At 34.6% G+C, this 72,089-nt stretch overlaps 1 protein-coding gene across 1 annotated transcript; it reads right to left on the bottom strand.

The window, feature by feature from the left end:
• Positions 1–18,818: 18,818 nt before the first annotated feature.
• Positions 18,819–46,241, bottom strand: LOC149532681 (uncharacterized). Its single transcript, XM_089807576.1, has 5 exons — positions 45,624–46,241; positions 20,380–20,463; positions 20,121–20,246; positions 19,922–20,005; positions 18,819–19,814 (listed from the first exon to the last, which is right to left on the bottom strand). Exons 1-4 carry the CDS (start codon positions 46,040–46,042, stop codon positions 19,924–19,926), a joined length of 711 nt encoding a protein of 236 aa, XP_089663702.1. The 5' UTR covers positions 46,043–46,241; the 3' UTR covers positions 18,819–19,814; positions 19,922–19,923.
• Between the last annotated feature and the right edge of the window lie 25,848 nt (positions 46,242–72,089).

Raw genomic sequence — 72,089 nt, forward strand, 5'->3', positions numbered from 1 at the left:
CACTATCACCTTTCAAATATTTTCCTTTTCCTTTCTTTCTAGGAACCAATTATAATTTAAAAGAAGATTCAAAAGTGGTAGGGATGAAATTATCAAAAATTGACATTTCAAAAGTAGTAAGTCTACCAATCACACCTTCTAGAGTTAGGTCATTTCCTGGAGTACATCTAAATTCTTATATTTAAGAAACACTAATAGCATAAATAGAAAGTAGAGTTTTCAATACCTTTTTTATCATAGTTTCATCATCAATCATTCCATTGGCTCCTCTTATAGCACTTACAACCTCTTTGATTCTTCCATAATACTGGACTATATTCTCACCTTCTACCATTCTCATTTTATCAAAATTACCTCTCAAGCTCTCTAATTTTTCTCTCAAGACATTATTTCCTCCTCAATAGATGGTCTTCAATGTATCCCACATTTCCTTGGTAGTCTTGTAATATTTTATGTCATCAAACTCGATATTGCTTAGAGCTAATGCAATATCCAATATAGCTTGGTTGTGTTCTTGCTTCTCTTTTAGTTGCTAAGTTATTAGAGAAATACTTGTTATTTCCACATATGAATTGTCCACAAAATGTATTGCACCATCTCCAATTCTTGCTAGATGTAGCCTCATCAAACTTTACCATGTATGGAAGTTCTCTTTGTTGAACCTTAGCACCTCCTTTTTGTACATCTTGATCTTTAGCTTCAAGTACCTTACAAAATTTATCTAAAAGTGCCAATGGTTTGATACCAATTATTAGACTATTTAGAATAAATGAGAGGGGGGAGAATCAGTTATCCAAGGTCCAGATGTACCAATTGAACAAACAAACACTTAAACTACTTCAAATCTTAATATCCATTAGCTCGGCCTCTATAAAAAAACTTTCATTAACATCAACTAGCAATCCACTATCCTAAATATAATAGACTTGCAGAATGTAAGCATTAATAGTAAATTATCACAAATAGCATTCACAAAAACACTAGGATTTAACTTGGAAACTCAATTTGGGAAAATCATTAGTAACATGTCACCAATTTTTTCACTCTTCTGAAGTGAGCTCTATTAGGATCCAACCCTATTAAAGGTTACAAAACACACTATTAAATGTGACCTTACTAAATAATTTAATCATCCTACTAGGAGAGGCCTTGTTAGACTTCTTTAGAACATTCCATTAGAATGTCACCTTGATTAAAGGATTTACATATGATTGATAGGTCAACCTTGATGAAAGGATTTCAATACTGATACAATGGTTAGAAAGTAGAAAGAAGTTTTGATTTGGAAAATACAAGTCACTTTGCAATTTTAGATCATAGTTTAGCTGAAATGTTGATCCACTAATTGGCTTTCATTTTCATCTCAGTCTCTAATCCACTTGGCAACCCTTCAAGCAATCACTCTTCACCTCTTCTCAACTCTTCTCAACCTTCTGCTTAAGGTCTCCAATCAATAGCATCAACAACTGCTGCAACCTTTCTCGGTTAGCCCTTGTACCACTTTAAATAGTTAATTCTAATTTTTTTCCTCTTAAACATCACTGTAGATATTAGGGTTACGATCAAATTCAATACATACAATGAATTTTTCCACCTTCTTATTCATCTTCTTTTCTCTTCTAGAAACTTATCCTTGAATCCTTCCATCTAAATGCACAAATATGGTTTCCCTTTATTTAAATATTCTAGGTCATCTATCCTTATCTTTAACACACTTTACATATTTCAAGAAATCAACTTTGTCAACTGAAAAACATGATTTCCTCATAAACTGTTAAAATGTTGTACCTCGGCCAACACTGTGTTCTGACACTTGGTCATCATTGGGTTAGTTGGTTGCTACTAACTTTTTGTTCAACACATATACTAACACTCAGTCACTACTGATACTCAGTCAACACTAGGTCTTCTCATCTTATACTATGGCTTGGTTGATAGTAGCATCACTCGACATATATTTCAAGTTCCTTAATCTTCTAATTTGTTGCTCGGTCAAGCCTATGCTTTTGGTTAATCGTTGATCATTTCTTCAAGACTTTAGTGCAATTGTCTTCTTCACTTGTAATCATGATAAAACAATCACTTTATCTTGTCAAAGTCTAACTAATCAAGTGCACATTTTTAGTTTCTTCTCATAACTCAACCTCTTCTCTAGATGCTTTTGTTATGACCAACTGCTCAAATCCTCTTCATCAATCATCTAGATATCACACTCAAATCAGATAGCAAACTATCTTACACAATAAGGTTTGACATCAATGAAAACGTAACAATTGTTCCAATTGTAGTTTCCAACACTTGTTAGATAGTAATGGATTCATGATACATTGTTTTATAAATGAGATTATATTGTTTAAGAATGTTATGTTATCTTTCTTTTCATGTCGTATATTAGTATCAACATGCATCCTCTTTTATTGTTTAGGAAAAGTATTCTTATTCAATTTGGGTGATGACTTATCCACAAGAAATAAATATACATAATTTCTATACATTTTAAATTAAGAAAATTGCAAATGATATACACTTTTGACCAATGCATTGTTGACAAACATCTTTACATATCTACTATTAGAAGATCAATATTTGAAACTCCTTTAGCTATCAATTATTTTAATAAGTTAATAATTTTGAAAACATGATGAGCACATAAGACTTGCTATAATATTTAATTCACTTTGCTTTAAAACACTAGAAAAAATTCCAAACTAAATAGAATTCAAACTATTTTATATGTGAAACTGAAAAATGATTATATCATAAAACAAAAATACATTTCCACAACCAACTTTGTGCCTATAACTCATTTCACTTTATTTAGCCCTTTGACTTATTTGCATGCCAATGGAAAATATTTTAACTTGTACAAAAGATCCAACTATTCATATTTGGATTTATTTTTGCAATGGAAACCTTACAGGGTGAGGTAATCACCTCTCTCTCTCTCTCTCTCTCTCTCTCTCTCTCTCTCTCTCTCTCTCTCTCTCTCTCTCTCTCTCGCCCTTGCTCTCTCGTAGGATTAGATCATGGATTTAATATCATCTTTGGTGATGCTCCTACTTTTCCTATGTGATTTATCTATGCTTTTTCAATTGCTTTCCAGACATTGTATATATATATATATATATATATATATATATATATATATATATATATATATATATATATATATATATATATATATATATATATATTGGGGTGTATTTTTTAGTCGAGGTATCTTTCACTAGTTAATTTGGATTTATTTTTTAAGTAGTAACCCCTTTATGTGTGTCTTTTTTTTTTTCCTTTTTTTTTTGTGCCTTTGTACATGGATATAGAGTTAGGATCCTTAGTTTGGGGGCTTATGTCCATACTCTTATCAGTGTCCTATCTTGTTGCAATTCACTGCATTAGTCATCATTTATATCTTCTTATCTCTCTTCTTTTATTGAGAGTATGACTTGCCTCGTACTCTCACTAAAGTGGGAGCTAAATGTGTCATCTTAAAATAGAAACACTTTCATTTAAAATCTTTTAGCCCTCCTTATTGTGGTTTAGTAAATTAGGACCTTCTTTTGCATTTAATTACTCAAATCAAGGCCCTTCTTTCTTCCAACCTTTCTCAAAACTCTATGTTGGGCCCAATTTCTATCCATGACTTCTCATTTATTCTTTTAGTTAAATAAATCATGATTTAAAATTATTTCTAGTCATTTTTTACCGTATATGTCATTATTATTTTCCCAACCTCACAACATTTCTTGGATCTAGAGCCCATTTCTAGACCCTGACACCTCTAGATCAAGGACAAGATCATCCATTACCTAGAGTAAGAGGAAAGGTTTCCCATTCCATAAGGGTCAGGGATGACCTCATATTATACCTAGATGATTTTCTTAAAGAAATCCTAGGCTTGATGTTAAATATTGTCTTTTTTAACCTTCCTAAGTTGGCCCTTCTCAGGATTTTCCTTGAAAATGGTATAAAAGAAGAGTTTGTCTTCTTATTTGTAAATCCATAATCATCGACAATTCATGATTTTTATCCATGCTCAATATCTTAAGGAATTTCAAGCGAAATAAGCCATTCTTATTTATCCATTCAAGACTTTCGTGCATTCAAGTTCTTCAATCTATCATTGAGGCATATTGTGAGCATCTATAGGCATGAGGTTTTGTCTTACATTATTTTTTATTGATTTTTATTTTGATTCAAGGCTATTACATTAACACAATTGATTACATATTAAACATAATTCCATCAAAATTGCTATGATATTCTATATTGTTATATTTGATTCCACTACATGTTAGCATTCTCTTATCAATATTTATTTCAGTTTAAGGTTGATTCCTTAATAGAGGCTTGAAAAAGGTAATCTCTCCCCACCAACAAATTTTCCCCTCGATTGTGTGTAGGTCATAGGTTTTTAGGATTGGATTTGCAAATCTAGGGTTTCAAGTTACATGCAAAGCTTTGAATCTCAAAATTTTGTATAGAGAAGGTAAGAAATGACCTCATCCCTTATCCAAGTCATCCTTGACCTTCTAGTGAGTCCTATTTAGGGACCTTTACACGCTCAATTTTTGAAGATATCAATTTCTAGGTCCCAATTTTTTCTTAGGTCAAGGTGACCTCAACCTTCATCTCATCTCATCCCTTACCTCATCTCAATGTGGACCTAGGAATTCACCTTTTCCTCAAGCATCTAGAATTTTCAAGTTTTTAGATGTAGAACTGTACAGTACATATCTTCAATGGTTTCAATTTCGGATAGAGTTTGACATGGTGTTTTTAAATTTGTATCTTGGTACGAATCTATCCCTCTTTGTGATTCATATCTCTTACTTTATTCCTTTCTAAATCATATTCACAGACATCCTATCACATATTCATAACTTGGGATCAAAACCAAGAAGGGTCTACAAAAATCACAAGGTTGAGGTCTTTTGTTATATCCATTTTCCCTTAGTGGCTTAGCCGAACCTACCTTGTGGGTTTGATCTCTTCTTCTTGATTTCCAAATTGTGGAGGAGGACAGTGCATACTATTTTCTCCATAATAATAGGAAAGACATATTTTGAGATAGTTACGGGTATGATTCCTAAGGGAGTTCCAAATTTGAGGAATAATTATTAACATGAGTCATAAAGGAGTTGCAAATTTGAGGGATCTTAAATAAGAGGATAAAATGAGTGTTGAAGTAGAAGAATTTTTAATTGCATGAAGAGGTCCAGAATCATTTGGAGACTAAAACTAGAAGTATAAGGAGGCACTCGATAGAACTAGTACACATAAGGAATTCTTAGTAGGAGACGAAGTCATGATTCATTGAAGAAAGGGAGATTTCCAGTTGGAACTTACAACAAACTGAATATGAGGAAGTTCAAACCTTGTAAGATTATGAGGAAGTTTGATTATGGAAATACTTATGAAGATGAGTTACCAATGGATATGGATATTTTTATCTATATTTAACATTGTAAACTTATATGAGTGTTGTGAAGTTGAAGGAAGTTCAGAAGATGATTAAGTTATGAAGCAACTCTAGAGGAAAAGAATAAATGAAGTATCTGATCAAGTGGAAAGATAGACGTTAAATATTTTTCATGGATTCTAACATTGTAAACTTATATGAGTGTTGTGAAGCTGAAGGAAGTTCAAAAGATGATTCAACTATGAAGCAACTCTAGAGAAAAAGAATAAATGAAGTATTTGATCAAGTGAAACGATAGACTAGTTAAATATTTTTCATGGATTCTTCTCAAGCTTCAAACTAGGAGACTCGCTTTCTTATCAGTCTTTGGTGTCTAATGCAGAAGCATTTTGGGTTTTGGACAATTTTGCATCAACCAAAAATATTATGTGTTCAATTTTCTAGTTTTCCAGTTTGTTGATCATTTCTATGATCCTTTGTTTCATTAATTCAGCACTTGGGATGTTTGGAGTGTGATGTGGATGTAGTCTAGTTCTTATTCATAGGTATACATCTCATTTGGATCCTTATTGCTCAATTTGTGATTCATTCTCTCTAGGGTAAAATTGTTTTGCCATTTTTATGATTGTTGGTGTATTTTGATCTTGTGATGAAAATCTACAATGGGAAATCTTTTGTGGTGGATTTAGTGATGTTCTTGGATCATGGTGTGCCTAAATTTGGGACTATAAGCCTTCAAGCATATTTATGATCTTTATTCCTTATGATTTGGGCCCAAACCTATTTCATGTAATATGTTTCTTGTTCTTGGGAAATGTTTTGGATCTCAAGGTTGACTTGTGTGTCGTGATGTATATATTGATTAAATCTATCTTTATAGGTAGTAACAAATTAGGAAATGAACAATACATCTTTAGACTTGGATATAAGGTCTCTAACCAAATATTATTAGATGTATGGGCCTAGCATGTAAGAAGACCTATTATCAAACTTATGTACATTTAAATTCTAATTAATGAATGTTGATCTCACTTAATTATTTTTTAATACTTTAGTTTCTATGGTGTTTACTCTAGTTGCACAGTCAAATTGATCTCTTTGAGGCGTCTATTATCAAGGACTACATTAGAATTAGACAACAACAAGTGTCATCTCATTACATGCAAATGAAGAGACAACTTATCACCCATCTAAGGTGGAATCACATGTTTAGTAGAGGCAAATCATCTTCCAATGTAGAAAAATTCATCAATTGTAGATATAAGAATAACATCGTAGGTCCACATAAAGTGGAAATGTTCCAACTACTTCCATGTGAGTCCCTAAGTAAGATTAAGTAAAGTGTTATTAGTACCTAGGTGAGAAATAACTAAGGTAAAATGTCTTAATTACACCGGCACCTCCCCTCCTTAATTGTAACTTAGGGAGATCATGCAACCCTAAACCATAAACATATGCTTGAACATCAACTAGATACTCACCAATGGAAAATTGGCAGATTCAAAGTCTAAACTAGAGGTAGTATGTCTCACAAGAAGTTTTATAATGTACTAAGTGTAAGAGGATTACATCAAATGTCATTGATGACGTAGTACAAAGAATGATGACACTTTATATTTGTGTGTGTATGTGTACCATAGCTTGTGCAAGAGAACACAACATAGATACAAAGTTGGAAGTAGTAATGAAGTCATCAAGAATGTGTTGTAGATAATTGTTGATGATGCCTTTTGATTGGATTTGTTGAATCTAAGACTAGTTTTGACTATTTCATGTCAACACACTTAAGATGTTTACTAAGTTCATGCCGAGCTAGTAACACATGCCAAGTAAAATATGTATAGATGTCGAGTAAACAGTTGATGCCGAGTAAACAGTTGATGTTGAGCTACAATGTGTGCCAAGCCAAAGAATTCAATAGGTGCTGAGTGAACTTCAGGTGCTGAGCAATCTTTAGGTGTCGAGTAAAGTTCAAGTGTCGAGCAAAGTATAGGTGTTGAGTCACTATAGATGCCAAGTGAAACAGAGTCACTATAGGAGCCAAGTGAGCCAATTTTTCTATATGAGCCGAGCATCAGAGGTAACAAGTGTTGAGTAACACAGATTGGACATAGTTGTTTGCAATTGTAAAAACACCTATGTAAACCATTTTTTGAGCCGACATAGAAGAATCTCAAAGGATATTAAAGATAAGAACGAATCTTTTACATTACCTATGTAATCAGCATGCAACCAATAAGAAAAGTGTATGAATTGAGTGGGAAATGAAGAATGAATATGGATTGTAGATTCATGCCTAACCCTAAGTCTTCGAAATCTTTAAAAGGAGGATGAAACCCCATTGTATGCATGGATGAATGAAGTGTATGGGTGAACTATAGCGAAATTCAAAGGGAAGTGTGAAAAGACTTAGAAGAATAGAGCAGCATTGCAGTATTTAGATGATCAAGAACAGACTATTAGAATATTGAAGAGTGACGTATCAGATCAAGCAAGGATCAGGTTAGTCAGAGTAGAACAAGGATCTGGAATCAGCAATTGGAGATTGCAAAGCTATTAGGTCAAAGACTTTCTAATACTCTCTAGAAATTGTATTAGTTAATGGAAATCCTATGGGCTTAGGTTGGCCTAGCAACCATTTGTAAATCCTTTAACAAGGTGACATTCCAAGTGAATGTACAGAAGTTCTTTAACTAGGCCTACTTTTAGCAGGGTAGTGAAATCCTTTAACCAAGTCACTTTTAACAGAGTGTAAAGTCTTTAACAGGATAGGCCTTTTACAGGGCAAACCATTGGAAGTGGTCAAACATTGTAACCTTGAATAGTTACACATTGTTGTAGTGATATTTTGTGGGTGTCATCCCCACCCCAGTTTTACCTTTTCATTTTTTGATGATTTCTAGGTTACCAAATTTGTGTGTTGTCTATTGTCATGCATGTCTTTACTTTCAAGTTCATTAGATAGATTGGATGCATGTGAATGGTTTTAGTTAAAAGAATTTAAAAGGGTTAAAGTTAGTTACTTTTGATACTAAATGGATAAACATGGAGATTCATCATGCATATGATAAAATGAATGGATAAGAAATTATCCTAAGCAAGATACATAATGGTTATTTATGGTTAGAAGGAAGACCTATCAAGATAACAAAGAGAATCGTGCATAGAGTTACAGGTTTTCCAACCCTAGATCAGTACAAGACCCTGCGAAGTGATTCTAAGGAAGCTATTGAAAAGAACACCGAGGCAAAATGGAACAAAAGGGGCATGACTATTGACAGAATCACAGATTCCCTTCTGGACTTTGCAACAAGAATCATATCTCACAAGTTCTATCAATCAAGTAGATTGAATAGTGTTCCGTGCATTGTTGTGGTTGTGGCCTACAAAATTGTCAAGAAGGATCATACATATGATATAGCAGAATTGCTATTGCAGCAGAACATGGAGAATTTGGGAGCAATAAGAAGATCAAAAGGTGCTCAGTGTAAGTTTGGATCAGTTCTGATCTGTATATTTTTCTATGTTCTGGAAGAATTTCCCTCTTTTGGCAAAGTAAATTGGAAATCAGATAAGTCAGCTATTACTCAAATCAATAAGTACATTGAGCAAATGGGAGACAACTTTGAATCCCTAATGACCAATTACTTTGAGGATTTCAAGAAATCCATGAAGCAAAGACTAAGGATACTAGTTTCCCTAGTGGAACAACACATCAATGATATTTGTTTCCTAGTTGATATTGATTATACTTATATCCAAGCAACAATTCCAAGGACTAGATGGCTAAGACCATTAGGATATGAGCTAAATATTGATGAAACAAGCAGCAATCACAGCATTACTTGTAGAGGAAATTGATAAGGATGCACCACACTTTGGAACATATGATGTGGTGCAATCCAAAGTGGATATGGAATTGAAGACTGCCTCCACTATAAAGAAGTAAGACAGGCTTGTAAAGAAGCTGAAAGCAAAGTTTGGAGAAGGCATTGCAGAAGAAGCAGAAGAAGAGGGTAATAGTGCTAAGGAAGATGATGATGATGATGAAGAGTAACATCAACCTCTTGCATTGACACAAGGCTTAGGTGAAGATGAAAAAAAGGAAGAAGGTGTTGAGGAAGAAGAAGCCAAGGAAGCACAAGTTCAAGTTGAGCCCAAGAAGAGAAAAGCCAAAACTTACAGCCCAGCCTAAAGCAAAGAAGGTTACAAAGCCAACCCAAGCCAAGCCAACTATACCAGTAACAAGAGCCACCACAAGAGCCTCAACTCAAAAGGCCAAGGAGCAAGATAAAGAGAAGAAGAAGGCTACTGAGCTGACTAGTCCTATGCAGAAGAAACCAAAGAGAAAATATGTTGCACAACCAGAGTCAGATGATGAGGAAAGGACAAAATATGAAGATATCAACCAATTTAGAGTGGTAAGCCATGCTCCTAAGTCAAATATTGATAAAATTTGTGATAATATTAGGAAGAATGCAATTTTTTCTGAATTGAAAAATATTGATTTTAATAAATTGAGTAGAGAATATCAGAATAAAGTTGAAGAATCAGTATATGCCATGATGGTAGAATTCAAGAACACTCGTCTTCAATTAGACAATACAATGCCCAAGGAGTTATATGAAATTGTTGAAAATAAGTGGCATTATTGTTTAAAAATGGAAAAAGAAATAAGAGAATCCACATTGGCACAAGTAATGCCAGAATTGAGTAAAGGTCAAATAACTAAGGCAAATAAGAAACATGGGAGAAAGTTTTCACCAAAATATAGAGCCTTTAGCATCTTTCAGAATAAAATTGAAGATGTTGTCAATAAATCAACAAGAATGTGGAAGTTGATATATGGCTTGACTACTGTCAAGGATGGAGAAGAAGATCCCTTTGAGGGACAGAACACTGAAAAGGATGAAGATGCAAATAAGGCTGAGGCCAGTAAGGAAGAGAAGGAAGATAAAAAAGTGGAGGAGGAAACAGAAAAAGATGAAGGAGAAAAAGAGCTAGAAAAAGAGACAGTGGAGACACATGGTGAAGAGGAGCAACAAACTGAACAGAATGTCCAAGACACCCAACTACCACCACCAAGTCCTCCACATACAACACCTGCAGTTACAGTCATTGTAAAGGATGTTCCTGACACTTTTTCTTAGAACATCAACCCTTTAACTGCAGAGGACCTCAAGAAGATCCTTCACCAATCAACACTACAAGCACAACTATGCACAAACCCAATATTGGTGAGTGTTGATGAGCTGCAGAAAGTTGTAGCAACAACAACAAGAGAGAATGAAACCACACAAGAACTATCAACACAACCTCCCACAGCTATAGCAGAGCAACCTAAAGAGCAAGAGGTACAAAACAAAATTGCTAAGGTTGATTCTACAACAAAGGTGACAACTACTGTCGAGAAGCAACCAAAGGAATCAATAGGACAATATGTTCCTGCAACACAAACACAAGGTGCACCTCCTCAAATTGTCATCATTGATCAAGGCAATAGAGGAGAGGAGAAAGAAGTGGATAAAACCTCTAAGGAGCAGGAGGCAATACAAACATTGGTAAACTTGCCTAGCTCAGGGACTTCTCAAAAGAAGTCGAGCACTGATGCAATGCCATTGCAAATTTCTACACCAGGCTCGAGCGTTACCAAGATTGCAAGGGTACTGCACTATGGAGACCCTGCACTTGATGAAGAAATAGTCATACCAAGCTATGACTCAAGGATAATGAACTTGCAGCAAATAAATGAAGTGCAAGAGGCACTAGAAAGGAGAAAGAGGCAAGAGATGCTCAGAAATGAGTATAGGTAGAAGCAAGCATTAGTGGAGATCAAAGACATATTTCTTGATGCCTTTAGCTTGCAAGTACCTGATGAAACTTAGCCCATAATGGAGCAATTATCCAACATTGTGGACCAGGTACAGAATGAGGACCTTGAAACCAATGTTAAATTATTGGAATGGTCAGAGAAGAAATTTCAAATGAAAGAAAATGAAAATATATCAAGTGAAATAGCACTATCACAGGTTGAATTGGCAAAAAAGATTGAAAAAGTGAAAAAGGTACTTGAGAATGTATTCTCATTGTGCAAAAAGTTGTGTGATTTCTCATACTTCACACAGAAAACAAGCCAAAGGATACTGAGCTTGGAGTGAAATCTAAAGATTTCTAGCACACAGCTACCAAAAGATCCAACTCAGAGTGAGAAGTATTTTGCCCAAACGCTTCACACACAAAAAGAATTAGTTGTGTTGACAACAAAAGAGGCCAATATCAAGGCCAAACTGATGCAAATTCTATCTTCCATAACCCCACATCTGGAAGTACTCCATAAAGAACAAGCCTATGCAGAGAAAGTTCTAAAGAAATATCCTAATCTTTCTACTTTGAAAGGACTTCTTCATCTTGCAGCAGAGACAACTATCTAGCATAAATCATTGGAAATTGCTTTGGATAATTGGGATGCATCTCTCAAGATGATTATGGATGTCAATAAAACATTTTTGGCAAAATATGGTCTTAATCCTTAGAACCCTTTGACATAAGTGTCAAAAAGGGGGAGCTGTAGTTAAGGGGGAGAAATAATTGAGAGGGAGGTATAATGTTTTGGGGGAGTTGTAAATAAGAATGGAAGATAACATAAATACAGAGTACAGGAAGTAGAAACAGGGTACACTGATACAGAAACAAAGGCAAAGAGTATCTGATACATCAGCATGAGACACATACAGCACAAGAATTTTGGTTATAGGAATAGAAATGGCACATCAGCTCGAGGGAGTTACACAATTTTTGAGGTATATAAAATTTTGAATAAGTTTTTTGAAGTTTTGCATATATGCAGAACTGTGTGCATATTTTACTCAAGGAGATTAGACTTTGATATATTGCTAAGTGTTTTTGACACTCGTGTCAAAGGGGGAGATTGTTGAATCTAAGACTAGTTTTGACTATTTCATGTCAACACACTTAAGATGTCTACTAAGTTCATGCCAAGCTAGTAACACATGTTGAGTAAAATATGTATAGATGTTGAGTCAACAGTTGATGCCGAGTAAATAGTTGATGCTGAGCTACAATGTATGTCAAGCCAGAGAATTCAACAGGTACCGAGTGAACTTCAGGTGCCAAACAATCTTTAGGTGCCAAGTAAAGTTCAATTGCCGAGCCAAGTATAGGTGTCAAGTCACTATAGATGCTGAGTGAAACAGAGTCACTATAGGAGCCAAGTCAGCCAATTTTTCTATATGAGTCGAGCATCAGAGGTAACAAGTGCCGAGTAACACAAATTGCACAAACACCTATGTAAACCATTTTTTGAGCTAACACAGAAGAATTTCAAAAGATATTAAAGATAAGAAAGAATCTTTTACATTGCCTATGCAATCAGCATGTAGCTAATAAGAAAAATGGAGAAGGCATGCAATCAATAAGAGAAGTGCATGAATTGAGTGAGAAATGAAGAATGAATATGGATCGTAGATTCATACCTAACCCTAAGTCTTTGAAATCTTTAAAAGGAGGACGAAACCCCATTGTATGGGTGGATGAATGAAGTGTATGGGTCAACTATAGCAAAATTCAGAGGGAAGTGTGAAAAGACTTAGAAGAACAGAGTAGCACTGCAGTATTCAGTTGATCAAGAATAGAGTATCAGAATATCAAAGAGTGACATATTAGATCAAGCAAGGATCAGGTCAGTCATAGCAGAACAAGGATCTGGAATCAGCAACTGGAGATTGCAAAGCTATCAGGTCAAAGACTTTCTAATACTCTCTAGCAATTGTATTAGTTAATGAAAATCCTATGGACTTAGGTTGGCCTAGCAGCCATTTGTAAATCCTTTAATAGGGTGACATTCCAAGTGAATGTACAGAAGTACTTTAACCAGGCCTACTTTTAGCAGGGTAGTGAAATCCTTTAACCAGGTCACTTTTAATAAAGTGTAAAGTCTTTAACAGGACAGGCCTTTCATAGGGCAGACCATTGGAAGTGGTCAAACATTGTAACCTTGAACAATTACACATTGCTACAGTGATATTTTGTGGGTGTCATCCCCACCCCAGTTTTACCTTCTCATTTTTGGAGGGTTTATGGGTTACCAAATTTGTGTGTTGTCTATTTTCATGCATGTCTTTACTTTCAAGTTCATTAGATAGATTGGATGCATGTGAATGGTTTTAGTTAAAAGAATTTAAAAGGGTTAAAGTTAGTTACTTTTGATTCACCACCCACCCACCGACACCACCCCCCCCCCCCCCCCCCCCACCGCTCAGAAGTAAATCTTCCCACTTGTTAATTCCAACAGGATTGACATGCCAAGAAAAGATAAATCACTACATGTATTAGGTCAACAAAAAAATCCTAATTTGTATTTATTTGAAATTTATTTTTAAAAGCTAATAATAATAAAATTTAAAAATACGTCATTACTAAAATTTATTAAAGAAATATTTTTTTTCTTAAACTTTCCATCAAAGTGACTACAGTTGTCATAATTATGCTATAATTGACTTATATCACTATTGCAAAAGATGAAACTAAGGTCTATGTGTTACAATTGCATAAATAAACCAAGATTTGAAAGTGCAATTTCCAATCACAATAGCACCACAACAACACCAATTTTTTTTAAGTCATGCACTCTCAAAAAATGCACCCTAAAAGAGTTCATATGTACCTAAAGCAATCATTGGAAGTCGCAAAAAATGAGAATATGCAATCTTATTTTAAAAATTAGACACGAATATCATAAACTACGTGCACCACAGAGTAGAGCACGAAATTCTATTCCTAATTTAAAAAAATGATCGATAAAAGGATTCTAAATGGGATATTGCCATTTGAAACTTGCCTGTTTGTCCGTGACACCCAAATTATCATCGCATTATAGATTTGGCATATGATGTCCAATTTGAATGAAAAAAAAAAAAAGTTGATCTTGAAATTTTTGAACCTCCTCAATGTGATGTCTACCTCTAATTTGCATCAACAAATTCCTTTTCTTTGAATTAGAAAGCCACAAAGAGGGATCTCAAAAATCAATCAAAATATGTACACAAATCTCTCTAAATATTATCCAATGATACTCAAAAAGTTTGAATGCCACGTAAGATTTGACTATGAAGATAGGCACCCGACATCTAGAGGTAATGGAAATCACAATAGCGAAAGAGAAAGAATATGCCAGGAATAAATTAAATTATTACCAAGAATTCAATACAATAAAAGATTTAACTCAAGTAGAATCAGACTGAATTGAATATTACATAGAAAACCTTTTGTTATATATCTAAAGAGTAACTAAGACAACAATATGTGTTCTCATGTCATTACAGGATAATCAAGAGACAAATTATCAACCACCCAAGGTGGAATCATGTCCACTAGAGTTGGATCACCTTCCAAAATAGTTAATCCACTATAAGTAGATATGACAATAACATGATAAGTTCACATGACATAAAAATACTCCAACACTCCTATCCAATTTCATAAGTAAACTTAATGCTCCTACTCCTATGCAATTCAATAAGTAAACTTAAGAGTAGTTGGTACCTAGGTGAGAAATAAACAAGGTAAAATGTAATGATTACACCAACAAATATGACAAATATTTCATATTATATGCTCACAACATGAAAAAAGTCAAATTTGTATATACCAATATGAAATGTATAGATATCTCACCACCTATTTAATCGTATATACCCTGGTTCATTTTAGAGTATATTTTAAGTGTCATGAATATAGACAATGTCATTAACCATAAAATAGGAACCTTGGATAATATCCCAACTAGATTTTGAATCAATTAGGTTACTCAAATACAAAGTTCTTAATAGAGTTATTTGTAGATTCACACAAATCGTTATCTATGTAGGCTAAGATTTACAAATATTTGTATGACGCAACCTATTCAAAATCATGTAGTTGGTACCTAAATCATATAAGTTATAGTCTAAATGATCTAATACAAAGGGAAAATGTTAATGCAAGGTCCTAATCATCTTCTACACTATTGTGAGATTCATAATTAAATGTGGGAAAAATCGGTGGTTGAAAAGTCTCAACTACCATCATAAAAACCTCAATTATAGTTGAACAATATACCATTCCAAATGTAAGAGGTCCCACTGATAAATTTAGTGTAGATAAAATCGAATACCTAAATTATTACAAGAAACAAATGATAAAGGGTCATATTATATCATCACGATAAAGTTAGGATGAAATTTCATAAAAGCTCACAAACTTTCATATATATAATATAGAAATAAACTAGGCTATGTCACATTATCATACCCATATACCATAACCCATCTTTCATTGAGTGGCCCAATATTCACATCCTATAAAATCTTACAACCTAGATTAGATATCTACCCTTAATCAATAACTTAATTTTCTCTAAATTTTATAGATGTGTATTTATGTTTGTGAGCATACAAGACTTGACTTTTACGTTGTACTTTTTGTTTAAGAATTTCCCTTATTTGCTTTGTTGCATCTTGAGGTAACTCTTGCTTTACAATTTCGTGATAATTTATTTAACCTTTGTAATCCATTAATTAATACCTACACATATATGTATAATTCCACTATTTGACTATTTTCATATCATTAAACAATTATCACTTGCATTTTCTTTAGGCTTCATCTATTACGTGTTCATGTTATCACATATGATTACCCACACAACTAAGATTTTTTAAGTTTCTATTAAACATTTACCATTTTTTCATCAAGAACTTAAATTTCCTATCAAGCAAAAGTATCATGCAACTAATATATTCCATTATTATTAACATTATCATGTAACTAATATATTTCATTATCATGCAACTTAGACCATCATTAAATCAATAACTATTATATTTCATCAAAAGACAACTCTAATAACATGCACATCCTTCTCTACTAGACTAGGGGGGAACCTAGTGTAGATAAAATCAAATGCCTAAATTATTACAAGAAACAAATGATAAAAGGTCATATTATGTCATTGTGATAGAGTTAGGATGAAATTTCACATAAAAGCTCACAAACTTTCATATAAATCATCTTGAAATAAACTAGGCTATGCCACATTATCATACTATAGACCATAATCCATCTTTCATTAAGTGGTCCAATATTCACATCCTATACAATCTTACAACCTAGATTAAAAATCTCCTCATCAATCACTTAATTTTGCCTAAATTTTATAAATGTGTATTTATGTGTGTGAGCATACAAGAATTGACTTTCTACATTGTACTTTTTATTTAAGAATTGCCCCTTTTTTTTGGTATCTTGAGATAACTCTTGCTTTACAATTTCATGATAATTTATTTAACCTTTTGTAACCCATTAATCAATACCTACGCATATATGTATAATTCCTCTACTTGATTGTTTTCGTATCATTAACAATTATCACTTGCATTTTCTTTAGGCATTGACTATTTTATTCATGTTATCACATATGATTACCCACACAACTAAGATTTGTTTAGTTTCTATTGAACAATTACCATATTTGCATCATGAACTCAAAATACATTATTATCGCCTGTCAAGCACAAATATCATGTGACTTATATATTTCATTAATTTCATTTTTATTAACATTATCATGTAACTAATATATTCCATTATCATGCAACTTAGACCATCATTAAATCAATAACTAATATATTTTATCCAAAGACAACTCTGATGACACACACATCCTTATCTACTAGACTAGAGGGAAACACAAACTATAACCCATGTTTCAATTACCGTTAGCAACTTCCTCCCCCACCCTAATTACCAACTTTCAATAAATTGGAAAAAAAAGATAACTAAAATCCCATTAATATATACATCTTATACGAATAACTGTCAACTTGAACTCCGATCATTTAAAAAAAGAGCAACTACTAGGACATTTGTGTATAAATATTGCTAATTGTTTGTATAAAGTGGTTGGTTCACATTTTGGAACATCTTTGAGTGGGCATCAAGTGCACTCTTTTCAACTCTCGCACACAAAACAAATCCCAAAATGTGTTGCCTAGAACAATAGCAATCAGAAATGAAATTTGCATACCAAGATGACGAAAAATAAAAATATCTAATGTATCATTTAGTACCCTGGGAGAGTGAAGTTGGCTACAATGACTAGTAGCATGATTCCCCTTATACAATATCCATCTACAAGAAGTAGTATAATCCCCCTTAGTCATACAATGTCGATTATTATAGTACTATCGAATTTAGAAGTTGCAACTGCCTTCGTAGTCATGCAACAATGCAAAAACATAGGCAAATCATGAGTATTATTTAACAAAATGCCACAAATAAATTGGTCTTACGAGCATATAGATAAAATGTCCGAATGAACAGCGTATTGTAAAGGAATGCAATATGAATTGGTACGATGCAACATCGTTGTTTAATAGACTGCCAAAATCTATTGCAGTTGTAATGCTTGACAAAATAAATTCATAGAAAAGTTTTTAGAAACTTACAAGTAGTGGAAAGCTTGATTTCACGATCCAACCATCATCTTCCCTGAATTAAGCATACTGAAGGCAAACTTTTGTAGAAGAATCCTCTCATAAAGCTGCAAGGAGGGTCCTCCAAATTTTAGGAAAAAATATCTTTTCTTAAGGCTCTCCCAATTCTCAGATGTCTTGATTTCACAGTTAGTACAGTAAAAACACCCTCAATTGTTCTGTGTGACCACACAAATCCAAGTCAAGTACATCATATTCTTGGACTTTCTTATTAGCCCTTGTGTGACGCACAAACAAAATTGTCCCTTCGCTCAGCACACCAAGACAAATACTGCTTGTTCTCCAAATGCATTTTCCCCTCCTATGGGGCATTCCTCCAACACAGATGTTTTTTATTATATTTATCAACAATTTAACCATTTTACTAGCAATATTGGCCAACAACATAGTTTGATTTGATGGTAGATCAGGCCAGGGATCACCTTTTGATAATCAATAAAGCTACCTATTTACCCCCATCTTATGTAATCATTTGTGATGAATGCTTTTGGGTTCATAAGTTGCAATGCATTAAAGAAATATTATGGTGTGCAAGTTGCATTGTCTTTGTCTAAGTGTTGTGTTCTGGTTTTGGAGCAAGGGAGAGCTTGAAGGCATTGTCTGGGTTTCTTGGGTGCACTTGACTCTTACAGACCAAGTGAAAAAAGAGATAGCATCATTTCTATTAGAAAACATGTTTTTAATCAGTGAATGATTGAGTTTTACGTTATTTACAAACCACATTTAATTAGTAAAAAGATTGCTCAAGTTATTTAAAATTCATTACTAAATTACAGAATATCTAAATTTTACAAGCAAACAGCATAATATTCCACAATAATATCAAGCCTTAGCATGTGATCCAAAGATTGAGCAGAACAGTGAAAGCATCATTGCTTCCTTTAATGACACTAAAATAAATTGCATTTTCTTTCGGTCTGTATACCTGGGTATTCATGTGGGAAATGGTGAATATTACGATTTCTTTACAAATCATGTTTTTAATTAGTAACTCAATTAAAAAGTACTTCAGCTTTACAATCAAACGACGCCAAAAAAACCAGCAGTATTTTCTTGCTCGACTAAAATTTACCATTCCTTTCAAATCCAATATAATTTCAAAGATGTATCATCCCTTCACTCGTGGAGTCGTTGTGTCTTTAGATAGTAAATCAATCAAGCGTACACTTTAAGAGTCCAGAATGGAAATTGCCAAAACCTCATGTTCCTACCATGGTAGCCTCCACCATGGTAGGCATTTCCTCTGGGCTTGATAGGAAAACAGTCCTGTGAAGCACCAAAATTGAAAATTATCCCGGAAGGGAAGAACAGGCGTAAGTTATAAACTACTACACCAAAAGCCAATTTACAGAAAGTAACTGTAAAAGCAAAACATCAAAATTAGTGACGGTGGAAATACGAGAAAAGTATTAAAAAAAATATTCCAGATAAAGCAAGGGAAACCTAGACAAAAAAAGAAAACTGTTGAACACGTTCGCGATCGACCGGATGCTACACTGGCCACAAGTAATACAACATAAAAGAACGAGCTTCACACCCACATTACTATTGCTCAGGTTTAAAAACTAGATGAGAAAGTGAAATGGTCAATTTTGATAAAAAAATCAAAAAGAAAATGTAACGGGAGAAAAATTAAAGGAGAAAAGCTTGTCAATAACATAAAAAGCATGATTAGTACAAAATAGTTGGTCTATGAAAACGAAGTTTGGAGCGTCAAAAGAGAAAACAAAACCTAGTTCAACCCTACAACCCCGCCTTCCCTACACTTGTCTCATTTCTAGTTTCTTTTTTTCTGTTCGAGTAGCCGATGAAAAGCTTTCCTGATATCAAGCGCATTCCCAGACCTGAAACATAAATATTAAATTTAGAAAGAGTTCGCTCATGAGTGTTAAAGTATCCATATATGTATAAATGCAAAACATACATATAGTGTACAATCAAGTGACCTTACCATCACACTGAAGCTACAGCGCCTTGTGCATTACTATTATCCTTGTTTACATCAGAAGCGCCCTTGCTCAATTTTAATCCAAACCTAAATCAAATCAAATTCATGTACTTTGGTACTCTCGTGTGTAAATAAGGAATTCCAGAAGCTTTAGTTAAAGCTAAATGCTGCTATGAACAAAGAAGAAAAGCTTACTGTTTACCTTGCAGCCCTAGCTTCTCTTTTCTCTACTTCACCAGAATCACATTTGATGCTCATTCCAAACCTTTCTGAACGAGCTTTCTTCTTTGCCTCTTCATCAAGAACAGAATTTGCTGGAAGTCCAAACCTATCAAGATCAAATCATATCATGCAATGCACCAGACACATTTTAAGTAATAAGTTTATACACTACAGCATGGGAAATTATGAAAAAAATAAGCCGAAGTGATGAATATCATAAAATTGAACAAGTAAAGAACCTTTCAGCCCTGGCCTTTCTCTTCTTATCCTCTTCTGTACCAGATGAGATGATCCCTGTGGTATCAGATGAAATTCCACCGAATCTGTAGACAGAAGGAAAGAAACTCACTTATGAGCAATGTTCAGAAGAAAAAAGCCACGGAAGTGATAATTGTTCATCTTTGAAGTGTAAGACCAAGTACAAATTAATTGTGGAAGGAAAAAAAAATTTTAATGTAAATTCACTGATTACAAAACATGACTAATCATAATGATGATATACATTAAATCACGAGTACTTGTAATGCATCTCCATTCCAGTCTATTGCCTGATTTTTAAATCAAATAAGAGGCAACCAGCACAGTTACTGTGTGGAAGTGGGGCATTGAAGTAAATACACTTTATGCTTGGAAACTTGTAAAATTGTGATGTATAAAAATCTACCATTTCACATAAGGGAATAAACTGCTTTTGATGAACTTTCCATTAACACTCTAGATGCAGGCAATTCTTTAAAAAATTAGACAAAAGGTAATTAAAGCCACTCCATTGCACAAAGCATCTCTTGCAGTTTTTCCATTAGTTTAATGCATAGTTTGCAGACTTGGACTCGGAGAGTACTTGGCAAGCCCAAAATTTTCAACTCGAAAAAAACTCAGCAAAAGCTTAGCAACTTCGAAAGAAATAAATATTAAAATCTCTTAAAGAAACATATTCGTTTTGTAAAATTCAATTAGATAGTATTAAATTAAACATTTGACATCTTGATAGAGAGAATGTATGGTTTCAAAGAAAAAAAAGAAATGTGAAAAACACATTTTAACCTGTGTTTTACCTGCATTGACATTTTAACCCATGGTTTTTGTTGGGATAAGGTGACTCAGCCTTACCATGATTTATTGTTTTATTTGTGCTTTCATTGAAAGTTGCTAAATAAAACTGGATTCTTCCACAAGAAAAGACTTGGAGTAGAAAAACAAAAAGCTTCTGGTTTTTTGGTGATTTATGCTTTGTTTTTTATGCAAGGGTTGTGCATAAGGAAGTTTATAAAATAAATTATAGATGCATTGAATGTAGATACTTTGGAAACTGTTTCCTCTTGTATTAAAACTCTATAAGTACAAGGCATTGTTGTAGAGAATTAAGAGAGTGAAAGCATTGTTTGCAGAGCGTTGTTATGCTGCCGAAATTGTTCTGGATTTGATATCACAACTGAATACTCTTGGAGAGTTGTGGCTCTGTAGATTGTATTGTAACTGTTGTTGCTGATAATACAGTTGAGTCTGGCTTTGAAGTGTTGGGTTTTTTTCCGAGAAGGGTTTCCCATATATATCTTGTGCTCTGTGTTTATGTATTTATTTAGTTTGCAATAGTTTAAGGTTTTGTGAAATAAATTTCAGCATCATCTCTCCGGTTAGAGTTAGCATTCGGAAGCATTTCCACACTTAAGCTTCCTTTCAATTGGTATCAGAGTCTGGCCAGCTTTGTTATTGCTGTTGGGTAGACAGGTTTTTTGTTCTGATCTAGTTTCAGTGGGAGTTTTGCAGAGGCTTTTTCATAATCTTATTGCAGGTTAGATATGGCAAGCACATCCAGTAGAGTAGAGATGGATAAGTTCAATGGCAGCAATTTTGAGTTGTTGAAACTTAAAATGGAGGACATGCTTGTAGATAGAGATCTATGGGATGTGGTTTCTTCAACGAAACCTCACACTACATCGCAAGAAGACTGGGATAAGGTGAATCAAAAAGCCAAGGGTTTGATAAGACTCTGTTTGGCTGATTCTGTACTCCTGAATGTTCATGAAGAGAAGACTGCAGCTAGCCTTTGGAAAAAGCTTGGTGATATTTATCAAGGAAAATCCTTGGTAAATAAGTTATTTCTAAGAAAGAAGTTGTATTCTTTGAGAATGGACAAAGGAGGTTCTATTGCTGATCACTTGAATGCATTTAATATGTTGATTGCTCAGCTGAATTATGTTGGTGATAAGATTGATGATCAAGATAAATGCATGCTCATGTTATGTTCTTTGCCAGAGTCATGGGATTACCTTGTTATGGCTATTGGAAGCACAACAACCACTTTCAAATTGGAGGATGTGGTTGGTTCACTATTATCTGAAGAGATGCAAAGAAAGTCTTCTGAGATGGCTAAGAAGGCACTTGTTGCTCATGGTAGAACAACAGAGAAAGGCAAGAAAAAGGACAAGAAGGGAAAATCCAAGTCTCTTGGGAGATCTATGTCTTCTGGTAAAAAATCCAAGGCAAAATGTTGGAACTATGGCAAACCTGGTCATCTTCGAAGAGACTGCAAAGAGGAGAAGAAAAAGCAAGGCAAAAAGGATTTTTCTAATTCTAATACTGATAAATCTTCTCAAGATGATGTAGATGCTTTTGTTACAGCCTTGGCAACACATACATAAGAAGATGTTTGGTTGATAGATTCACGTGGTGCTTTCCACATGACATCTCACAGAGATTGGTTCTCAAAGTATGAAGAGTTTGATGGTGGAAAGGTATATCTGGATGATAACTCTCACCTGAATATTGTTGGTTGTGGTAGAGTGAAGGGGATTGATGGTGTACTGCACATCTATGGTTTAGCAAGAAACCTACTTTCAGTCAGCAACCTTGGTGATGTGGGTGTGCAGATTGTTTTCTCAAGTGATGGATGCGAGATGACAAGAGGTTTTATGGTGCTTGGTAAGGGTGTTAGGATGGGCACCTTGTATAGGCTGGATAAATACATGATTCAGCGCAATAGTGCTTCTGTAAATTACAAGAAAGGGGCTTTTAGATTCTTCATTGTCACTAGCAGATCAAGAAAAGAAGAAGACCATTGTTTCTACATCTGATGGTCATGCTTTTTGGGTACCTAAGGGTGCTAATACTTTGGAGATAAAGCTCCCTCCTGAGAAGACAATGTTATGGCACCAAAGACTTGGTCACATTGGTGAGATGGGTTTGAAAGCCTTGAAAAATTAGAGCCTCGTTGAAGACTTTGATGATTGTAATATGGAGTTTGACTTCTACGAACATTGTACTTATGGCAAACAACATCGTGTTTCCTTTTATTCCAGTTCTCATAAGTCTTATGGGGTTTCGGATTATATTCATTCAAATGTGTTTGGTCCAGTTAATGTTCCTTCAATATCTAGATCTTTGTATTTTGTCTCATTCATAGATGATTATAGTAGGACATTTGTGTATTTCCTCATAAGTTTTTAGTACGTTCAAGGAATTTAAATCCTTGGTTGAAAATCAAATTGGTAGAAAAATTAAGTGTTTGAGGACTAATAATTGTGGTGAGTTTTGTTCAACGGAATTTGACAGGTTCTATAAGGATCATAGAATTGAGAGACATAAGATAACTCCATACACACCACAGCAAAATGGAGTTGCAGAGAGGATGAATAGAACATTGATGGAGAGGGCTAGGAGCATGTTGAATGGTGCTAGTCTTAAACAAAAATTTTGGGCTAAAGCAGTAGCCACTGCATGTTATTTAATTAACAGGTGTCCTACTTCATCACTTGTTGAGAAGACACCCATAGAAGCATGGTCTAATAAGAAGCCCTCTTTGAGACATATCTAAGTCTTTGGTTGTGAGGCATATGCTCATGTGCCAAGTGTAAAAAGATCAAAGTTGGAGAACAAGGCAATTAAGTGTATCTTCATTGGCTATGGCATCGGTGTGAAAGGTTACAAGCTTTGGGATCCAATTGCAAAGAAGGTGCTCTACAATAGAAGTGCTATATTTCGTGATCTGAAACCTTCCACAGTTCTTTTGCAGCCAAAGAAAGAAGAGAAGCAGAAAAAGGAAGTAGTTCATTTTCCTACTACCTCTAAGGGAGAAGAACTATGAGCTCCTAATAAACCTAAGAAGTGTTACATTTCGTGATCTGAAACCTTCCACAGTTCTTTTGCAGCCAAAGAAAGAAGAGAAGCAAAAAAAGGAAGTAGTTCATTTTCCTACTACCTCTAAGGGAGAAGAACTGTGAGCTCCTAATAAACCTAAGAATGAGGAGAGCTTAAGCAGCTCTGAAAGTTTTGAAGAAGAGCAACAACCTGAACCTCAAACTTTGAGGAGGTCTACTCGTGATAGACAACGACCTGATAGATTTGGTTATTCACCTGAGAGGTTTGGATATTCTTTGTTAGATTCTAGTTGTATATTTGCTTTGATTTCTAGCACTGATGAGCCTAGGATTGTTAGAGAGGCTAAGTGAGTGAATGATACAAATTCCTGGATGGAAGTCATGAATGAAGAGATGGTAGCATTGAAGAAGAATGCTACATGGGATTTGGTACCTTTGCTTAAAGGACGAAAACCTGTTGGATGTAAATGGGTGTTCAAGAAGAAAGTGGGTCCGGATGGTAGTGTTGAGAAGTATAAGGCCGAGTTGGTTGCGAAGGGCTATTCACAGATGGAGGGAATTTATTACAATGAAATATTCTCTCCTGTAGCAAAGCTGACATCCATTCGATTATTGTTATCAGTTGCAGCAGCTTATGATTTTGAAGTTGAGCAAATGGATGTGAAGACAGCATTTCTTCATGGTGATTTAAAGGAGGAAATTTATATGTCACAATCAAAGCATGTTGTTCAAAAAGGTAAAGAAAATCTTGTTTGTAAGTTGAAGAAATCTCTATATGGTTTGGAACAGTTTCCTAGAATGTGGTATCAAAAGTTTGACGCCTATGTGTTGTCCTTAGGATTTCTGAGATCTAAATCTGACCATTGTGTGTATTATAAATCTGAAAATGGTCACATTCTTATCATAGCCCTGTATGTGGATGATATGTTATTTATTGGGAACGGTAAAAGAATGATTTCAGATCTGAAGTCTTAGTTAGCAGCACAGTTTGAGATGAAAGATCTAGGTGCAGCTAGATATATTCTTGGCATTGAGATCATTAGAGATAGAGCTAGCAGAAAGCTTTGGATGAGCCAGAGGAAGTATGTTAACTCTGTGTTGGAGAAATTCAGCATGACAGCTTGCAAGCAGTTAGTTGTTCCAATGTTACATGGAACAAAGCTATCTAAGGAGGATTGTCCAAAATCGCCTACAGAGATGGAGGACATGTCTCAAGTACCTTATGTGTGTTGTCGGTAGCTTGATGTATGCTATGGTCTGTACACGATTGGACATTGCCCAAGCAATGGGAGTCCTTAGTCGATATATGGCTAATCCTGCAAGGGCGCATTGGGATGCAGTTAAGAGAGTGTTCAAATATTTGAGAGGCACATCTAAGTATTGCTTGTGTTTTCAAGGTAACTCTTTTGTATCTCATCGCTCTATTTGCATTCGTGGATATGTGGATTCAGATTGGGCAGGTGACATTGATAGCAGAAGATCCACCAGTGGATACGTTTTTATGATGTTTGGTGGTGCAATTAGTTGGATGAGTAAGCAGCAGGCTGTAGTTGCTTTGTCCACTACGGAAGCAGAGTACATGGCAGCTACTCATGCTTCTAAAGAGGCCATTTGGCTTAAGAGATTGTGTTCTGATATTGGTTTTGATGCAGGACAAATTACTATCTATTGTGACAGCCAAAGTGCTATCTGTTTAGCAAAGAATGCTACTTTCCATCCTAGAACAAAGCATATTGATGTACAGTACCATTTTGTTTGTGATATGGTGGAAGATGGAAAGGTGAAGTTAGAAAAGGTTGCAACTTTGGAGAATGTTGCAGATGCATTGACAAAGCCAGTGAACACTAAGAAGTTCAAATGGTGTGTTGATTCTATAGGCCTTGGGGCCTGTGCTGTGATACAGTAACTCCTATAAGGTCTTCGCCAAGTGGGAGATTGTTGGGATAAGATGACTCAGCCTTACCATGATTTTTTGTTTTATTTGTGCTTTCATTGAAAGTTGCTAAATAAAATTGGATTCTTCCACAAGAAAAGACTTTTGGAGTAGAAAAATAGAAAGCTTCTGTTTTTTGGTGATTTATTCTATCTATATACTTTGTTTTTTATGCAAGGGTTGTGCATAAGGAAGTTTCTAAAATAAATTATAGATGCGTTGAATGTAGACGCTTTAGAAACTGTTTCCTCTTGTATGAAAACTCTATAAGTACAAGGCATTGTTGTAGAGAATTAAGAGAGAGAGCATTGTTTGAAGAGTGTTGTTATGCTGCCGAAATTGTTTTGGATTTGATATCACAGCTGAATACTCTTGGAAAGTTGTGGCTCTGTAGATTGTATTGTAACAATTGTTGTTGATAATACAATTGAGTCTGGCTTTGGAGTGGTGGGTTTTTACCCGAGAAGGGTTTCCCACGTATATCTTGTGTTCTGTGTTTATGAGTTGAATCTTTCTGTATGTATTTATTTAGTTTGCAATAGTTTAAGGTTTTGTAAGATAAATTTCAGCATCATCTCTCCGGTTAGATTTACCATTCGGAAGCGTTTCCACACTTAGGCTTCCTTTCAGTTTTTTGTATGTATAAAACATGAGAGTTAAACTAAGTATTTGCCCGCCAAAAAGAAAAATAGTGTACTCGGCAATTTGGGGAGTAGAGAGTCTGTAAACTGGTTTAATGTATCCATAAGGGAATCAAATACATCTCCAAGCATCATACACAATGTACAATCCAACAAAAAAAGAAACTAGTGAAGGGTTCCATAAAAAGAGTTATTTTCCCACCACTAAATCTTTTAAATAAAATACATCCATTATAATTAACTATGTTTAATATGCTATAGGAGAGCAAATTCCATATTATTTTTCTTTGTTATCATTAGACAAGAAACATGCCTATCTCCTTGGATATGAACTATGTTTATTTTTATAAATAAAAAAGTTTGACTACAATGATGAAAGCCATCATAAATGCAAATAAGCAAGATCCTAGAAATTTTCTTCAAGAAACTACACAAAATAATTAAGAAAGATGGAACAAAACAGCCACCCCGTTATGTCTTATTGCCTTTGCATTGAGTCACAAATATTAAGTGTGTTCAGCTCCTTTTTGTAAGGGCAAAGATTGCTCCCTATAAATATGTTGATGTCAACCAAGGATACAAGGAAGCACCATGTAGGCTTTTCAATTTTCACCTAAGTCACAAGGTTCGAGTTTGACAACTATTAAGTTCGGATGAAATTCAAAAAGACAAATGTATATATTATTTATTATTAAATGTTTATGGATTTCCTACAAAGAACTTAAACATTAGAGAACTCAAAATTAAAAAATAATAGGAATAATAAATAAATATATTGGAGATTTATATTTTCCTAATAACAAATAAATATAATATACATGATAAATATAAATGTCTTCCTTAAAAAAATATATAAAAATAACATATATTATAATGAAGTTATAATGTGTTGAAAGTTATAATAATACTTTACTACAAAAAAAGACCTAAAATGAAAATACTCGAAACCTAAAACATAAAACAAAAATCATTATAAACTTATAGTGGAAATGGCCGTCAAGAGCTTGTAACCTAAAACATAAAATGAAAATCATTACTAACTTACTGTGGAAATGGCCGTCGCGAGCTAGGCAACACTGTGTGCATGGACGATAAGGCTGAGTAAAATGCTTTGACCCTTCAAATGATGACGTGAACGGCAAGCAACAGGGTACATCAGATGCTTAAACTTAGAAGCAACACCAAATGCTTCAGTCTCAGATATGATCAGATGGATGCATCTTCTAAGTCATGCCAATTTTTTTGCCCTAACCGTCTTTTAGTCTCATACACGATCAGATTGATGCATTATTTCGCAAACAAAGGGCATTACCCTACAAAGCACGGGGATAAAATGCCTTTCTACAAGACGACAACAAAAGTGCTGCCAAATGAATTTTTGACAAACTTAATCGTTTATGGGTTTGCTGGATTTCGAATTTGATGCCAAAAATTCGGCGAACCCCGTGACTTACGTTTTCACTAATCCTGATGCAATTTGGATTGAGTTCATAGATTTTGTATGTATCAACAATTATAGTATTGATGCACTTTGTTACAAATATAAGGTCGATGCTCACAATTGATGTTATTTTTATTGCAAGTTTTATATTAATAATAAATAAGAAATTATTTTATAATTCTTAACTCTCAAATTTTCTCCTAATAGGATGCTAGTTCATTTGCATCTAAAGAGGAATTGGAGCACATAATCCCCTATCCAATTAGTGAAACACAACAAACTACACTATACAGAGGCAGAGGATTCAGTCTATGTATATTCAAACTTGTGTCTCCTTTCATACAAAGAGAGTGGTTACAAGGAATGGGACACAAGGAATTGGAGTATTAAATGAAGACATATTTACTTGGATACTTCCTTCTCATGCTTTTGTTCCCAGTGTTGAAGATGAGCCAGTGAGCAAGCATGAGACAGTCAATTGCACTACTTGTAATTCTTTTACAAGCCATTGTCATTTTTCTAACTCCCCAATGTCACTTGTTTTCTTGGATCGGATCTGATCTTCATGTGGACTGAAAACTATCGTGTTCTTTACTTGGAGTTTCCCTTTTCACATCATGCTTTGGATTGAGCTTTTGGTTGTTAAGAAAGGGGCAGGCTGAAATCTGGGGTCGGAGGGGATTAGGAATCCCAAGAATGCAACACATTCTGCTCCTTGGATTTTTCATGACACTCACTTTGTCTAGTTGGCTTCAAACTTATCATGCCTTGTTAATCTGCTAATCTTCTGATAGGGGACATTCGATTTCCTTTGAACCATAATCTTAAATTAGGCCCCGAATTGTTTATGTTTGAGGGGCAGAATTTCCATAGCAGTTCAGATTAAGAATCCCAAGTGGAAGGCAGATTCCACTCTCTCCTTGGAATAATTTGGCAAATTACCCTCTAAAATCATCATTTTGCATTTTTCCTTCACTTTTCTCATCAATTTGCATTGAAACTCATTATTAATAGGGGCGGAATTTTGGGGTTTATTAGAATTGTTATTCCCAAGATATGGTTGGATTCTGACCTAGTGTTGGGATAAACATTTGCAAGATTACTCCTCGATTCTTTAAGTCAATTTGCTTAGCTCAAAGGGAAAAAGGATTATATATAAAATATAACATTTAAGTTATATTTTATATAAACTGTTTTGAGATAGGTTTCAGCTCCATAGAAGTTATAACAAAAAGATTTTAGATAGGTTTCAAATTCATAGGAGTTATATTCTAGATTTACCTAAATTTTAGGATTTAGTACGCCTTCAATAGTATTACCTCCACAACCTTTCCTAACATTCTATAGATCATATTGAAGCTTGAACAAGGATTTTCAAAAGGTTCTAACTTATTTCACCACAAATCCCTTGATTTCAACTCCATATCCTTGACTAGCTTATAGTCCAACTCTCACTCATGTCCCTGGACAGACTTGACTACCCAACAAGCCAAAGATGCCCAAGCTCACACCTCTTCGGTTTGGAGAGTTGAAGATTGCCACCAAGGCCACTTAAAACCACCTAAGAACAATATTACAGTACTCTGTGAGTCTTCACAAGACCCTACTAGTCTAGGGCCGAGTCAAAGCTCCAAAGATTTTTGGTCTCTAAACTTTGACTTAACTGAGTCCTTTAGAGATCTACCTGACTCTACAAGTCCCACAGGCAAGACTCTACCACGAGCAACAAAGCCAAAAAAGTGAAGAATAAACATTTAAAATTGTTTTTAATGATTTTTTGGCTTATTTATTTCTGATTTGCTTGCCTCTAAATTAGTCAATTCTTGGAATATGGTAACTGTTGACATTTTTTGCCACCCTCTAGCCCATTACTAGATAAACCGAGAGACACCTTCCTTTCATGGGCTAAGTTATGCTTAATGATGCAAGAGCATCTTGGGTTGCATTGCTTTCTTGCTCGGTATATGTGAGCCCTGTTATACTTGTGAACATGCTCCGTGACTTCGTTGTTGATTGGTTCGGTGGAGGTGATTTTGCCTTTGTTCACCGAGTGGCTCGGGTTCTTCTTTCGCCAAGTGTTTATGTTTTGTATTCACTGAGTGCCTTAGTGACATTTGTTGTTGTTGTCCAATGATGTCTTTCACCGAGTTGTTTGCTTGGTCCTCATTTGTGAGTCGACTTGTGTATTTAATTCGAGGTTGTAATTTAATGTATTGGACCGATCATTGGGATGCATGTAGACCGTTATTTGGTCGACTTTCTCCATATGATGATTTGGAATCTTTTGTAAGCCGTTTTGGCAAGTATAAATATAAGATCTTGGTATAGGTTTAGAAAGCAAGTTTAGTAAAAACAAGAGTTGGGAGTTAGAATTTGAAAAGGAGATCATAGATCTTTCATGTTGGAGGTTATTTTGATGTGTATTAGAATCATTGTATTGGTCATAACTCGGAAGGCCTCACAACTGGACATGTATGATGAAACTTGATGAATTAATGAAAGATTGTTGGTTCTCTCTCCTTTCTGGCATTGTCTCTTTGTGAAAAGTTTTCGTTGTGTTAACTCTGCAAGGTTGGTTGATCACTAGGTGTGCCTTTGGCCTTAGTTATCTTCTCCCTTTTTGCGTTAGGTGGTATCAGAGCAAGATTTCATCCTTGTGGACATTGGATCATGTAAAACCCTAAGTGGATTTGGTTATAGAGTGGTAGATCTAAGATTTAACCTACAACTTGCAGAGGGTTACGATCTTGCAAGAATATGTTATCAAAATGGTTTGTGGTAGAGAAAATGTTGATAATGCCATTATGGATATGTTGAGACAAATTGCAGCCAGATTAGATATTCTTGAGACAACCCAATGGAGAAGAGTGCACTTGATGATGGTAGTGATGATGGAGCACCTGGAACATCAAACCCTAACCCTGAATCTAAGGTGGAATCTAATGAGGAAAGATTGTTAAGAGTTTTGTCTATGGCACATTCTAAGTCTATTGTTGAGGTTACTAGGTATAACGGAAGGAGGTTACTAGGTATAACGGAAGATCAGACACCAACACTCTATTGGATTGGATCTCTAAGATGGAGAAGTTCTTTGAATTTGAGGCCACTCCTGATAATAGGAAGGTGAAGATAGCAATCACCAAATCGAAGGGTCATGCTTCACTTTGGTGGGAACATTTGCAAATTGATAGACAAAGAACGGGCAAAGAAAAGATCAGGACATGGTTGAAGATGGTGAATAAATTGAATAAGTCCCTCCCTGCTGATTACTAAGTCACTTTGTTGAGGAAAATGCAAAATTTGAGACAAAGGATATGAGTGTGAAAGAGTACACTGGGGAACTCTACAGATTGGACATTAGATCTGGACATGTTGATGATGAGGTAGAGAGAGTGGCTAAGTATTTGAATATTTTGAGAACTGCAATTCAAGAAGAGATCAATTTTGTGAAGTTGGATAGTGTGGAAGAAGCATATTATGCCTTAAAAGTTGAGGAGATCTTGACAAAGAAGCGTGAACAAAGGCAAAGAGGTAGAGAAGGAAGATTTCAAAGAGGGAGATGCAGATATTATGGAGAAAAAGTCAGATATAACAATATTGTGCAAGATAAAAGCAAAACCGAGTGGAAAGCTCATGAGAAAGGTAAGACCAAGTGGAAAGGTGGTAGTTCTTACCAAGGAAGCGGTAGTTCTTACACAGGTAGTTATGGAAGAGGAGGATTTCGTGAAACCTATTTCAAATGTGGTGACTACCTTCAAATGTAATAAAACCGATAGTAGTAACATAAATGCTTTGATCCATGGAGAATCTATGAGTCCACCGAATGGACCTAAAAAAGGGGAAAATTTGATGGTGAGGAGAACTTTGTGTAATGAGAGAACTAATGAAGAATCCCTTTTGAGGCAAAGTCTTTTCAAGACCAGATGCAAGATAGCAAGAAAATGTTGTACGGTCATCATTGACAGTGGCAGTTCAAAAAACTCGGCATCATAAGAGTTGGTTAATAAGTTGCAATTGTAGAGGATGAAACACCCTAAACCTTATCAAATTGCTTGGATCAAGGATAAGCATAAGTTGTTGGTAAGTGAACAATGCCTTGTGAAATTCAAGATTGGGAATTAGTACGATGAAGTTTTGTGTGATATTATGCCTATGGATTGTTGTTATATACTTTTGGGTAGACCCGAAAAGTATGATAGACAAGCATTGCATGATGGTAGATTAAATCAATATACTATTTGGACAAATGGAAAAAGACAAGTCTTGTTACCTTTGATAGAGACATTTGATGAAAACCATTGTACAACAGTACGGGTTTGCATGGTTAATGGAAATCAATTTGTGAAGGATATGAGGAAAGAAAAGGTTTGTTTTGTTGTCATTCTTTATGCACCGAGTAATGCTTTTGTGAATCGAGTTTCAGCAGAAATTGAAAAGTTGCTCACCAAGTATCAAGAGATTATTTCAGAGAATGTACCTAAAAGTTTGCCACCAGTAAGGGTATAAGTCATTGTATAGCTTTGATTCCTACAACTAGTTTGCCGAATAAAGCACACTACAGATTGACACCTACTGAGAATGATGAACTTAACAAGCAAGTGCATGAATTGTTGAAGAAAGGTTTGATCAGAGAAAGTTTGAGCCCATGCGATGTACCTATTGTATTGACACCTAAGAAGAATGGTGAGTGGAGAATGTGTACTGATTCCAGAGCTATTAACAAGATGACAGTGAAATATAGGTTTCCTATGCCGAGGATGGATGATATAATGGATTGTTTGAGTGGAGCAAGATATTTCACTAAGATTGACTTTAAGAGTAGTTATGATCAAATCAGAATCAAAGAAGGTGATGAATGGAAGATTGCTTTCAAAACAAAAGGAGGTTTGTATGAATGGTTGGTTATGCCTTTTGGTTTGACTAATGCACCGAGCACTTTCATGAGGTTGATGAATGTAGTCTTGAAATTCTTAGGTAAGTTTGTGATTGTCTATTTGGATAATAATCTTATATTTAGTAAGACTAAGGAAGAGCATCTTGAGCATATTAGGCAAGTGTTACAGAGATTGAAAAAGTGTTCATTCATGAAGGAGGAAATTGTGCATTTGGGATTTGTAATTTCAGCTGATGGTTTGAGGATGGATCCTGAGAAGGTTAAAGCAATTATTAAATGGCCTACACCTGAGAATGTGAGTGACATAAGATCATTTCATGGTTTAGCTAGTTTCTACAAAAAGTCCACTAAGAATTTCAATTCGGTTTGTAATGCTATGACTGAGACAATGAGAGTGAATAAAAAGGATTTCAAATGGACACATGGAGCTGATAAGAGTTTAGCTAGTTTCTACAGAAAGTTCATTTTGAATTTCAGTTCAATTTGTAATGCTATGACTGAGACAATGAGAGGGAATAAAAAGGATTTCAAGTGGACACATGGCGCTGATAAGAGTTTTGAGACTTTGAAACAAAAAGTTGTTGAATTACCTGTGTTGGCTTTGCCTTGTTTTAATAAAGTATTTCAAGTTGAATGTGATGCAAGCGGTAGTGCAATTGGAGTTGTGTTGAGTTAGGATGACTAACCTGTTGCTTTTTTTAGTGAGAAATTGAATAAAGCTAAAAAAAAATGTATTTTGTGTATGATCAAGAGTTTTATGCTATTGTTCAAGCTTTGAAGAAGTGGAAACATTATTTGATTCCTAAGGAGTTTGCGTTGTATACTTATCATAAGGCTTTACAGTATTTGGGAAGTCATCATAAGTTGAAACAGAGACATATGAAGTGGGTTGAGTATTTGCAGAATTTCACATTTGTGATCAAACTTAAGAGTGGAGTGTCTAACTAAGTTGCAAATACATTGAGTAGAAGAAGATCTTTGTTAACCAAGATGAAAGTTTAAGTTCCCGGCTTTGATGAGATGAAGGATTTCTACAAGACTAGCACTGATTTTTCTAACGCGTGGAGAAAGTGCAAAGCAACCAAGTATGAAGATTATTTCATTCAAGAAGGAATGTTGTTCAAAGGTATTCGGTTGTGTATACCAAGAGATCTATGAGAGTTAATTTGGTTGAGGAGAAACATAGTGGTGGATTAGCTGGAAACTTTGGTATTGATAAGACATTGAGTTTGCTTAAAGGTAAGTATTATTGGTCTCACTTGTATAAGAATGTTCAGAAGTTTTTAAGGAGTTGTGGTGTTTGTCAAGTTGTAAAAAGAATAAGTCATAATACTGAATTGTATACACCTATTTCAATACCTGAGAAACTTTGGAGCAATATCAGTATGAATTTTCTTCTTGGCTTACCAAGGACTGCAAGAGGACATGATTCTATATTCGTTGCCGTTGATAGATTTTCTAAAATGGCACATTTCATACCATTTAAGAAGACATATGATGCAGTACATGTTGCTGAGTTTTTCTTCAAAGAGATTGTTAGATAGCATGGATTACTGAGGAGTATTGTATCTGACCGAGACAATAAGTTTGTTTGTTATTTCTGAAAGACTTTGTGGAGGAAGTCGGATACAGAGTTGAAGTTTAGTTCTACATTTCATCCACAGAATAACGGACAAATAGAAGTTGAGAATAGAAGCTTGGTTAATTTGTTGAGATGCTTAGTTGGGAATAAACCGAATAACTAGGATTTAGTATTGGCACAAGCAGAGTTTGTATATAATAATTATGTGAACAGGAGTACTGGAAAGAAACCTTTTGAGATTGTTACTGGAATGCAGCCTAAAGGTATCTCAGATTTGAGGGATATTGTTGGAAAATATAAGAGGTGTTGAAGGTGATGAATTTGCTGAATTCATCAAGTCTTTGCATGACAAAGTGAAAAATAGGTTGGAACAAAATGCAGATCAATCAAGAAGGCATGATTTTTGAAGTTGGTGATAAAGTGATGGTTCATTTGAAGAAGGGTAGATTTCCTGTTGGTACATATAGCAAGTTGAAAATGAAGAAATTTGGTCCTTGCAGAATCTTGAGGAAGTTTGACAATGGAAATGCTTATTAAGTTGAGTTACCTAAGGTCCTAATGACATGGATATATCTCCTATATTTAATGTTGCTGATTTGTACAAGTATCATGAATCTAATGATGAGTTGACAATACCAAGTGATTATCCTAAGAAGCAAACTGAAGAGATAGGACAGATTTTGGCTCAAAGAGTTGGTAAGAGTACAAAAGGAAATGATTACTTTGAGTATTTGGTAAAGTGGAAGGACATGCCAGTTGAAGATGCTACATGGATTTCTCAAACTGAGTTGGATTTAGCTTGGCTTGTGCATTCATGATTTAAGAGGATCATTTCTTTTCAACACCGGTTGTCTGATGCAGGAACATCCTGGGTTGCATTGCTATCCTACTTGTTAGATGTGTACTCAGTTATACTTGTGGAGTTGCTTAGTGACTTCGTTGTTGATTGGCTCGATGGAGGTGATTTTGCCTTCGTTCACCGAGTGGCTCGGGTTCTTCTTTTGCCGAGTGTTTTTGTTTTGTATTCACCAAGTGCCTCAGTGACATTTGTTGTTGTTGTTTGGTGATGTCTTTCACTGAGTTGTCTACTTGGTTCTCATTTGTGAGCCGACTTGTGTATTTAATTCAAGGTCATAATTTAATATATTGGATCGATCATTGGGATGAATGTAGACCGTTATTTAGTCAACCTTCTCCATATGATGATCTGGTATCTTTTGTAAGTCGTTTTGGCAAGTATTAATATAAGATCTTGGTCTAGGTTAAGAAAGTGAGTTGAGTAGAAACAAGAGCTAGGAGTTAGAATTGAAAAGGAGATCATACATCTTGCATGTTGGAGGTTATCTTGATGCGTATTTGAATCATTGTATTGGCCAACCCGGAAGGGCTCACAGTCGGGCATGTGTGATGAAATTTGATGAATTAATGAAAGATTGTCAGTACTCTCTCCTTCCTAGCATTATCTCTTTGTAAATTGATTTCGTTGTGTTAACTTTGCAAGGTTGGTTAATTGTTAGGCATGCCTTTGGCCTTAGTTATCTTCTCCCGCCTTGCGTCACTTAATGTCGGCACAGGAAGTGTACTGACTTTTCTTCTCAAGCAATTGAAAACATTGTGTGTTTTCATCATTAAGTAAAATGGCTTATCAAGGGAAGAATTTTGGCCCATCCCGACGACCAATGTTGATAACTCCTATCAACTAATATTTTATTTTTTCTTCACCATATGCTCTTGGTGGAAACATTGTGTTTTCAATGTTGTGGGCCATAAACACACATTTCCAAGGTTTTAAATGCCAACCATCTTTTCTAAGATCGATGGCTCATATTTTATTGCATGTTCGCAATGAAGCCTGAGGGAAGAGATTTTTTAGTGCATAGGCCAAAAATGTTGTGTTCTCGACTTTTATCAAGTTCACAAGTAAATTTGATGGAAGGAAATATTTGGTGCTAAGGTGTGCAAGTCGAAAATGTTGTTTTCAACTTTTCGAATGTTTGCAAGTAACCCTGAGGGAAGGAAATATTTGGTGCGAGCACAAAATGAAAATGTTGTGTGTTTTCGTGCTTGCGTTAAGAGACACGACCCAAGAGCAGAATATTTATTGTTGAACTCCATTTTTTGGGTTCTACACACAAAGCAAACACTTTTTCTTCCTTTGTTTCCACATGCAGAGGATATAGGCATATGATTTTCTTGATTGCAAGGGCACTTATTGCCCATTTCCTGCCATTCCATGACTAATTCAAGCAGAGAATCAGATTTTATCTGATATTTCTTGACTTGTAGTCCTGCAACTTAACCTTGGTGAGGTTTAAGTTCAAACTCAACTATTGTATTTTGAGTTATGCCTGATCTCTTTAAAAGGCAGTCTTCTACATATTCTATGAATTCTTCTCTGGTTTTTTGCAATAGCTTATGCCTTGCAATTGTAATATCCTTTTGCCTTGCATATATAAAAATTTCAATTTTACCTTTTCCCACATTCAATTGTATGTGCATATTATCGCCTTATGTTGAATGCTTCTTTTTATCTTCCTAGTTTATATGTTGTGTCAAATTTGTTCATGAATGCTACATTGTTAAAGTTATTTTTCCTTGTATCATTTCGATAGTTTTGACCCGTATGTGAGTCTTAGGGTGATTAAATAGAAATGAGATCTGTTTGTTTGGTCTTTTATTTATGTTATGTGTATTGTAGGCAGAAAGAGTAACCCAATTTCAATCTGGTGCAACACCTCTTTTCCCTTTCAGCATTTAAATTTCATGCAGTCCTCCTCACTTTTCCCTCAAAGCAGTAGTTAGATGCATCCTGATTGTAAGGAAGTCGGCCTTCTCTACAGATTCAACCTCAAAGAGCAAGTCCCACACTTGGAGGTTGTTTGCATATTAAACAAGGTTGCTTGAGGGTCATACCTCAAGCATGGGTGCAAACTTTTGTGTAGTAGTAACTATCTAAAATATTTTGCTTCCAAATTTTGGAATCTATTAGCTCCTGATGCATGACTATTGGGGTTCAATCAAAGCAAATGCTAACCTTGACCCAAAGTAGAGTTTAGCAGTAGATGGAAGCCTGGACATCATTTACAACAATTGCTGCAGGCAAGAAGCAAATAAAATATTTAAACCATTCTATGCTGAATGAATTTAGAGAGAACTATTATAATCAATGAAAAGGAAAGGTGTTTATACTGTCACTGAGAAGATTAGATGGATTCTTGTTCAATGATTTTCACCTTCATGATGGCATCATATAAAGATACAGGATCCTTCAAGATAAACGTCTTTGAGATAATCAGTTTTGTCCTCCAAAGAATGTTCTCTTAACGTTTGAGAGTATCTGGCTGGCTCATCTATTATGGAGATAATGAGGAAATCTACCTTGCAAGAAGAAACCATAGTGTACAGGTTAAAAAATGTTCAGGTTTTTTCGAGGACATGGTAGAATAACTTTAATTTCTACGAGTAGCTAAAAGAAACTTTATTAAATGAATTCAAATACAAAACTATAATCCTTAAGATTCTTGTTATCCCCTTGGCAGAAACCTAGAGGTAAATATTAGGAGGCTGCCAAAAAGAATCTCCAAAGAATCTGCAAATTGAAATATGACTACAAGCACAAGAACCAAAAAAAATTATCCTGATGAACAAAAGAGGGTTTATTACAGACTTAGGCAACCATGGTTCTGTATATCTTCCAAGGCTGTCAAGATGATCATAGACGGTCAAGAAGTTATCTTCAGAAACTCACATTTATACAAATGTGATCAATGTAAACTTGTGTATGTGTGCAAAATAGCTTCTATTTATCTCAATTATTGTTTCTTTGATATTAATTGACTAAATGGTACATTAAAATAGTTTTAAATCCTTAAAAATATCATAGATGCAGCGGAGTTTCTGCGAACTTAATTGCAGATAATCTCAGGTATGCAAAGATCTCTATCGTTGCTATAAAACTCAACAGGTTGGTTTGGAAAGGCAACTTCCAACCACGGCAAAATGATACCCTAAAGAGGATGTTGAGAATAAATTTCCACGTCCATGCATCAACTTTTTGAGTGCTGCAAAGCCTCCAAATTGCAGAGATATGGTCCAAAAACAGATAATTGTTACAATCAATCAATCTGATGTTTCTCCATTTAATCAAATAAAGGCTAGTTTTTGGCATTACTTGAGAAGAAAGTTCAATTTCCATCAGTTTTTTTAGCATAAAGAACTTGTATGAAGGTTTGTTGAAAATCTGAGATGATCAAGTGCAAAATTACTATTTGTCACAAACAGTGAACTTATCAAATGCTCATGTGAACTTGTCCAATTCCATAGCAAAGATTTCTATATCACAGCAATATCAAAAAATAACAATCCGTGCTCAGAAGTTATGATTTTCACTTTTCAACTCCCTGCCTCTTATTTTCTCTTATATGTTAGCTTGGAAAGTGGCTCTTCTTGGTGCTTCTAGAATCCTTGATGGTGTTTCTCACAGCTGCAGATATGTGATCATTGATTTTTAACTTTATTTGGAAAATCCACTGTCTTGCTACTTTCGATAACTCCAACCTCCCCTTTCAGATTGGATCGAAAAGCTTTCTGCCAATTTCCCTCCTTGTATTGCTAATCTGCCAACAGAACAATACAGGGGGAAAGACATGACCATTTTGTGCAACTACAAGATATTATTGGAAGACAATAGGACTCCAACATCTTATTAGACATTTTTAGGAGTCAATTTCAGGCATACTGCTGAGCTGATCCTTGCTAAGCTTTGCTTGAAGTTTTATCCATACTGGACGAACTATCTTCTTGGATGGGACATGTATGCCTACATTTCTGCTCCAGGCAATTCCTCAGAGGGTTTTACCACTAGAGACAATTTTTCCAAGAAGCTGGTCTCCTGGACCCCATTTTCTTCCAGTCATCTAGAGTTTAACCTTTTATTCCCATGGAATGTGTGGATGTTATGCTGCTTTTGAAGACTTTTTTTTGGCTAATCTAATCCAAATTTTGAATGTCAGCCAATGGTAAGCACTCATTGTTTCCTCCTGAAGCAAAGGATTTGCAAGCTAGTCACAATTGAGCAGAGTAGTCACAGATGTGTCATAGCTTAGGCTGTATAAATTCATGCACATGGTAATATTTAGACCTGACTAAATAGTAAATTGAATGGTGATTAGTGGTTATGAGATGTGTTTTCCCCCTCTTCCTGCATTTTTCCCTTGTTTAGGGTTTCTCCAGCTCAAAATCAGTGTTAGTCATTGACATTCAGCTTCTTGCTGCCCATTCATGTTTCCATTCTCTTTACTGTGATGCATTAATGCAAAAACTGTTTGAAGATTGTAGCTGCGATAGAAATCTCTATCTCTGATTTTATAAAATATAAATATATCTGTTATGATCATTATGGTCATATTCAGCTGAAAGAGACATTTGTGGCAATATTTAAAGATAGTGTAAAAAGACACGTGTCATACATCATGCAAAAAGGCATGTGTATGGAAATATGAAGTGTTGAATATCAATGAGTATGAGGGTCTTATTTTTGAGATACAAAGAAACCTTCGTGTGAGAGATGACGAGTCTTATGTGATTGCTTGGTATATTGTAATTCAGCAAAGTAATGCTTTGTAATTGAACTTTTTATATCAATAGAAATGATATTTTTATGGTGTAGCTGGGTTTCCCCTCTAGTTGGAGGGCTTTCCTAGGATAAATGTCACGAGTCTTTTGTGTATTGTTTTTCTCTTCCTTATTGCTGTTTATCTCTATTTCTGAGCAAAGACATTAACATGGTATAGGTTTAATAGCAACAATAAGGAAGTTTCTATGAAGTTCTAGCTTCAAGTAGACAATTTGTATGCGATGAAGATTGCTCTATTGGGAGAGCTCTCCATTTTTTAAGGTTGATGCATTTGATCATGCAAAACTGTTGAAGGACAATGATTTGATGATCAAGATCGCAATGGAGCAAAACCATTGCAGTAGTCTTAACAACATTAAGGCATAATAATTGTAGTCATCTCAAACAGAGGAAATTTGTGAAATTGTCCAAGATCAAGGGCTAGCAGGTCATTGGAGATTCAATGACACCTTCTGACTAGGTCTTTAGAATGTCAGCGAGCTCATGTTGATGAGCATGTGATGGTCCATCCTTGTGAGTATAGTCTTGTTATATTGCCTCTTATGGAGAAGTTGTCGGCTCATGGTAATTGTCGACTCTTGTTTCTTTTTCTGTTCGCATGCCTCTTCAGCTTCAATATGATACAGTGGAGTAGTAATCGATCACGACACCATGCTCATGTTGTCTCTATTACTAACTATTCTGGGTAGCACGAGATTAGGAATTGGAGAAGTGACAAGTGCGAAGTTTTATGTATGAAATTTCTTCTAGGAATGGACTTTTCTTCTGCAGTTTTGTTTTCCTAAGGACATCGATCTTGTAGGATAATTCTAGATGTAACCCCAGTCGAGAGTGAGTATAACATCGGACTCACTATTTCTATCATGGTATTTGTTCCAAGCGTTGAATAGCATCATTCTTGGAGGAAATTTGCAAGTTATCTTGAGTAAATACTCCTTGCACAAGATTCAAGAGCAATCATAAGCATTCACCCAGAAATTGAAGAGATCTTACTTCCTTTGTTGCAGGCTCTATGAGGAGTGTCTGGTGATTATCGTGAAACTATTTGAATTCATATATCATCACAAAGTTCTACAAGCATTTCAAGTTCTATCTCTATATTTATGTTGCATGTTCAAATAAACATTCAATTACTATTGTTGTCTTCTAAGTTTTTACGTTGATTGCTTTTCTCAAATACGATGGATTTGTCGACTTCTTTGAGTCATTGATTATGGTGGACAGAGATCAATTTCACTGTTCCATCTCCACACCAAATGCAAAGGTATCGAGCAATCATGGGCTTGAGTCTTTGCGTCAAACTTTGTCAGAAGACTATGATTGATCATCCGTCAATTTTCCTTATTAAATTCTTCAATATTTTTTTCGTGCTTCCTTACCAAAGTTGCTTTCTGTTATGCAATTAATTATTTATGATGTTTGGTTTCTTTATCACCTACTTCATGCCATTTTCCTTCTAACGTGGACTCTAGGTTTTTGTTGACATGGCATCGCTGGCGATGGAGTCGCTCTCTCTTTTATTAGTTTAAACTCTATTGTCTTGATTTGTTTTTGGGTGTTTTAATTTGTTGTTGGTTTACTTAGCCACATTGACTCATCCTATGTGAGTGTCAGGTTATTTCTTTCGAATATCAAGTTAGAGTACATTGTTCTTTCGGAGCTTTATTATGTGCAAAAAAATCTTGAATCACAGGAAGAAAAAGGCAGCCCATCCAAAGCATCGATCATCCTCCTCTCATCAAAAAGTTCTTTTTTATGTGATCTAACAGGCTTGAAATAGTTATAGCTACCTTCTTGGATTTTTTGGGATAAAGCAGAATATTTGGCCAAAGTATTGTCATGCAGGTCCAGAATCTTGGGCTTTATCTTGGAGCAAGAATGGTTTGATTTTTGAGTCAAGGAGCTTAACAAGCTTATATTGTCAAAGTTTGATGTTCTATGGAACACTAATCCTATGCCTGCTCATGTGTGATGCTTGAACTCAATGGAACTTCTTATGCACATTTTCCTACATAAACACAGTGCCCTTAGACGAGGAATCAATCAATAGAACCGTTCATATCGTTGCTTTGAAATCCAGCATGACGCGTAGTACTATTGCAAGTTTTAGGTATTGTCACTCTCAGATTGCTTCAAAAGTCATTTATACTATAGAAGAGCTTGAATTATTAGGAGTGGTAGAAGCTCACAAGCATCCCGATGTATCAAGACAGCAACAAAATCTTCATCTTTCAATTGAGATGGATCGTAATGTCAAAGCTGAGTTTGATTGGTACAAGGTAGAAATTCAAAGGCTTCAAAATTCTGTAGCTAATATTTAGACAATGTCTGTTAATTATGCATTCATTTTAAAGGAGCGAAAGTGTTTGAAGCTTGTGAAGAGACAATTTTGCGAAAACATGCTCCGAGATCCAAATTTTTAATTTGATGTAATTCGAGCATTCCATTATGCTCTTACAATTACATGAAAGCAAAATCATTGATTCAAGCTTCAATATTTGATCATATAAGTTTTACTGTATCAAACTTTTAAGCACTCTATAGTTTAAATTTGTTACCTTAATGGGAATAGAGTATAACTTTGATCTACATATTCTCCGCAAGATGCAAGGCAATGCAGACTACTCGAGGACACTACTTGTAGTCTTGGAATAAATTGATGTTGAGGTTTAATATCTTTTATTTTGGGTGTGTTTAATATGCTTGGTATCAAGAAGAGTTTGCTACTTACTCTGCCTTTATCCCTGGTATAGTTTTCGATAGTGATTCAAATTATTATGTGACTTGTATGTGATACATGAAAGGAACTATTGTTGATTAGTTTTTTTGTCAAGTTATGCTTAGTATGTGAATCAGATTGTGTGAATGATGCTTGATGAGATTTGTCATGGTATTATCCATCTAAAGTATTGTGTGCATGTAGAGTTACCCTATGTGTGTGTAGAGATTTATTGAAATAACGGAAAATAGGTTGGCATCAACATAGAGATTAGTAACGGGCTTAGGTGAGATATTGAATGTTGATGATTTGTTGAATGGACAACCATACATAAGAAGTTTCTTATAATGTTCAGTGTTGTCAGTTACGGTTGTATCATATGTCTCTAAACTTGACTTTGTGGTAACATCCTTATTGAGTAACACATTTTATTCATATGAATGTTGGGCTGCATTTCTTATGTATGTGTGTTTAGATCAGACTTCAAAGAGATAAGTATTATATGACTCTTGTGTCTAACTGGAAAGAGAGTATATCTTTTCTTTGATCTCTATGATAAGTGGATCGTATGAGTTGTTATAAATCTCTCTTGATTGCAAGGGTGCAATGGGATAGTGACAGATTTTGCAACTTGTTTGCAATCTTGATAATAAATTAGTGGCGCATCAGCTTCATTTAAAGAGGAAGATCGTGTTTAGAGAGAGACTATTCAACTTCAGAGGGAGGTTGCGTGACAAAGGGAGATGTCCAACCCTTTGCGAAGCTTGTGCAACAATAGAGCACTTGGAATCTCTTCTTTTTTTTTGTATAAAGTTGTCCCTACTAAGAGGGAGTCTTTGTTAAGAGAGAATCTCGGTGATTAATGCATTCTTCTCTAGGAGAAGTTTGAGGGGAAAGCCCTTGTTCGACCCTCTACAGGTAGGCATGGTGGAAATGCATTCTTCTCAAGGAGAAGTTTGAGGTGAAAGCTCTCGTTCCACCCTCTACAAGTAGGTATGGTGGACCACCCTCTGTGACTAGGCATGATGAAAATGCGTTCTCCTCGGGGAAAAGTTTGAGGTGAAAATCCTCATTCCACCCTTTGCAAGTAGGTATGGTGGGTCAGCCTCTGCAAGTAGGCATGATGAAAGTCGTGTGACTCCATAACTTCAATTTAATGTGCTTATGAAGCAACTATGGTGAATTATGTTATACTGAGATAGCCTATGTTATGCGATTTGAATTTATCATCTTTGGATCTCTTTCTTGCTAAGAGGGAGTGTTGAAGATTGTAGCTACGATAGAGATCTTTATCTCTGATTTTATATAATAGAAATATGTTTGGTATGATCTTATTGTCATCTTCAACTGAAAGAGACATTTGTGGCAATATTTTAAGATATGTTGTGTAAAAAGACATGTGTCATACGTCATGTGAAAAGGCATGTGTATGGAAATATTAAGTGTTGAATATTCAGAAATATTAAGTGTTGAATATTCGGAAATATGAAGGGTCTTATTTTTGAGATTCAAAGAAACCTTTGTGTGAGAGTTGAAGAGTCTTATGCAATCTATTTATGTGATTGCTTGGTATTTTGTAATTCAGAAAAGTGAAAGCTTTGTAATTTAACTTTTTATAGCAATAGAAGATATATTTTGCTGGTGAGACTGGGTTTTTCCCTGTAGTTGGAGGGTTTTCCCAAGATAAATGTCATGAATCTTTTGTGTATTGTTTTCTCTTCCTTATTGCTGTTTTTCTCTCTGGGAAAAAGCATTAACAAAAACTTGTATTTAACTGCAAACACAAGTGATAACACTAAAATCACTGTCTAAGAGTTGTGTGTGACAAGCCAAACATAAAAAAACCCTGAGCATCTCACTCTAAATATGAATGGCAGAATGGAAAAATACTCATTGCATTGATTTTTCCGCCCTCGCTAACCTACCCCTTCCCTTCCTGCTGCAACCCCCTCCATTCCACCACACAATCATAGTCAAATATCATTTTAGCACACGCTCTTACTTGCACTGACAATCATTTTAAATTCAAAGATTCATTAATAGTCCATAATTAAGGTTTATAAAGCTATATATTGGTGTCAAAGACAGTTTCTATGAATGGTTTTATCTTGCAAAGCAGTTGTGTGCACCACTTCTAGGTGTCTATGAAGGCAGCAAGTAAATTCAATTAATTTAATAATTAATCAGTAGTTAGAAATTGTTTTATTGGCTCTTCAATATAGATGCTTAATTCTGACTTAATCATTTCAGGGAATTTTTCATTAGAGGTCAGTTCTTTGAAAAATACGGGAGAAATGCAGCTACGTTGTGATCTTAAGACAAAAGGGGTACATCTTCGGTGTAGCCCAGGTTCTTAAATCTTAATAATATAATTCAAGATTGTCCACACCACGTTGAAGGCGTCCAATAATTACACTCAAAAGTTCACCAAAAAAATAAATACAGACAATTCATATCTAGTTAAATGAAATTCCTGATTTCAACTACATCTTATGTTAATTATAGTGCACGCTACAGAAAAATTTTCAAATTATAGCACACCTTGCAGCTCGCGCCTTCCGCTTCTCATCCTCGGACATTTGAAACGAAACCCCGAAGCGCTCTGCTCTCTTCTGCTTCTTTTTCAAATCGGAACCAAGCTCCGCACCGGGCGGGACCAAGGCTAAATCTTTAACGGTAGAAGAAACGTTAAGCTGCGCTTCCTCTTCTCCAGCCCTGGCCACACTATCCTGCACTGCAACACGTTGGACTTCCTCCGCCTCTTCTTGCAATTCCTGGGATTCGATCCCGGGCTTCTTCGAAGAATCGTCTGAGGGTTTACTTGGGGTTTCTAGATTGTTTTCGGCTGTAATAGAGGGTTTCGATCCTGCAACCTCCAGGGAACCCTGCATTTCCTGGACTGTTAATTTTTTCCAATGAGTGGTTCCCTTGACCGAACCTTCAGACGTTGCCATTGGCATAACCCAGGGCTCAGAATGTCAAAGCCTTAAAGAATGAAGCAAGTAAATACCCTGTCCAGAAGTGATATATAAAATCCCTGAAACCCTAACCAAAGCTGGAGAATATCTTCTCAAATGCCTCCAATGTAGTGTTAAGGCTCACATATCATGAGTAAGTTTGTCAGAACTATATCACATAGATGGGCAAATGAAAAAGAACATAAAAATAAGGAACCGACGGTATTTTATAATATATAAAATATAAAATAAAACGGCAAGATCACTACAGACTTCAGATATTATTTCCTTATGACGTGTTGAGATCGTCCGTGTATTCTAAGGCGTAGCTGCCCCCAAATGATTGTTTTGGAATAGTAGACTGATTGTCTAAACAGCATTCTAAGACGTATATCTTACCAAGGGGATCACTCCTCTTTGTTTCAAACTTTCTTTGTCCATATTCTCTAACCAAAATATTCTCAATTTTACAAATGGACTTTTCCCTCAAAATTCATACAAGGGAGTTAACAATGAAAAGACCTTTAAAAATAGTTAATGATTGATAAGTGGGACATATTTTCTACAAGTCAAATTGTGATATTGTTATCACAATTTAATTGTGTAGTTTTTTGAGTCAAACACATTGACCTATGTTTCATGAGTAGTGAGTCTCATAAACTCGTCTCTCAAGAGAATGAATGGAACACTAGCAATCTTTATAAATAGTTAATGATTGATAAGTGGGACATATTTTCTACAAGTCAAATTGTGATATTGTTATCATGATTTAACTGTGTAGTTTTTTGAGTCAAGCACATTGACCTATGTTTCATTAGTAGTGAGTCACACAAACTCATCTCTCGAGAGAATGAATGGAACACTTAGTACGCCTTCCATCTAGGTGATGCTCACAAAGTAGAAGCAGTGAGACTTCTAGGAGGCCACCCATCCCAGTTTACTGCAGCTCAAGCGCACTTAACTATAGAGCTTTGTCCATGCTTAAACTCATTCACCTTGCAACTCCATTTGCAAAACCTTAAGTGTTGTGCCTTGTGAACCATTCATTAAAAAGCTCCTTAAGCTCATTAATTGATAAGTGGAACACATTTTCCAAAGCAAGTCAAATTGTGATATTGCTATTAGGATTCAACTGTGTAGTTTTTTTGGAGTCAAACTCATTGACCCATGTTTCATGAGTAGTGGTTTACACGAGCTTGACTCTCAAGAGAATGAATGGAACACTTACCACTCGTTGCATCTAAGTAATGCTCCTATAGGTGAAGCATCAAAATTCTGGGGAGGTCATCCATCTCAACACCACTTTTGTGTTACTCTTGATCCTTTATTCTTATTGGCATCATCAAAACTCACTCATTCATTTATCTTTACAATCATCGTGTTAGTTTGCCCAAAAAAGGTAAGGAAACTTGCACCATCATTACAAAAATTATATGAAGAGGGAGAGGTTAATGATTTCAATTGTATCAATTGTTAAGTATAGTTTAAGTTATATAGGGGTGTGATGAATAGATCTCAAATCTTTAACATAGTTAGGTGTTTCTTTTGTATTTAGGTTATCAATCGTCTTATATGCTAGCAATCATATATGGTTTGTAATGGGTTCTTTGAAAATATTTGGGAAGTCAAGTACATAAATTTTTGGTCAATATTTGTTTGTGTTTTTATAGCACATGAGCTAATTTGGTAGGTCACATAGCAAATAGAGATAAAGGAGATGGGGGGAGAAAGACAAATAAATAGAAACAGGTAGAAATCCAGAGAGAGAGAGAGAGAGAGAGAGGTCACTAAGATGTTTAGAGTGAGATCTAATGAGGGCATGGAATGGAAATGGAACCAATTCAAATTCTTAAGAGTGACCAACAAAATAACGGTTGAAGTAACAAAAGAATTAAAATATAGGAGGATCCTACTATTATTAAAGCCTAATAGAATTATTCAATGTGGGACTAAATCTAGCAAGTACTCAGTGAAGTTGGGTTATCAAATTTTAAATTTGAGACATGAATCTAAGGAATGACCAATAAAGACATGTTTGAGGCTATCCTTCCCAAAGTTAGGGCCTTCACTTGGACTATCATGCACAAATGCATCCTTGAAGAGGGTAGATTACATCTAGTTGGGTAGGAAAGGAGGTAGGCAAGCTAACTTATTCGACTTTCTCAAAAGTTAGCCAAGCTTAATGTTGGACTCCATTTGGAAATACATTCAGACTATTTCTATCTTAATCCTTGCATGGAAAATATGGAAAGAACATAGTATAAGCATATCTTTTAAGGTGTTGAAAGAGGCTTAGAATAACTTACTAGTTGCATCAAGGATAGTATTACTAAAATTTTAGATGTCATAACCCCCCTAGCACATGCAAAAATATGTTCTTTGATTAGGATGATATGCTAATGAAGAACTATAAAGGCCTTTAAAGATGCAAAATCACTACAAAAATGTAACATTTCACTCTCAAACTAAGAAAAAAAAGTGTGTTAGACGTGCCCTCCAAATGGGAAGTTAAGTTACACTTTTATGGGGCCTCAAGAGGAAACTTGAGCAAGTCTAGGTTAGGATTCATTATTACAGATGATGAGGATGATTAATGGTTTGGGGTCTTCCCAAAAATATTGGTGATGGCATAGATAACGAGGTTAAGCTAAACTTTGGTGGGGCCTCAAGAGGAAGTTGAAGTAAGCCTATTTTAGGATTCATTGTTAGAGACAAGGAAGATGTTTTGGTTTGAGGTCTTTCAAAAAAGATGGATGATAGCATGAATAATGATGTTACACTCATTGTCATAGATGTGGGCCTCAATTTAAGCATTATCAAAGGAATTGTAAACATCAAAATAGAAGGAGATTCTCAAGTATGTGTCAAAGTCATTAAGAAAAAAAAAACCATCAACAATTAGTACTTTCAAGGATGGATTGATAGGATCTAGATGAACCAAGAATGGTTTGACCAATCTTTCACTATTAACCATGTTGGCCAAGAAGCCAACAAAGTTGCAAACTATTTGGCTAATGTAGTGATTGATGGCATTGTGGACAGACTAATATTTAATGAAGAATCAACCTAGTTAAATATAGACAAGCACATATGAAAACATCAAATTAATTTTGTCATCATCTAAAGGCATTGAGAGAGTGCCCTTATTTTTTGGGGTGATGAAAATTAGGCATCAAACACTATTTCACTTTCAATATCGTGGGAGTTCCTCCTTCGTGGAAACACTTTATGATATATAAATGGAAAGGGTAAGAGGTAGAGATGGACCAATACATATGGGGGTAGGATGGGATGGAGGGATCAAGGAGAAAGAGTTGAAGAGATAAAGAAGATGAAGTGTGTGTGTGTGTGTGTGTGAGAGAGAGAGGGGGGGGGAGGGATAACGAGAGATGCAGAGAAATAGAGAGAGAGAGAGAGAGAGAGAGAGAGAGAGAGAGAGAGAGAGAGAGAGAGAGAGAGAGAGAGAGAGATGGATGGAAAGACAAAAAAGAGGGGAGATAATGAGAGGTATAGAGAAATAATGATAGAGATATAGTGGAAGATATGTGGGGACGTATGGAGAGAGAGAGAGAGAGAGAGAGAGAGAGAGAGAGAGAGAGAGAGAGAGAGAGAGAGTAGGAGCTGTTAAGTGGATAAAAAAGAGAGGTGGATATAATGAAACATGGATAAAGGGGGAAAGGGAGCAATGTACACATGGAGATAGAGGGGGCAAGAGTGAGAAAGAAATGTGACATTGACAAGAAATATATAAGTATACAGAGATAGAGATAGAGATAGAGATAGAGATAGACATGGACATGGACGTTGAAAGTGAAAAATAGGGTTTGGGTGATATGGAGGGAGATAGATGAAGAAAGAAATAGGGTGTGGAGGATAGAATTAAACTAGGGAGAGGGGAAAATTGAGATACATAAAAAGAGGTAGTGTTCAAAGAGAGGGGGGGGAGTGTGTGTGTGTGTGTGTGTGTAAGGGAGAGAGAGAGAGTAGGTGATATGGTGGGAGATGGATAAACAAAAAGATAGGGAGGAGAGGATAAAAATAAATTGGGGAGAGGGGAAAGTTGAGATACATAAAAAGAGTTAGTGTTCAGAGAGAGAGAGAGAGAGAGAGAGAGAGAGAGAGAGAGATCTTAATATATAGAGAGGGATACATGGGAAGATAGAGAGAGCAAGAGGGAGACAGTGAGAGAGAGGGAGATGTATGTGTGTATGCATAGATTCATGTATATATATGCATATGTATATGTATACATACAAAATTTTAATTTTATTTTTGAAATTTTTATTCATTTACTTTAAAAAAATGGTTAAACAATAGATAATATGTTTTCGAAATAAAAAGCGACCAAAAACAATAGATAATATGTTATATTATCGAACAATTATGTATTATTTAATGTATTATAATTTAATGGTATTTAAGATTTATTAAAGATTATTTAATAATTATCAATTACAATACATAATGATGCATTACATATTATTAATTTAAAATTCATAAATAAAATAACAATAATAACAAATATAATGCTAACAAATTTTTATTTTTATCAAATATAGTTGTATATAAGTATTGTAGTAATAAATTTATAGAACTATATAATTAAAAAAAAATTAATGTGGTAAAATGTAGTATTTAAATAAGGCAATAATGAAGTTATGAAAATTATAATGTAATATAAATATGGTTTGGAATTTTGGATGGAATTCGTGGAAGCAACTTTAAAATTATATATATATATATATATATATATATATATATATATATATATACATATATATATATGTATGTATGTATGTATATATATGTGCAAACTTTGAACAACAACAATAAGCACTTCATTCGTAAAATTCAAATCAAGGTTATCATAAACTTAGATGCCACCACTTAGCTTGTAACTCATTCTTCCATCTTCTACATTGAAAATTTTACAACTCGTATATCAACATAGTACATTTAATTGAACAAGAGCAGTTACTCTAAGCATAGTAAACAATTAATTAACCTTATCTCTTTATCCATTGAAGCTAGTAAAGGGTGGTAGTTGAACATCAATTCCATACCACAACTAATTGGAATAATAGGTTGAAACAACAAATTAGAAAATTTAAGTTCTTTGTGTGTGTGTGTGTGTGTGTGTGTGTGTGTGTGTGTGTGTTGACATTACTAAGTTAAATGTTTTTCCTTATAGCAGTATCAATCTGAAGTCTATAACTTTTGACCTTATCCCCTATTAGAGTTGAAAATCTTTGGATTTCTTGATGTCATAAGATTTTCATTAAGGCATATGTATGTGTAAGCATGCCAATCTTACTGGATTTAGTAACTCGAATTTTGTACTATTTATAATGGTGAGTATTGGTCTTAAGTGTTAAACATGGGATTGGGAGATAGGTGCATCAATTTTTATATTCTAGCGAGATGATGATGTTAGAAAATTATATGATATAGTGTTCGCATATATTATAACTATATGTAAGTAACTCCTTAATTATTGCTTTATTAAGCTCATACTATGTTAAGAGGTAGAGTTCTCTACCACAATGAGATTCATCGTACAAAAGAACCCTTTTTGCATTTACCCTTAGGTTGTGGATGATGCATATCAAGATATCTATACCGAGGAAAGGGTGGAGGTTATTTTGGGCTTTCAAATTTAACATTACAAATCCATTAGTTCTCTTACACTTTGTAGACCAATAAGGATATTATTCATAGAGTAGATGGAACCCCCAACTGAGTCATAATGATTCCTCCTTTTCCTCAGTGACCTTAGTATGGCTGCATTGCGATCATGATGTAAATTATGTAACCAGTGTGATTTAGTGTTTTTTTTCTTTTTTGTTGCAATTTTTGTATTTTGTTTCTCCTTCTTTCATGTCAGTAATGTAAAATGTGATGTTGGGCTACTTAGCCAAAATTTATTAATGATGGTCCTATCTTGCCTCTAGGACATGCCTTATTTTCTTGATTAAAAGTTTTCTATTATGGCCACTCTTGATATTTTTATTGTTTTATACTTCTTAATTGATTATTTTATCTTCTGTTTTATTTTCATTATGAGGCATTTTCTTGCAAATTATGTTGGCAAAGTAACTCGTGAATGGCCAAACCATAAAGGGATTCTCGATGATTAGGTAGGAAGTAGAGCATTAGGGTAAAAAGTTTAGTGGAGCTATCAGTGCTCACTCTCTCCTATATTTTAGTAGGAATAGATAGCTTCCTTTGAGTATTGCAAGTCAAGGTCAAATCACCACAAAAGATTAGTGAAGGATTATAGATTAACCCAGTGAATTATAGATAAGGACTTTTGTAGAGTGATAATAGGTTAGCATGAGAAGTGTGCCTTATTGTTTTGGGTGACTCCCAAGAGGAAGTCAAAGGAAAAGAGGGGGAGGATGCAAGACCCACTCCTTGTCAGTATTTTTTTTTTTAATATGGAATTCTCTGGTAATTTTCTATATAGGATAATATGTGATGCATTATGATTGAGACACCTTTGTATACACCATGTCGATATGTATATATACTATATTTGATGAGACTAGAATATTAGAATCATACAAGGACCTATTGCACATGTGTTAATATTTATCAATTCTAGTGATCAATTGATGGTATTAGGAAACCATTTCTCATATATATATATATTTTGGGTGTTTTAAGGTTAAGTTGAGTTTAGTATGTGTTAGTGAACAGATTGTCCTCCGAAGAAATAAACACAAATCAACTCTAAATGTCTAGATAGGAAGATTGAATCAAACACCAACAGTTGGATAGGTTATCATTGAATTGATAACCTTCCTCTGAATTTTATCGGGTACAACTCCCTGTACATGATTTACAATGAATTATAATGTTGATATGCTTTTAACCAAAAAGCAATAAAGGTGATTAATGTTCATCCATAGCTATGAAAATGAATGCCAGAGCTTTAATAAGTAGATATAAATGAAGACCACCAACTCAAAGTTTAATTGTCTACACTTATGGACAACATATAGGCTAAAAAGAAGTAGAAGATTTGTTGTTCCAACATGGTTTAATCCCAAGCACAAATTTTGGTAATAAACTTATGTAGAATTATTTATAACAAAAAGCATTAACATAATAAACAATTATAGCAACTCAAAGTCCATCCATAATCATGACAAAGAAAATATTAACAACATAGAGTTTGAGTATATCTTTTGCCATTTGACACATGCCTAAAAATCAATCTAAAGATTGATATTTGTTGCATAAAAGATTTCTTGAAAAAGGCCTACAATCCTTCTTTTCTTCCCAAACAAAAAACAACCATCTTCTTTTTATAGCACCCAACTCTTGCTAATAAAATCCAACAAAAAAAAGAACCCTTTCCTCCTCTTCCCTTTACAATATATAGTTTTTTCGAGTGGTTATTCAGTTATAAAAACTAACAGGTTTGAGTATGAGAGACATAACTAATTATCCCACCGTTGGATCTCCTTCATTTTTGGATATGTTGATGATATCATATTCATCTATGTTGCCATTGGAGTTGTTGGTAAAATTATGCCTGAGTAAAAAGTTATTGGTTGTTGTTTTCAGATATATATAAAACTGTCGAACCATCGAACCCGTTGAACCTGTTTGAACCATTCGAACTCAATTGACCTTGCGGGATGAACTCTTCTGGACTTGTGATTGCACCGTTGGATCTTCTTCATTTTAGGATATGTTGATGCTAGACTAGTTATTTATGTTCTCACTAGAGCGATTTATGAAATTATGCTCGGGTGAAAAGTTACAAGTCACTGTTTATCGGTATACAAAACTGTGATTTTGAACTATCATGCCATCGAACCTGTTGAACTATTGAACTTGAAATTTGAACCTGATCTCTGAATCACTGTATCTCTGTACTAAAATTGATCATTTGGAACTAATGAACATGTCATCCTTTGTACCTATTAACCTTTTTAAATCTGTCAAACTAGTCTGAATCATAATGGACCACTGAATTGATTGTCTTGGTTGAATTTGATGAACTCTATCATAACAAGCTGAACCTTTTGAACCATCACAAATAATAATGAACCAATTGAACCCCTTAAACTATCAAATGCATTTGAACCTGCAATATGAACCACTTTGAACCAAGTATGAAGTAGTTCAAATAGGTTCAAAACCTGAAACTAAAAGGTTCAAGACTTGAAACTAAAAGTTTCAAATTTGGGTCCATATGTGTACCAATAGGGGCTTTAATTGCAAGATATTTTTTGATGCAAAAACAAAGAACTCCAGCAATCTCTGGCAAAAGAAAAGTTCCTTATCCATTGGGTGAATAGAGTCACCAAGAAGAGAAAATTGGGAGCTGCTTGCAGAAGGGCGGAGGGGAGCAGGGCAAAGCTAACTAACCAAACACCTAAACTACTAGCAAGCACGAAGCTTTCACATTATTCAAACTAACACTACACACACCAAAAGAATATTTACAAAATATATACATAGGTAGGAAGAGACCCTACCACAAGAAATAGAAGAAAGAAAATAAATCATGTGAATCAATTTACTAGATGGGAGAAGTAGGAGCCTTTCTGCATCAACAAGCCATCTCTTAATAAAGTAGCTCCATACCATTGCTTAATGGCAACTTCTACAATGTTAGAACTCGAGTCCATAGTATGCAAATTTTTTGCAACCCAACACTCTATCCCAAACAACCAAAGCTCATCATAGCATTCTTCATCTTCAGGTGGCCTCTCTACATCATTTTTCAAATCAAGAAAGATTTTGAATTGGGAAGAATAATATTTAGGAAATTCTACATCAGCCTCCTAGCTATTGCTTTCTACGACCCACTTATTATCATAACCATGAGAATCATGTTTCACATCATCAACTAGAGAGAATTCATATGACATGGGATCAAATTTATTAAAATAGATTTCTCCAACTCTATCAAGAATTAGGGCATCACCAAATATGTGAAACATTTGATCTTTCTTTTCTCCCGATGCATTTATGGATTTCACAACACTATCTTCAATAGAATCACACCCAAAATAATGAAATAAATCATCAAACAAACTTTCATAGCTTATTTTATTTATATTCATACCTTGGTTGTCCAAAGAAGAATCTTCTTGCTCAAGAGATGATAAAAATCTACTTATGATGTCTTCCTCTTCCTCGTAGATGAAAGTTTCCCCTAGTGTTTTAGCAAAGTTTTCAACCAATCGAGAACCAACTCCACCCTTTTCTCTTTCCATCAATGTTTTAGCATTTTCTGAGGACAGATTTTCATCATTTAATGGTGAATCTTGAGGTTGAAATAGAGGATTTTCTATTATGGTAGCATTCCCACAAAACCCCATCGGCAAGAAAAGTGGATTGAGTTCACTCCAGGTGACTCTATCTTGCAAATTTTCATACTTCTTTTCACTCTTTCTTGCTATTGCTGAATTTAATTGAAGCCGGATTGCCTCCACTTGAAGTGCAACATGATCATCTTCTTGAAAATTGCTCAACTCAGAGGTCTGAAGATCTATCTTTGTTTCAGTATTTTTATCATTCTGAAAGGATATCTCATGCTCAAACTTATCATTTTCATCTTCAACTAGTGATTCTTTTTCACATGAATGTCCTTTATCTAGATCTTGCATTTGGGATATCTTCTTTATGAGGATGGCATTGTAAAAAGATTTTAGCCAGCCTACTTGTTTTGCAACTTCTTCGGTAACCTCTCTGATAGGATTGTTCTTGAATGATGGGATAAAGATAAAGATGTCGGAGGTATCTTCATCTCTTGCTAGAATCCAATCTTTTAAGATCACTTTATGGATAATAAAGGCTACTGGGTATCTTTCTTCAATAGAGCCGTCAACCTCCATTCTTGGAGAGATACCTCAAATTCTACAAATGAAAACACTGGACTCTTTAACCAAAAATTCTGAAAGTTTACAATAAAGTCACCAATCTCTACTTGGAGAGATAAAAAATTTAACTGAGGAAAGAAAAACATTGATCTATCATTTCTAATTTCCCTAGTAGAGTCGCCAAAAATCTGTTAGTGAACAAATTGTCCTCCGAAGAAATAAACACGAGTTAACTCTAAATGCCCAGATAGGAAGATTGAATCAACACTAACTATTGGATAGATTATCATTGAATTGATAACCTTCCTTTAAATTTTATTGGGTATAGCTCCCCGTACATGATTTACAATGAAGTGTAATGTTGATATGCTTTTAACTAGAAATCAATTAAGGTGATTAACATTCATCCATAGCTATGAAAATCAATGCCAGAGCTTTAATAAGTAGATATAAATGAAGAACATCAATTCAAAGTTTAGTTGTTTACACATATGGACAACATATAGGCTGAAAAGAAGTAGAAGATTTGTTATTCCAACATGGTTTAATCCCAAGCATAAAGTCTGGTAATAAACTTATGTAGAATTATTTATAACAAAAAGCATTAATAAACAATTACAGTAGCTCAAAGTCCATCCATAATCATGACAAAGAAAATATTAACAACATAGAGTTTGAGAATATCTCTTTCAATTTTACAAATGCCTGAAAATCAATCTAAAGATTGATATTTGTTGCATAAAAGATTTCTTGAAAAAGGCCTACAATCCTTCTTTTCTTCCCAAACAAAAAACATCCATCTTCTTTCTACAGTGCTAAGCTCTTGCTAATCAAATCCAACCAAAAAAAGAACCCTTTCCTCCTCTTCCCTTTACAATATATAGTTTTGTCGGGTGGTTATTTAGTTATAAAAATAGTTATAAAAACTAACAGGTTCGAAGGTGGTTATTTAGTTATAAGAACTAATAGGTTCGTGTATGGGAGTCATAACTAATTATCCCACTGTTGGATCTCCTTCATTTTCGGATATTTCAATGATATCATATTCATCTATGTTGCCACTAGAGCGATTGGTAAAATTATGCTTGAGTAAAAAGCTATTGGTTGTTGTTTGCAGATATATAAAACTGTCGAACCATCAAACCCATTGAACCTGTTTGAACCATTCAAACTCAATTGAACCTGCGGGATGAACACTTTTGAACTTGTGATTACACCGTTGGGTCTTCTTCATTTTCAGATATGTTGGTGCTAGACTAGTTATTTATGTTCGAGATCACTGGAGCGATTTATGAAATTATGCCTGGGTGAAAAGTTACAAGTCATTGTTTATCAGTATACAAAACTATGATTTTGAACTGTCATGCCATCGAACCTGTTGAACCATCAAACTTGGCATTTGAACTTGATCTCTGAATCACTGTATCTCTATACTGAAATTGATCATTTGGAACTAATGAACATGTCATCCTTTGTACCTATTAACCTTTTTAAATCTGTCAAACTAGTCTAAACCATAATGGACCAATGAATTGATTATCTTGGCTGAATTTGATGAACTCTATCATAACAAGATGAACGTTTTGAACCATCAAAAATAATAATGAACCAATTGAACCCCTTAAACTATCAAATGCATTTGAACCTGCAATATGAACTTGTTTGAACCACTTTGAACCACTTTGAACTTGGTTCAAAGTAGTTCAAAACCTGAAATTGAAAGGTTCAAGACTTGAAATTGAAAGTTTAAAATCTAGGTCCATATGTGTACCAACAGGGGCTCTAACTATGGGACTGTTTTTGATGCAAAAACAAAGAACTCTAACAATCTCTGGCAAAAGACAAGTGCCTTATCCATTGGGTGAATAGAGTCACCAAGAAGAGAAAATTAGGAGCTGCTTGTAGATAGGGCAGAGGGGAGCAGGGCAAAGCTAACTAACCAAACACCTAAACTACCAGCAAGCACGAAGCTTGCACATTATTCAAACTAACACTACGCACACCAAGAGAATATTTACAAAATATATACATAGGTAGGAAGAGACCCTACCACAAGGAATAGAAGAAAGAAAAAGGATCAAGTGAATCCATTTACCAGTTGGGAGAAGTAGGAGCCTTTCTGCATCAACAAGCCATGTCTTAATAAAGTAGCTCCATATCATTGCTTAATGGAAACTTCGATAATGTTAAAACTCGAGTCCATAGTATGCAAAATTTTGGCAACCGAATACTCTATCCCAAAAAATCAAAGCTCATCATAGCATTCTTCATCTTCAGGTGGCCTCTCTACATCATTTTTCAAATCAAGAAAGATTTAGAATTGGGAAGACTAATATTCAGGAAATTCTTCATCAGCCTCCCAACTATTGGTTTTTATGACCCGCTTATTATCATAACCATGAGAATTATGTTTCACATCATCAAACAGAGAGAATTCATATAACATGGGATCAGATTTATCAAAACAGATTTATCCAACTCTATCAAGAATTGGGGCATCACCAAATATGTGAAACATTTGATCTTTCTTTTCTCCCAATGCATCTTTGGATTTCACAACACTATCTTCAATAGAATCACACCCAAAAGAATGGAACAAATCATCAAATGAACTTTCATAGCTTATTTGTTTTATATTCATACCTTGGTTGTCTAAAGAGGAATCTTCTTACTCAAGAGATGATAAAAATCTACTTATGATGTCTTCCTCTTCCTCGTAGATGAAAGTTTCCCCTGGTGTTTCAACAAAGTTTTCAACCAGCTGAGAAGCAACTCCAACCTTTTCTCTTTCCATCAACATTTCAGCATTCTTTGAGGACAAATTTTCATCATTTAATGGTGAATCTTGAGGCTGAAATAGAGGATTTTCTATGATAGCAGCATTCCCACAAAACCCCATCGGCAAGAAAAGTGGATTGAGTTCACTCTAAGTGACTTTATCTTGCAAATTTTTAGACTTCTTTGCTCTTTATTGCTGCCGCTGAATTTAATTGAAGCCGAATTGCCTCCACTTGAAGTGCAACATGATCATCTTCTTGAAAACTGCTCAACTTAGAGGTTTGCAGATCTATCTTTGTTTTAGCATTTTTATCATTCCGAAACGAGATCTCATCATGAAACTTATCATTTTCATCTTCAGCTAGTGATTCTTTTTCACATGCATGTCCTTCTTTATCTAGATCTTGCATTTGGAATCTCTTCTTTATGAGGATGGCATTGTAAAAAGATTTTAGCCAGTCTACTTTTTTTGCAACTTCTTCGGTAACCTCTTTGATAGGATTGTCCTTGAATGATGGGATAAAGATAAAGATGTCAAAGGTATCTTCATCTCTTGTTGGAATCCAATCTTTTAAGATCTCTTTATGGATAATAAAGGCTATAGGGTATCTGTCTTCAATAGAGCCATCGACATTCATTCTTGGGGAGGTACCTCAAATTCTGAAAATGAAAACATTGGACTCTTTAACCAAAAATTCTGAAAGTTTACAATGAAGTCACCAATCTCTACTTGGAGAGATAACAAATTTAACTGAGGAAAGAAAAACATTGATCTATCATTTTTTATTTCCCTAGTAGAGTCACCAAAAATCTGTTAGTGAACAGATTGTCCTTTGAAGAAATAAACACAAATTAACCCTAAAAACCAAGATAGGAAGAGTGAATCAACACTAATAGTTGGATTGGTTATCATTGAATTGATAACCTTCCTCTGAATTTTATCGGGTACAACTCCCCATACATGATTTACAATGAATTATAATGCTGATATGCTTTTAACCAAAAAGAAATAAAGGTGATTAACATTCATCCATAGCTATGAAAATGAATGCCAGAGCTTTAATAAGTAGATATAAATGAAGATCATCAACTCAAAGTTTAGTTGTCTGCACTTATGGACAACTTATAGGCTGAAAAGAAGTAGAAGATTTGTTGTTCCAACATGGTTTAATCCCAAGCACAAAATTTGGTAATAAACTTATGTAGAATTATTTATAACAAAAAGCATTAATAAACAATTATGGCAGCTCAAAGTCCATCCATAATCATGACAAAGAAAATAGTAACAACACAGAGTTTGAGAATATCTTTTGCCATTTTACGCATGCCTAAAAATCAATCTAAAGATTGATATTTGTTGCAAAAAAAAATTCTTGAAAAAGGCCTACAATCCTTCTTTTCTTCCCAAACAAAAAACAACCATCTTCTTTCTATAGTACCCAACTCTTGCTAATAAAATCCAACCAAAAAAAGAACCCTTTCCTCCTCTTCCCTTTACAATATATAGTTTTGTCGGGTGGTTATTCAGTTATAAAAATAGTTATAAAAACTAATAGGTTTAAAGGTGGTTATGCAATTATAAAAACTAACAGGTTCAAGTACGGGAAACATAACTAATTATCCCACCATTGGATCTCCTTCATTTTCAGATATGTCGGTGATATTATATTCATCTATGTTGCTACCAGAGCGATTGGTAAAATTATGCCTAAGTAAAAAGTTATTGGTTGTTGTTTGCAGATATAGAAAATTGTCGAACCATCGAACCCGTTGAACCTGTTTGAACCATTCGAAGTCAATTCAACCTATGGGGTGAACTCTTTTGAACTTGTGATTGCACCGTTGGATCTTCTTCATTTTCATATATGTTGGTGCTAGACTAGTTATTTATGTTCTCACTGGAGCGATTTGTGAAATTATGCCTGGGTGAAAAGTTACAAGTCACTGTTTATCTATATACAAAACTGTAATTTTGAATTGTCATGCCATCGAACCTGTTGAACCATCGAACTTGGCATTTGAAACCGATCTCTAAATCACTGTATCTTTGTACTGAAATTGATCATTTGGAACTAATGAACATGTCATCCTTTGTACTTATTAACCTTTTTAAATCTATCAAACTAGTCTGAACCATAATGGACCACTAAATTGATTGTCTTGCCTGAATTTGATGAACTCTATCATAACAAGCTGAACCTTTTGAAGCATCACAAATAATAATGAACCAATTGAGCCCCTTAAACTATCAAATGCATTTGAACCTACAATATGAACTTCTTTGAACCACTTTCAATCACTTTGAGCCACTTTGAACCAAGTTCGAAGTAGTTCAAAGAGGTTCAAAACCTAAAACTGAAAAGTTCAAGACTTGAAACTAAAAGTTTAAAATCTGGGTCCATATGTGTACCAACAGGGGCTCTAACTGTGGGACTTTTTTTGATGCAAAAACAAAGAACTCCAACAATCTCTAGCAAAAGACAAGTTCCTTATCCATTGGGCGAATAGAGTCACCGAGAAGAGAAAATCAGGAGTTGTTTGTAGAGAGGGCGGAGGGGAGCAAGGCAAAGCTAACTAACCAAACACCTAAACTACCAGCAAGCATTAAGCATGCACATTATTCAAACTAACACTGCGCACACCAAAAGAATATTTACAAAATATATACATAGGTAGGAAGAGACCCTACCACAAGGAATAGAAGAAAGAAAAAGAATCATGTGAATCCATTTATCGGCTGGGATAAGTTTCTATCTATATCTCTATCTCCCTCTCTCTTTATGCATGTGTATGCACATGTATGTATGTCTCTATGTCCATAAACATATGCATTGCTTTTTATGTAGCTCTCTATGTATATTTCTCTCATCTTCTCTTTCTATTTATCTTTCTCCATCTCTATATCTTCTTTCTCCATCTTTAGTTTATATTTCTATCACTATCTTTATATCTCTATCATTTTTCTATCTCAAAATCTCTTTGCCCTTTGTTGTCTTGCTCTTAGCTTTTTTCACTTCTCGATTTTGGTATCCCTTTCCCTTTTTGTCCTTCAATTTTTCATTTTCTCTCCCATTAGCTCTCTTACTATATATCTTTATCAATATATCCTTCCTCCTCCTTATTCTCATTTCTACCCCTTTTACTCACTCTTCTTTTTTCTCTCACTATTTTTCCTTTATTTCTCTATATATTGTCTTTGTCCCCTTCTCCCTTATCTCTTATCCTCTCTTTTCTTTTATTCTCTTTCCATCTATCTCCATAGACTTGAACATGAAATAGGTACACTAAAGATGTCTCAAAGGTAAATTACCATATCATTTATTTAATGAAACCCTAAAGATAACTTCCTAGTGATACATACTATCCTTGGATTATTGGCATGAAATGACTAGTGATAAGTTAGTTTATCTCTCACACATTCACCCTATTTCTCTATAACTCAATTTAGATTTTAAGTTTAAAAGTTATTTTATTATATAAATTAAATTAAATATTTTTAAAAATAATTATTCTATGATAGCTAAAAATTTAATAAGAGATTAAAAAATCACATTATATGATACTATCGTGTGTAAACACTCTACTAGGGTTTGTCCTTTGTTTACATATTTTGGTCTTTCCTTGTAATCATCTCTAGTATTATTTTGTACTTGTGGCATATTTTGAGGCTCAATTTTTATGGCCTTGACACATTTCAACCTAGCCATTTTTATTGGTTTTAACACTTTGGAGGCTTTGAACCATGGACCCTTTAAGAAATCATCCCATGGAATTTTTTTTGAAGGCATTACATAAGGTATGTCAACCATAACTCTAACTTTGTAGTTTTACTCATCTTTAAATTTTATCTAATTAATGTCAATATTTTTTGGGATTCGCGTTAAAATAGGTTTTGAGGGAACCCAAAACCCCATTCAAAAATCATCACAAGATAAGAATTTAGTCCGTAGTATCAAAGTGGCAAATACAACCAAGTTTTACAAGGACCTAGAACCTTAGTAAATAATACATTAGAGCACGTATCAAAATCCCACAAAGTGAGACACTAGACAACTTTCGGAAACAACAGAGGCCAAAAGACACAACTAGAACCAAAGGCCAGAACTAATGACTAGCAATAGAAAATCCAAAAGCCAAAAATAGAGAGCAAAGAAATATATTATCTCTTTCACATCCTTACCTATATTGTTCTCGAGGATGGCCACCTCTTTAATTGATTTCTTCGTAGTCAAGCTAGGAGTCACCTCAATTGCCTTCTTTGTACTCAGCCTAGTACACTTGCTTTGACCCCCTCTTAAAGAAACAACAATAGGGGACACAATTTCCTTCGCACTTCTCTTATGAAAACTAGCAGCAACAATACAAAGACTAGAAGTCACCATATTCATATTTTGCACAGTATTTTTAACAAGTTGGTGAAGTTTAGCCTCATAATCCAGAAGTTTTCCTTTTATTTCTCCAACCTTATCCTCCAGCTCCATCCTTTTATTTTTCTCTATGTCCAAGCTCGCCTGCAAATCCTTGACCATTCTTTTCAAAGAGTTCACCTTGTTATACATCTAGGTATCAACCATAAGAGAAATATCAGCCCACATTTTAGCTTTATAAAGAATTTTGAGTTTTCCCTCACATTCCTCCCCAACCATTTATTTAGGTTCATCAATTACATAGTTACCCTTCTCCAGGCCTTGCTCTGTATTAATTTCTTCAATCTTGGTGTTATCTGGAACCGTAAACAAATCCTTTTTCTCCACCACATTCCCACCTTCATCCATCTCACCATCATTCTAGTTCTCATTTAGAAAATTTTTTATTTTTTTGTCAAGTTGGTCAACTAGGGTTTCTTGCAACTCTTTCTCCTTGTCATCATGTAGGGCCTCCTTCTTCCTTGAATCCTTCTTCGTAACAATCTCCTTCACAGGGCCCCCTTTATTATTTGTGGTACCTTCCTCCTCCACTTTGCTAACATTTTTTTATTGAAGGCCTATCCTTTTTACCCTAGCTTTTAGTCTCCTTAAGGTTTTTGTCCTCATTCCCTTTCCTTTTATTTTTCTTAGTTTTAGGGTTTTCAGCAGTATCATCCTTTTGGTCAAATGCCACCTTCAAACCCTCACTAGTTTTATTCATAGATTTAGCAGAGGTGTAACCCTGGCTACCAGAGTAGCCCTCATTGTTGGATCTACACCCTCCACTATCAATAAGATTTTCTTGACCCTAGCTACCATTATGATCCTTCTTCTCATCTTCCCTAAATTCTAAGTCATTCTCATACTCAGTTTCCATTTCCTATTTTTTTACCATCTTCTTTCCCATACCAGTGGCCAACTTCCCCTTTTTCTAAGAGGCCTTCGCATGCCCATCCTTAGTTTTGGACTCATTATCAGACTATGTCTCCATATCCTAAGCCTCCATACCTTATTTACCATCTCCAAATCCCACTTTTCCCTTCTTAACAAAGCTCTTCTCTACTGAATCCTTAAGGCTTTTACATTTATTCTTCACATAAGACACCAAAACCCTCAGAGCCCTATCCCTGCAATACTCTTCAATTAACAAGATTAAATCTTCATGAAGAATAGGCTGACTTTCTTTTTTTGCGATGAGCCCAAAGCCCTTGTAAAAGGGAATTCTTGAGATAGTAGGGAAAAGAGATCCTATCCTTATATTGAAAATGGTTGAGGAAAACAAAATGATAATTATGCACCATTTTAGATCAACCATCCAAAATAAAGCATTCCCTAGCACGGGATAAAACCTCCTATCGTAAGTCCTTAATGTGCTCTAGATTAAGAAAATTGCCCACTTTAACTAATTTCTTCTCCTCCTTCGATGTTTTAGGAATTTCTTCAAAGATGCATTTGAAATCTTAGTTTCCTTGTTAAACTTTATGCTAGTATTAGGAAGCCCCATAATTCTAGCTAAAAATTCCTCATTAATTTTTATAGTAACCCCATAAAGAAACTAGAAAAACTTAAATTTATGAAGAACTCCTCTATAACATGTGGCTTGAATCCATGGAGTTTCTCAAGGTAACAAGTGACCTTACCTTTAGAAAGTTATTCTCATACCAATTTCTTCTTCTTCTAGAAGTTACAAGTCAATGACTCATGTTTCCTTAGCTCGTGCCTCCCATCATAGGCAACTGGTTCAAATTGACCTTGAGGAGAGAAATGAAAAAAAATAGAGGAAGTTTCATTTAGGAAATGAAATAATCTTTTTAGCCCAAAAAAAACCTTCAACGACATCCAGAATATGTGCCAAATTAAGATTGAAAATATGAAAAGGTACCATCTTGTAATTTCATATTTCCCCTCATAATTACCATAACACTCTCAAATTGAAACATGATAATCAACAAATCCTCCCCATACCTGCATTAGTCAATCAAAATTAATTAACTCTTTAAGCTTTGATCGAATGCTTATGCCATCCTCCCACATCATCTACTTACTTGAGTTGACAACCATGTTGGCAATTCAATTTGCCACCCTATAATTATGGGAAATATGAACTTTATTAAAGTTTTGGAGTAACTCCTTAATTTATGAGATAATAAGTTCAATATTCCAAGAGATAACATTTTTACTATTTAAAGTAATAAAAATATTCAAAGAATCCCCTTCCAGCTAGAGGTTCACATAACCAGCTTTCATTGCCATTTTAACCACAAACAATGCACCAAAGGCCTTTGCAATGTGGATGGAAGTGATACCAAGGGGCACTCTAACATCATCCACTACTCTACCATAATTATCTTTTAAAACTCCACCACATCTAGCTTTACCGAGGTTACCTTTATCAAAACCGTAAAAGCTTGCTTTAACCCACCCATTGGGAGGTGATAACCAAACCGCCCCATCCCTCTTTGACTAAGGCTTCACAAAAAGGTTTAGAGAAGGGTTGCAAATGTTAAATTCCCCCTTATCACCATTATGGGAAATAAAGTTCTCCATAACTTCCCTAATAATCTTAAGACCCACCCATGAAGGAGTTTCTTTGTCCTTGAATATCCAATTGTTTCTCTTTCTAGATGCGCCAACACAAATGGGGAAGAGAGAAGTTCCAAAGATTTTTGGCTTTAGGGCCCTTAATTATGCATTTCCAACTTTTAAACCAATAAGCCAAATTATCTACATGGGCCCAGGAGAGTGACGAATAATTTAGAATAATTTTCCATACCTCTTGGTTGAAGTTACAATGGATAAAGAGATGATCAATATTTCTATTATCTCTCTTACAGAGAATACACCTATTAACAAAGTGAAAACCCCTCTTATTAAAATTACAATAGTAAGAATTTAATTCTAAATATAAATACAGAAGAACATTACAATTTTGGGAACAAGACCCTTCATTTGGACTTTCGTCCAAGGGGGAAATCTTTCAATAGCTTTGGCCCTAAAGACCATATTACTCTATATTTACCACTAGGATTAAGATCCTAGACAAGATAATCATTACAATTCATATTAATAGAGACATAGTTGAGATAATTTTGAATAAGCCAAGGTCTTGATTAATATCCACAATATTCAACCACTTCCCATCTCTCCAATAATTAAACACAAAGTCCCCAAATCTATGTTTACATCTTTCAGTAAAATCCCTATCATTGAAGGCACTTTCCAGGGGATAGTCCATAAGCCAACAATCCTCCAAGAACTCACTCTTCTACCATCTCCCAGTTTCTACCTACTCCCTGCAGCAATAATATCCTTAACCCCTTGCACCTTATTCCAGATGGAAGAAGCATTAGTCACTGGATGAAATCTTGAATTGCAAGGGTATTAAAGAAATATTTGTGTTTCCATATAGTACTCCACTCCTTACTATCCTCAAAAACTCTCCATCCCTATTTGAAAAGAAGATATTTTTTCATTAATATAATAGGTCTAATACCAAGACATCCTTTACTTTTAGGCTTACAAATTGAATCCCAAGCAATCAATGGTAATATTTTATTCTCCTCTATCCCAGTCTAGAGAAAATTCCTTTGAATTCTTTCAATAACATTTGCATATTTAGGCAAGATGTGGAAGAGATTAAGAGAATCAATAGGTAAACTTTGAAGGAAAGACTTGAGTAAAGTAACTTTGCCTGCTTGACTTAGCAAATTATCCTTCCAGCCAACACGATTCAAATTGAACTTATCCACCAATGACTCCCATAATGATTAGGGGGTTTTAAGGAAAGGGGAAGACCGATATAAGTTCTTGACAATAATGCAATAGAACAACCACTAAAATTTGGGGGTATTGAAGAAAAACATGTTAGCATTAATGATGATGGTATTCCTATGGGGGTGTGTCCTAGCATTGTTGGTGCATTAGGGAGATTGTTAGCATGATTGTGTGTTGCATTCCTAACTATGTTTGTCATTGATGTCAACATACTAATGATTCTATGAAGACCAACATAGCAACATACATAGATTGAGGCTGCATAGATCAAGGATTAAAGATGAGGCTATGCATAGTTGAGGATGTGTTCTATTGTGTGTTGATTATGAGGTTAAATGCACATACAAAAATATGAAGATAGATGATAGTTATTTAAGACTTATGAAGATATCATTTAGACAAAGATCCTGAGAAGTAGTTATTGTTGTTTTGATTATATCTCCTAATAGAGATAGAATCTGGTTAAGCACAGTTGTACAAAGGTAGAAGACATGATGAAGATGGCATGGTTGTTTGCACTAAGTTAGATGTTGCAAATGTGAAGGATTTTGAAGACGATAATATTATGAAATTATTAAAAGATGTCAAGTTGTAATTAATGTGCATTGTATCAAAGAAGTGTTTGGTGTGGTTAAGGCACGACGAGATGACATAGAGACGATATTTGACAAAGAGGGTGTTGTTGATAGTTGTTTATTCTAGAAAGGATAGTACTAAGGCTAGTTGAACAATGAGGTTAATGGTCTTACCCTTGAAGATATTTGGATAGTGGGCCCTTCTGCTTTCCACAACTCTTAATAAGGTTGGAATCTCCTCACAGAGATTCAAAGTCTCCTAACAAGGGCTAATATGTATTGAATCTAAATCATTGACTCCTAATAGGGTCCATCCTCTTACAAGGAACTTATATATTAGTACATATTTTATGGTTACCATCCCCACCGGGTTTTCCCTCTAATCAAGGGTTTTCCTAGTTAACAAATCTAGTGTTATTGTATATCGTGATCTTGTTGTGGTTATTGCACTTATTGATTACATGTTTCAAATTTAATAATGTTGATAAAATTTGTTTTAATTAGATATCTGATTCACTCCCCCTCTCATTTATCTTGGTGGACTTTACTTTCTAACAATTGGTATTAGAGCATTAGGTCCTTGAAGGAAAAAATTAACAACTTAAGGATATCTCTAGTGAGTCATTTCAGAAAAGAAATCCTAAAGTTTGATGGAGTTGAATATGACAGTTGAAAAGAGAAGATGAAGACACATTTGCTATGCATGGGTCTAGGATATTGGATGATCACTAAAATGAGAACAAAATAGTTGATGAAGAAAAGATTGAATCTTGTATAGAAGGTCAAAGAGATCTATTTATGTGTAATATGCTTGCTAGTGAAGCACTTTTGTCCTAAAAAATGAGTACAATCAAGTAAAATCTTTGAATTTGGCACATAAATTTTGGAAAGCTTCAAGATCTATTTTTGAAGGTGATAAGCATGCTAGAAAGGTTAGATTGCAGAATTGGATTTGTTTATTTTAAGAAGCTAAAATGATGGAAGATGAATATGTAAGAAGTTATTTCAGTAGAATATCAAAGATTGTTGCAAGAATGAAGGCTTATGATGGGAAGAATGATGAAGATGAAATTGTATAGAAGATCTTGAAAACTTTAACACCTACATATAAGCAAATAACACAGATGATTGAACAAGTTATACCTTGCACAAAAATGTTCACAAGAGAAACTCTTATTGGAAGATTGGAATCAGTTGAGATAAGTTTGAGATAGAGTGGAGATTTGCCTAGAGTTGAGACTGCTTTTAGCATATTGACGTTTACTACATCAGTGAAGTTGGAGATTGTACACACAGATTTGAGTGATCCTACAAAGGCAAGAGAATTCTATGGTGAAAGGTATTTCATAATTCTTGTTGATGATTTTACTAGGATGATGTGGGTAGCATTTCTTATAGAGAAATCTAAAGATTTTGAGAAGTTTGAGGTGTTTAAGAATAGAGTTGAAAATGAATATGGATTGAGGATTAAGTGCTTAAGATCTAATAGAGGTGGAGAATTTACTTTGAATGAGTTTAATAGTTTTTATGAAGTAAATGACATTAAAAGACAACTTTCAGCCCCTAAGACACCTGAGTAGAATGATATAACAGAAAGGAGAAATGTGTCAATAAGAGAGTCAACAAGAGCTATGATAGTTAAGAAAAATGTTTCAAAGATATTATGGAGAGAAGTAATTAATATGGTAGTATACTTAATGAATAGAGTACAGATTAGACAAGGTACTGGTAAGACCCCTTATGAGCTTTGGTTTGGACATGCATCCCTAGTTAAATATTTCAAAATCTTTGGAAGTAAGTGTTATATTAAGAGAGAATATGATATTGGCAAGTTTAATGCAAGAAGTGATGAAGGTATGTTTCTTGGTTATTCATTGAAAATAAAAGCTTACACATGTTTTAATCACAGAACTAAGACTATTGTTGAGAGCACAAATGTTTAAGTTGATGAGAAGTTTGGAATTCAAGAAAGAATGCTTGATTATAATTTTGATGAAGAGACTAATCCAATGGCTAACCAAGAGAATGTTGAGTTTTTTTATGAGACTAACATAAATTTGCAGAATGATGTACAAATTTTGGAATAGAGAGAATAACCAAGGAGTGAACCTAGAGCTAAAGTTAGAGTTGAGACACTGCACCCAATAAGAATTTGAAAAAGAATCATTCTATTGATAAGATTATTGGTAGCATGGAAAAATGATCGATGACAAGGAATAAGGTACAAAGAGAAGAAATATGTTTGATTTCACAAGTAGAACCTAAGAATGTTGACAAAGCTAGTAAAGAAGACTTTTGGATTAAAGCTATGAGAGAATAATTAGACCGGATTGAGAAGACTGATACACCTAGACCTAAGGACAAGAATGTTATTGGAACTAAGTGGGTTTTTTAAAATAAGATGAATGAATGAGGTAATGTTGTGAGAAACAAAGCAAGACTGGTATGTAAAGGTTATTTACAACAAGAAGGTATAGATTATTGGCATATGTAGGGAACAATAAATTCAAAGTGTATCAAATGGATGTCAAATTAGAATTTATGAATGGAGAACTTGAGGAAGAAGTTTACATTGAGAAGCTTGAAGGTTTTCCTTTGACAGAAGAAGGAGACATGGTTTGTAAGTTAAAGAAAACATTGCATGGATTGAAACAAGCACCTAGACAATAGTATGCGAGATTGGGAAAGTATTTTGAAAATTTGGGATTTGCTAAAGGTACTGCAGGAAGTAATTTATATTTGAAGGAGACTGAGAATGGCTTACTAATTGTCAAAGTGTTTGTGGATGATATAATCTTTCAAGGTGATGATGAAGCACATGAAGCATTTCCTGGTGAAATGAACGAGTTTGAGATGAGGATGATTGGTGAGATAAAGTATTTCTTGGGATTATAGATTATTCAGAATAATGATGGTATTTTTCTTATCATAGACTAAGTATTTGAAAGATCTGTTGAAAATGTCTAGTTTGTCGAAAAGTTGTAAACATGTTGGTAAGGCTATGGTAATCGGTCACAAGTTATCTAGAAAATATGAGACACCTACTATTGAACATAAGAAGCACAGATCTATGATTGGAGGTCTGGAATATTTGACTCTCACAAGACTAAAATAGCTAATGCATTTATTATTGTTGTGAGATTTCAAGCTAATCCTAAAGAATCACATTATGCAACAACAAAAAAGGATTTTTCAGATATTTGAAGGGGACACCTAATTTTGGGTTATGGTATGATAGATCAAATGAATTTACCTTATGTGCATATACTAATGTGGATTGGGTAGGCAGTATGGATGACATAAAGAGTACAAGTGGTGGAGCATTTTTCTTAGGAGGAAGATTGGTTTCTTGGCTAAGCAAGAAACATGATTGTATTTTTCACAAAGCACAAAAGAAGCAGAGTATGTAATAGAAACAAATAATTATAATCTAATCATGTAGATGAAGTAAATGTTGAAGGAAATTGGAGTTGAGTTTACAAAGCCTATTATCATACATTGTAATAACACAAGTGCATTGAGTATGTATAAGAATCCTATTTTACATTAAAAAAACAAATCACATATCTATTAAGTATCATGTTTTGAGAGAGAAAGTTGCAGAGAAATAGACTAGATTGGAGTACATTAGTACAAAGGAGAGAAAGTTGGAGAGAAAGAGATTAGATCAGAGTACATCAATACAAAGGAGAGGATGGAAAACATATTTACAAAGCCTTTGTCGAAGGATACATTTGATTACTTGAGAGGTATGCTTGGGGTTATCCCCTTGCCTACTTCTTAGTAGTTGATGTAGAGATTGCATGAATCCAGTGGTATAGAGCACTATTCTTTATTTGGAATGGATGCTTGATGCTTCCTCTATGGGGGAGCATCTGTGATTGAGATGATTCATGAAGAACTCTTGGTAACTGGTATTCAACAATGTATTTGTTACATCCCAATTTTTTACCTAATTTAAAATATAGTTGTTGAGGTTCACATGAAGTTAGTTGACACTTAAATTGGTTATAATCCTGTGAAATGATAAGATGGTTAGTTGTTATATTTTCATGTGAAGATAACATGCTAGTTGATTATTTATCACAAATTCATGGAATTGAAAAGGAAGCTATCCGTTATGATTATTTATAACTTGTTATGATAATATGATTTAATTGAGGAGAATTTTCTTGTAGGAAACACATTGAAGGGGTGGAAACATTGTCAAAAAAGAATTAGGCACAGGAGCATCACCATCACTAGGTAGATGGGTTGAGGACTTGGTGACTTAAAACATGATACATCTGTGGGACCCTCATGAGCTATTTAAATAAATAATTTGAGAAACATAAATAATTGAGTTAAAATATAAAACATACCTCAAAGGATTTAATATGATCTTTCACCTTATTATTATAATAGATATATCTATATACGTACATGTAGATATAAAAATGAAATGGCACCATTATATTATAATAATTTAATAAACTGATGTCACCCCATTGATATATTTACATGTACATATATAAATATAAGATTATAATAATATTTGAATTATAATAACATTTGAATTATAATAATATTTGAATTATAATCTTCGAACTCTATTCTTTCCATTTCAATATTCTTGCTTTTAACCGATTAACACTTGGCATGATAAATCGATTTAATACTTGGTATTCGAATTGAC

The sequence above is a fragment of the Cupressus sempervirens genome, chromosome 10, assembly GCF_028749045.1.
Source record: "Cupressus sempervirens isolate cs-2001-9-10 chromosome 10, ASM2874904v1, whole genome shotgun sequence".
Classification (NCBI taxonomy): domain Eukaryota; kingdom Viridiplantae; phylum Streptophyta; class Pinopsida; order Cupressales; family Cupressaceae; genus Cupressus; species Cupressus sempervirens.

Bases quoted from the DNA above. Each gene is read 5' to 3' on its own strand.
- LOC149532681 (XM_089807576.1), bottom strand. From the start codon at position 46,042: ATGCCAATGGCAACGTCTGAAGGTTCGGTCAAGGGAACCACTCATTGG. The intron at 20,247-20,379 runs GTTCTTTACTTG...TGATCTTGATAG, and splicing joins AGAAAGGCCAGGGCTGAAAG to GTTTGGACTTCCAGCAAATT. The intron at 20,006-20,120 runs GTAAACAGTAAG...GATTTGATTTAG, and splicing joins AGAGAAGCTAGGGCTGCAAG to GTTTGGATTAAAATTGAGCA.